The sequence below is a fragment of the Amblyraja radiata genome, chromosome 12, assembly GCF_010909765.2.
Source record: "Amblyraja radiata isolate CabotCenter1 chromosome 12, sAmbRad1.1.pri, whole genome shotgun sequence".
In the NCBI taxonomy this organism is placed as follows: Eukaryota; Metazoa; Chordata; class Chondrichthyes; order Rajiformes; family Rajidae; genus Amblyraja; species Amblyraja radiata.
Window position 1 is genome coordinate 10,603,891 of NC_045967.1, and position 66,655 is coordinate 10,670,545.

The 66,655-nt window shown below is 44.2% G+C and overlaps 1 protein-coding gene across 2 annotated transcripts; it reads left to right on the top strand.

The window, feature by feature from the left end:
- The first annotated feature begins 226 nt into the window (after positions 1-226).
- On the top strand, positions 227-52,329 carry tmem255a (transmembrane protein 255A). Of its 2 annotated transcripts, XM_033030213.1 has the most exons (9): positions 227-426; positions 631-773; positions 6,094-6,156; positions 25,206-25,295; positions 35,068-35,148; positions 42,139-42,227; positions 46,708-46,867; positions 49,868-50,014; positions 51,749-52,329. In XM_033030213.1, the coding sequence occupies exons 1-9, from the start codon at positions 372-374 to the stop codon at positions 51,899-51,901; spliced, it is 981 nt and encodes a 326-aa protein (XP_032886104.1). In that variant the 5' UTR covers positions 227-371; the 3' UTR covers positions 51,902-52,329. The 2 variants fall into 2 exon arrangements, with proteins under 2 accessions (XP_032886104.1, XP_032886105.1); XM_033030214.1 differs by lacking the exon at positions 25,206-25,295.
- Positions 52,330-66,655: the final 14,326 nt, after the last annotated feature.

The window sequence follows — 66,655 nt, forward strand, 5'->3', positions numbered from 1 at the left end:
GCCTTTGCATTGAAGAAGAGTGCGGTTGCTGTAGGGACCAAGGGATAGAGATAGTGTTGGTGTTTTTGCATTAGCATTCTGCAGCCAGCCAGGACAGGAGCGTTGCCTTTGCAGCGGGTCCCGGGCGCTGCAGCTTGAGCCGAGCCTGGAGCTCGCTCCGTGCCCTCGCGCTCCGGGTCGGGTCGGGCCGGGCCGGCGGCGCATGCGCCGGGCAGTGCGGCCGGCGGCGGGCAGTGAGCGGGGCTGCAGACGCCGCCTCTCCCCACACAACACACACACATCCCCGGGGACAGGGGCAGAGCAACATGCACTCTCCATCCTCCCTGCTTCTCCCGGCCTGAGGGCTCAGTCTGCAGCGGGGGTCGGTCAGCATGCAGCACTCTCTGACCCAACAGCCCAATGGATTAACCCTGCACGACTCAGTAGGTAAGTAAATGCACGGCCGCCGCGAGCAAGGTGAGAGCGGCCATCGTATCCTCTCCCTTCGCCTCCCCTCGCACGCCAGCCGCTGCTTGCCCCGGGTGCCCAGGCCGCTGGACAACATGCATTGACCCACTCTCCGCCCGTGACCTCTGCTTCACAGAGAGGACTGTGGATGGGGGAAGTTAACGCCGTGCCGTCTCTTTACAGGGCTCTTCAATAAAAGGAAGCGAGCCTCCGTGCTGGTGAGTGGTTCCCTTCTCATTGCCTCCGTGTTGATTCTGACAGTGGGTTTGGCAGCCACCACACGGACCCTGAATGTTTCAGTCGGAGGATACTACCCGGGGGTCATTGTGAGTATGTGCTGGAGATGCAATGCTGGCCTTTTGGTGGTGGTGGGTTGGGTGGGGTGGGGTGGGGATTAGTTACCAACAGCATCCTCATTATTGCACCGAACGAAGACACAAAGTGCGTAGGAAGGAACTGCAGATGCTGGTTTATAGACACAAAATGCTGGAGTAACTCAGCGGGACAGGCAGCATCTCTGGAGAGAAGGAATGGGTGACGTTCCGGGTCGAGACCCTTCTTCAGACACAAAATGCTGGAGTAACTCAGCGGGACAGGTAGCATAAACCATTTCGTTGCACTGAAAAGTGCAATGACAATAAAATTGAATCTGAATCTGAATATCTGGAGGACACGTATAGGCGATGTGAAGAAGGGTCCCGACCCGAAGCTTCACCTATTCATGTTCTCCGGAGGTGCTACCTGACCCGCTGAGTTACTCCAGCATTTTGTATCCTTTTGCTTTGTAAACCAGCGTCTGCAATTCCTTGTGTCTGATTATTTTGCACCGTTTGTTTTCGCTCACCGTCTCACGGATAGGACACGGACAATCTTGCTGGGTTTCAATTTAAATACGTAAAAACCTTTTTTTGTGGCGTTTGTTGTTTCATGGACGTGCAAGGAAGTTTTACCAGTTACCTTGAACTCGTGGTGCCCGATGCACGGGCACCTCGCTGGAATGGGAATTTAGCGATTGAAGTAATGTCAAAATTATGATCAATTCGAATCATTCATTAAGGAATTCGGGAGAAGGTTCCTTTAAGTAGAGAATGGTCGTGGTCAGAATATATGGTCATGGTCAGAATATGGGGTCACCAATCACCATTGGCGTTCAAGGGGGAACTGGACCATGAGGAAGAAGTAAGGTCACAAGGAATAGGGGTAGAATTAAACCATTCGGCCCATCAAGTCTGCTCCATCATTCAATCTAGGCTGATCTATCTCTCCCTCCCAACCCCATTCTCCTGCCTTCTCCCCATAACCTCTGACACCTGTAGGAATCAAGAATTGAGTAGTAACACAAGAGTGGGTGGGAAGACATCATAAGACATAGGAGCAGAATTAGGATATTCAGCCCATAATAATAATAATATAATAATAATAATATATCTTTTATTGTCATTGCACGTCAGTGCAACGAGATTTAGTGTGCAGCTCCACTGATGTACAAGAAAGGTAAATAAATACAATACATAAATAAGCAAGCTGAATTGATTGACGTAACCATCTGAGGGAGACTGTCCAAAGGGAGTGGGTGGGGGGGCACTCATTAGGGCCGGTTCAGAGCCGCAATTGCTCTTGGGATAAAACTGTTCCTGAGTCTGGAGGTTCGGGCGCAGAAGGCCTTGTAACGTCTGCCGGAGGGAAGTAGTTGAAACAGACCGTGGCAGGGGTGTGATGAGTCCTTATGGATGCTGAGGGCCTTCCTGAGGCACCGCGTGTGGTAGATGCCCTTCAAGGCTGGTAGCTCTGTCCCGATGATCCGCTGCGCTCTATAGTGTCTGCTTAACCATTTGTTCGTGGATGATCTATTTTTCCACCTCCACATAGTGTTTATTTATATTGTGATGTTGCAGCGGTAGAGTTGCTGCCTTACAGCGCCGGAGATCTTGACTACGGGTGCTGTCTGTGTGGAGTTTGCACGTTCTCCTTGTAACTGTGTGGGTTTCCTCCGGGTGCTCCGGTTTCCACCCACACTCCAAAGTCGGACAGATTTGTGGCTTAATTGGCCTCTGTAAAATTGTCCCCAAGGTGTAGGATAGAACTAGAGTACAGGTTGGCGACGTTGGCTGAAGGGCCTGTTTCCATGCTATATCTCTAAATTTAAAAATTAAATTAAATCTGCTGAAGTCAAACTCAAATACAGGCACTTCCCAACTTGCGTAAGAGTTATGTTCCGTGAACCCTTATGTCAGTCAGATTTTACGTAAGTCAGAATCACTATCCCTTGCCCGAAATAACTCACTGAGAGTATTAACTGACTCAGCATGTCCTGGGCACTTTCTACGACACGCAGCCTTCTGGGTAAGCACCTCCGCCATTGTCGACTTGTTTCTGGTGTAAACTTGCATGATTGTACAGTATTGCAGAAATTACAAACTGCCTTTCTTGGTGTAGGGACTGAGTACAGAATTGCTTACGAGTTTGCGCAAGTCAGCTATTGTTTAAGTTGCAATGTTTATACAATAGACAGATCGAAGGTAAAGATGCAGAGTGCAGAATATAGTTTTCAGCATTGTAGCGCACCAGTTCCATAGACTAAGTCCAATGCCACAATGGGGTAGAGGTGAATCAGACAATACCCTTGCTTTTAGAAAGACCATTCAGAAGTGTTAGAACTGAGAGGGGGAAAGAAGCTGTTCCAGTCTGGTAGTGTGAGCTTTCAAGCTTCTGTACCTTCTGGACAACGGGAACGGGGAGAATAAGGAATGACCGGGGTGGGATGTGAACCGAGGGTGCAGATTGAAGAATAGTGGGGATATTTCATGACGCCGTGCTGTTCCAAATTCGGCTGTACTGCTGGTGATGTCTCTCAACATCTGATGACCTGTAGTGTGGCAGAAACTGCAGCTTTTGCTGCTCGAGTGATATATGATCTGAGCACGGAGACAGAGTGGGGACTGTGTCCATTCACTTCCATGATGTAGTGTTGTATCACCCTTAATCTGTGTTTAAAATTAGACACTGAAGTGCAGTGATGCCAAATATTGGCACAGATTTTATATGAATTTTAAGCATTGCTGTCAATATCATTGAACTGATTGAAAATGGAAAAAGCATCTGATAAGGAATATTAAAGATATTTATACATTTTAGTATTAAATTTTCATGTTTATTTAAAGTTTTTTTTTAGCTATAGTACAACGTGGAAACAGGCCCTTCAGCCCATCGTATCTGTGCCGACCGTGATCACCGCACACTAGTTCTATCCTACACACTAGGGACAATTTACAGAAGCCAATTAACCTTCAAACATGCACGTCTTTGGAATGTGGGAGGAGACTGGACCACCTGGAGAAAACCCAGGCAGTTACAGGGAGCACGTGCAAACTCTGTACAGACAGCACCCATAGTCAGGATTGAGCCTGGGTCAGCAACTCTACCACTACGGCACCTCAAATGCTCTATTGGTGTAGATCATTGAAAGATACCATTTGACATTATGGTTCACATTGTTGGACTGTAAGAAAATCTTTTTTTATTAATCATTTTTCCAGAAGTGTGGCATCTATTAACTTCTAGATGACTCAGTGCAAGGTATTAATTTTGCCTTATTTTGGATCTGATTCAGATCACTGGGGATTAGGTGGGTCCAAGAATTAGTAGGTGGAAATGATGTGAGGCAGAGGGATTTTAGAAGAACCAAAGTGTTGAAAATTATAATGTCATAACATAAGAAATCAAAAAAATAAGTAAAACCAGATATGTGGGTGTCCCATTTCATTATATTATCATTGCAATTGATCAGAGTTCATTTGATCAGGGAAACACTTTTATAAAGATTGTAAAAGTATTTCGATATAGCTGTTTAATTTTTTTAATCTTTCGTTGAAGGTATTACCCATCTTCCCTACCTGAGATAACATGGAATGTTCCAACACAGGAACTATGGAGAGAAGGAATGGGTTGTCTGGAGAAGGGTCTCGACCCAAAACGTCATCCATTCTCTCCAGAGACAATAGACAGTAGGTTCAGAGACAATAAACAATAGGTGCAGGAGTAGGCCATTCGGCCCTTCGAGCCAGCATTACCATTCAATGTGATCATGGCTGATCATCCACAATCAGTACCCCGTTCCTGCCTTCTCCCCATATCCCCTAACTGTCCCACTGAGTAATTCCAACATTTTGTGTCTATCTTCATTAGGAAGTGCAAATGGTTGCAGTCATATGATGGGCCAAATAGCCGCCTCTTAGTACACAGAAGAGGCCCTTTGACCCAACACGTCCATGTTGGCAATCTAAACTAATGCCATCTGCCTGCACGTGGTCTGTATCCTCTTTTCCTACCTGTTCATCTTTCTGCCTAAATGCCTCTTCAACATTGCTATGGTATCTGCTTCTACCACCTCCCACGATAGTGTGATCCAGGCATCTACCAATTACTGTGTATAAACTAAACTTGCTTCGCCAATCTAGTTTACATTTTTTGCCTTTCACCTGGGGTGGGAGATTGCAATCTTCACGTGGTCCGCCCTGTTTCGACGAATGCAATAAACCTGGTGCGCACAATCAAACAAGATCAAATAGAACAAGTTGCCCTACAACTTTAGGTTGTGCACGCCATACGCAAGAAGAAGAAGAAGCCTTTCACCTTGTACCTAAGCTCTGTTATTTGACATTTCTACGTTGGGAGGAAAAAAGACTGACTATCTATTTTTCTCATCATTTTATCAGATCATCGCTCAATCTCTAACACTCCAGAGAATTCAAGTTTGTCCAACCTCAACTTGCAGCTATACACTCCAATCCAGGCAACATCCCAGTAAACATCTTCTGCACTCTCTCTAAAGGCTCCGCGTCCTTTCTATATTGTTGCAACCAGAATGACACACGATACTCCAAATGTGGCTTAACTAAAGAAGTTTTATACATCTGCGATTTGAGTTCCCAACTTCGAAACTCGGTGCCCCAACTGATGAAGGCAAGCTTCCTGTGTGCCTTCTTGATCACCCTATCAACCTTTAAGACCTATGGACGCACCCCACGATCATTCCATACAAGGTCCAGACACTTACTGCAAACTTTACTCGAGCATTTCAACTTTAAAATTGCGATACTTTGCATTCGTCTGGATTGTCCTTGTACAGAAGTAAAGAAATTCATGGTACTCCGTGTTTTACCAAACCAGATTTTTAACCATTCTAGTTTAGAGATTCAGCGCGGAAACAGACCCTTCAGCCCGCCAGGTCCACGGCGACAAGCGAACCCTGCATATTAACACTATTCTACACACACTAGGGACAACTTTTACATTAACCAAGCCAATTAACCTACATACCTGTATGTCTTTGGAGTGCGGGAGGAAACCGAAGATCTCCGAGAAAACCCACGCAGGTCACGGGGAGAACGCCCAAACTCCGCACAGACAGCACCGGTAGTCGGGATCGAACCCGGGTCTCCAGCACTGCAAGTGCTGTAAGGCAGCAACTCTACCGCTGCGCAACCATGCCGCCCATTTGTTGTTGGTTTTGCCATTGATGAATCAAAAATGCAAATGGCATGTACAGTGACAAAGCTAGTTTGGCTGAATTTTTGTAAATGCAGTATAATTTTGATATTTTTTCAAGAAATGTCATTTTCATGGATTTTTTGTTATCATTTACAGCTTGGTTTTGGATCCTTTCTGGGACTGATTGGATCAAATCTACTTGAAAATAAAAGGCAGATGGTAAGTTGAAGGTTTTCCATTGAAATCAATCACACACCTTTATGCTCCAGTACATGTATTTCTGATAACCATCTTAAATATGAATCGGAAATGTGAATAAAAGTTATCGGGGAACCACTCCTTGAATACAAGGGTCAGAAGTGAAGAGAGGGGCAGAGTTTTGTTTAATTGGTGATCTGCTTGTCTGGGACATTCTGAAGGAATTTAAAGTGTTGGAAACCATATTTGTTTAATGTATGTTGCTTCAGAAGAAACACTCTGTGAAGCTGTAAACTCATCATAACTTGAGAAGCGTATAGAGATTCTTCGTTCTTAGATAACCTCCCTTTTAAAATCTTTATCTCTTTGACTTGGACTGTAGTCGCTTATCCTCTGTTGCTGTGGGGTGGGTGAAAAGCTGGAAGGCTTCCTGAAGACGACTTTCCTTTTTATTTCTTCTGAGACTTCCATCTGAGACAAACTGGCATCATCAGGGAGAAAAGTTGCACCCAAGTGCCAAGGAGGTGTGAGGATACCAATACCACTTGCCCTGCAAATTTTGGTCCACTGAAGTCGATGGAACTGAATGTCGGGGACTGAGTATAAAAGTTAGACAATGCTCAGTTTTGGTGTGTGACCAAAGACAAATTCCCGCTCCCCCACCCCCAAATGTTTTACAGTGCAGTAGAGTAGAAAGCCTCAGTGGTGGATGAAAATACTTTTCCACAGGCATTGGTAATCATTTTGTAGCATTTAAAAGCTAGTTTCCCATTGTCCTCTATCATTTTAGTTTGGATATTTCAAATACCATAACATAGGAATGTAAGAAATAGGAGCTGGTGTTTGGCTTCTCAGACCTGATCCACCATTCAGCAAGGTCATAGTTGATTTATCACTGCAAGGCAGTTTACCTGAACAATCTCCTTCTACCCACTCCCAACCCCTTGATTCCGTTAGTATCCAGAGGTCTGTCTATGTCTGTTCTGAGTTGCCTCAAAGACTGAGCCTGCACAGAAACTCCAACGTTTCACCACTCTCAGTCTTAAGTGGCCAACACCTTATTTTATGACTGTGATCCCTGACTCTGGACTCATCAATCGGGGATAAATCTTTGCATCCAACCGGCTGAGTCCTGTGTGAATTTGGAAGTTTTAAATACAATCACCTCTTGTTCTAGATTTAGTAAATTTATCATCACTGGGGTGTTCTACAGCAAATAGATCCCTTTTAGGTAATATCTGTTTTTATTCTGTTAACAGATCAAGTAAGAATTTCATTGTTCCACTGTCAGTACCTATAAAGCCCCTGTCCCACTTTCCCGAATTCTCCCGAGTTTTCCCCTTGATTCAAACTCGGAGAATTACAGTAATAGCCAGCCGTAGGGACTCGCGGCTATTTTATTTACTCGTGGACATTTTTCAACGTGTTGAAAAAACGTCATTACGAGCCGCTACGAAATATCTACGGACTCCTACGGACTTGCTACAGACATTCTCCGAGTTTGAATCAAGGGGAAACTCAGGAGAATTCGTGAGTAACTCTGGAAAATGGGACAGGGGCTTAACAGTTAAACACTCTTGACTTCTCGACTGTAGACACACCAATTTTCAAATCCTGTCCATGATAAAGTCCAATTTAAATTTAGAAATCATTATCACTTTTTGTTTGCTGATACAATGCTCTCTGTACCAGGAAAAATGTATGAAATGCATTAATGTATTTGTAATGTCACAAAAAATTACAGAATATGCTGGAAATGATCACGTGGTCAGTCAGAGAGCAAAAGGGATTACACTTTACATAGATGACCTTGTATCATAATATGAATTCTCTCTGGGACTGCGTGGGTTCCTCCAGATACTGGCCCTCCTTCTCAGGCGGGTTAATTGGCTGCTGTAAATTGCCTCCTAACATTGATTTAGATTTATTATTGTTGTCTGTACCGAGGCACAGTGAAAAGCTTTGTTTTGCATGCTATCCAATCAAATCGGGTAATACTATACATAAATACGAGCAAGTCAAACTCAAGTACAATAGGTAGATCGAAGGGAAGTTGAACGATACAGAGCGCAGAATATTGTATTGCATCAGTTCCACAGATAAAGTCCAATGCACACAATGGGGGTAGAGGTGAATTAGACCTAGCTAATGGAAGGACGTTCAGAAGCTTGATAACAGATTGGGGGAAGCTGTTCCTGAGTCTGTTGGTGCGCGCTTTCAAGCTTCTGCCTGACAGGAGCAGGGAGAAGAAGGAATGACTGGGGTGGGATATGTCTTGGATTATGTTGGCTGCTTTTCTGAGGCAATGTGAACTGCAGATGGAGTCAATGGTGGGGCATCTGGTCTGTGTGATGGACTGGGCTACATCCAGAATTCTCTGCAATTTCTTGCAATCTTGGGCAGAGCTGTTCCCAAACCAAGCTGTGATGCAACCTGACAGTATGCTTTCTGTGGTGCATCTGTAAAATTGATTAAAGAGAAAAAAAAATCAAAGGGAGTTAATGGGCATGTGTGAGATACACGAGTTCAGGGTATAAGGAAAAGGGAATAGGACTGATGGAATTGTTTTCTACGGAGACATGATTTGCCAAATGACATTTTCCAGTATAAATACCAATATTTTTATTCATACTGATGTGTAACTTTCATTTCTATGATTGTTATCATAAAGTAATGCCTTTTTATTTCCCAGTCACAAGGTTTCAACAAAGGTTTCAACACTAGTGTATGGTGAATGGAGCAGGGTGGGTTTAGTTCTTACATGCAATTGTGATCTTAAGACCTTAAAAAAGTCAATTGGCTTATTAGCAAGGGTTAAATATTATAGTCATAGAGTTATACAGCACAGAAACAGGCCCTTCAGCTCAACTTGCCCAGGCTGACCAGGATGCCCCATCTATACTCGTCCCACCTGCTGATGTTTGGCCCTTATCCCTCTAAGCTTTTCTTATCCATGTACTAAATTTCGTTTAAATGCTATCGTGGTACGTACCTCTGCTACCTCCTCTGGCAACTCGTTCCATTCATGCACCACCCTCTGTGTGGAAAAAGTTGTTCCTCAGATTCCTATTAAATCTTTCCCCTCTCATTTTAAACCTCTGGTTCTTGATTTCCCCTACGCTGGCAAAAATACTCTTTGCATTCACCATATCTATTCCTCTCATTATATTTTGCACCTCTATAAGATCGCCTCATCCTCCTGCATTCCAAAGAATAAAGTCCTAGACTGCCCAACCTCTCCCTATAATTCCAGCCATTACATCCTGGCAACGGCCTCATAAATCACTCTTTCCAGCTTAACAACGTCTTTCCATAGCAGGATGGTGAAAACTGAATACAATACTCCAAATGTGGCCTCACCACGTGTCGGACAAATTATAATTTTACAGACTTCTGTTTCCACTAACGCAGATATATCTGAGTCCTTTGGGTGAGAGTGAGCTACTATGAGGTGTTATGGAGGATCGTGTAAGGGTAAATTCCCATTAAAATTGATTTTTGAGTGGATAAATGCCTATCACTTCTCCATGAAAGTATCCTCGGGATTGGATTGTGTCGATCAGTAATGATCCAGGAAGAGCTCTATTATTTCCATTTGACTTGGGTAATAGTATATTCCCAAGATAGACACAGAATGCTAGAGTAACTCAGTGGGTCAGGCAGCATCTCTGGAGAAAGAGTTGCCATCAGGCTATTAAACTTGGCTCGGACAAAACTCTGAACATTAATAGCCCATTATCTGTTATTTGCACTTTATCAGTTTATTTATTCATGTGTGTACATATTTATATAATGATATAGGGACACACTGATCTGTTTTGTAGTCAATGCCTACTATGTTCTGTTGTGCTGAAGCAAAGCAAGAATTTCATTGTCCTATCAGGGACACATGACAATAAACTCACTTGAACTTGAACTTGAACGTGAATGTGATGTTTTGGGTCGGTTCTGACCCTTCTTCAGAGTGAAAGTAGAGGTAGTGGAAATAAACTGGTGGTGAGAAAAGGCCAGAACAAATCAGGGCCCAGCAACAGATGACCTCGGGGAGTGTGGAGCCCATAATGGCCCATTGTTGGCCGAGCAAGGTGTGATGACAAGAAGGAGACAAGGATGACAACAGTGGAACTGGTAGGATGATTACAGTGGGGCGCGGAGAGAGAGAGGAGGAGACGGGAGGGAATGCAGGAGTTACTTGAAATTAGAGAAATAGCGTTCATACTTCTGGGTTGTAAGCTGCCCAAGCAAAATATGAGATGTTGTTTCTCCAATTTGTATGTGGCCTCCCTGACAGTGGCGGAGGCCCAGGCAGAAAGATCTGTAAGGGACGGGGTGTTAAAATGTGTGGTGAACGGGAGATTGGGTTGGCCAAGGTGGGCTGAGCGTAACGATCGACAAGTCTATTCTTGGTCTCACCTATACATAGGGGTCCACACTGGATACAGAAGATGAGGTTGGAAGAGATGCAAGTAAACCTTTGCTTCACCTGAAAGGACTGTCGGGATTGGCTTGAGCTGAGAATGCTATGGATGAGCCTTGAGTTTGGTTTAAATTTAAGCCTACGGTCCAGATTTGTTATGGTCGTGGGGGTAACGCTTTTGGATGAGACGATGAAGACTCATCATTGTCATCCTTGCCTCCAATCTCAGGATCCTCTGCTACAGTTTCTGAATTATTTGCCTTTTGGCCAACATTGCTATCAAATATTGCCTTTTGGCTCAATATGTCAATTTTTCTGTTCCATCGTTGAGGCACTGCACTCATAAAATAAAAATAATGCTTGGTCTGGACATCTACATGATAAATTTGAATCTATTGCAGGAATATTGCAGGATCAGGTGAAGGTTATCAACATCTAGTGCGGGGGAAAAAAAACAATTGGAAAAGTTAAAAGACCTGTGAATGCTAGAGATCAGGGCCGGCCTTAGGGGGTGCGGGGCCCAATTGGGAACAATTTTGGTGAGCCCCAGGTTCCCAGCCAAGGTCTGTCAGCCCAGTTATTTAGTATATATTATGTAATTGTACACTAGGGGTGCGATGTATTATACACTGTCTATATCTCTCCTGCTCCCGTTTGACTGTCAGTACCTCCGCTGGCTTCCAACCTTTACCGTAGCAGCTAATTAACATTAAACTGCATTATGTGATTAGACACAATGCCTTTGGAGACAGCGGCTGATTGGACGGGAGGAGACCTATTTGCTGATTGGACGGGAATTTTAAGGCAAGCTGGTTGGTGATTGGGCGCAACCCCCTTAGAGACAGCGATTGATTGGCCGCCAAATAATCAGGCACGAAAAAATTGACAAATAGGAAAAGAAAAATTGCTGGTTGGTGTGAACTCAGTGGACTATCTGCACTGTATCTCCAAACTAAACAATATAACATGCAGGTACATTCATTTAAAATAAAATTCAGTGATTATTTCACATGATTTCTCACTGTGTAAAGCTCAGTATCTGACCAAGTTCTGTGTAACACGTTTCGTCTGCCGTGAGCATTTTTCTCTCCCAAAACAGTTCTAGCCATACGACAGCAGTTGGACACAGTCATGCGATTAGCAAGCGATTGATAGGATTTGATGGGGCACCCTGAGCACTACTATTAGGGTTAAGTTATTGAATTTAGTCGTTTCTCATACGTTCTCATACAATCAATGAGTATTGTGTTTACACGCCTGTTATGCTGCTGCAAATAAGAATTTCATTGTTCTGTTGTGGGTACACATGACAATTATACATTCTTGACTCGACTCTTCACTCATGCATTTGTGCAAGAGAAAACAGGTGACTATTGCACTCTGCGCCAAGTTAAGAAGTCAACAGTTAGTCAGGAAGTGGCTATTTACCTCCAAAGAGCAAACCTTTGTTATGTGGCTTCACTAAATGGTGTGACTCAATATTCCTCCAACAGTTTTTTTTTTTTTGCTCAAGATCTGCAGCATCTGCAGTCGCTTGCGATTTAATACTATGTTCCGCTGCGATCTAACTAATGGATGGCCCATGCTGAAGCACACGCAGCATTGAAATGCTAATACGACAATTAGCAAGAATATTGAACAATACAGTATCATGGAGCTCAGAGGACACTGGGGTTTAATTTTACAAATGCCCATTTTCACGAAGCAAGTAATTTTTGGCAACAATACCAGTTTGTAAGAAGGCAGACTTTGCACTGACCACTTGAAAATAAATCAGTGGTTAACTGGCAATGTAAATGTGATGGTGGGCCTACCACCAAAGCAGCAGGCACCATGGGAGGAAGGTGGGGAAGAGGGAGATGAATGTGGACGGACAGGGGGTGAAACAAAAAGATAAAGAGCTGGTTTCAGTCTAACAGCAGTACAAAACTTGAAACAGCTGGTCACAGGGCCTAGAGGCTGAAGTGCTTCAGGCTGCTGTTGGACTGAAACCAGCTCTTTATCTATTTGTTTCACAGAATCACTTCAAGCCCGGTCTCTGCATTATAAGTGAAACATGAACAGTGATGGAAATGGGTTTTAGGAACTAAGGGTATGCTAAGGTCCGTGAGGCTGAGGTTGGGAAGGAAGGGGGGGGGTTTGTAGACGCTAATAGCCCCCCCGTGAGAAATTTTTGATTTCTCTGAAATTGAAGATAGACATAAAGCTGGAGTAACTCAGCAGGACAGGCAGCGCAGCGACTCTGGAGAGAAAACCTTTCTTCAGACTGAACTGAACTCTCGTCGGTGAGAGTACTTGTAATTGTCTGAAGTAGGGTCTCGACCAGAAATGCAACCCTCTCCCCAGAGCCCATGCCCGTCCCACTGAGCCACCTTTAAATTCAGAGCCAAACAAAAAACACAGAGTGCTGCTGGACAAACTCAGTGGGCAAGGTGGCACCCACGGAGGGAACGGACCAGGAGCCGCCATGGGCCAGGACTCTCTCTCTCCCTCCCCCCCTCCCCACCCACCAACAGAAAGGAACCGCAGATGAAGCTGTCATCGCAAAACATCTAAGAAGGAACTGCAGATGCTGGAAAGTCGAAGGTAGACAAAAATGCTGGAGAAACTCAGCGGGTGAGGCAGCATCTATGGAGCGATGGAAACAGCCAACGTTTTGGACCGGGTCTGAAGAAGGGTTTTGGCTCGAAACGTTGCCTAGTTCCTTCGCTCCATTGATGCTGCCTCACCCGCTGAGTTTCTCCAGCATTTTTGTCTACCGCAAAACATCAATGATTCCGGGAATGCCGAGGTGACAGGGTGGGGAGGGAGAGGGGGAGAGGGGGAAGAGAGAGAGAGAGATTAGTTTTAAGAAATTCTCAATTTGTCATCAATGCATCGATCTACATTACTCAGTAAATGTAATTGTGTTTTGAACAAGTATTAATGACGCCGAGTGAATTTTATTCAAAAGAACGCGGCGACATTAATACTTGTTCAAAACACAATTACATTTACTGAGGAATGTGGATCGATGCATTGATGACACATTGTATAACTACTTGTTAACTACTGGCTGTTAACAAGTGCTAACAGCAGTAGTCAACAAATCGTTTGTGTCTTATGGCCGTGCAGCGGTTGTTATCCAATGTCGCTTTTTAAAAAAATCCGGGTGCCGAATGTTTTTTTAAAAATCATTATTTAACAAAGCAAATTCGTATTTCCGTACGAAATACGGAACATAAGCGCGGGGCCCTCCTTAGGCGCGGCGCCCATTTGGGAGCAATCGGTCCAATCGGCTTAAGGCCGGCCCTGCTAGAGTTCTGTAATATAAACGGGCAATGCTGGATACTCTCAACGGGCCAAGGAGCAACTGTGAAAAGAGAAACAGTGACAATGTTGCTTCAATATAACTAAATTCAGCCTTGTACCCGTGTCTGTTGTATCATGCAAAGGTGGCTGAGGTTAAAATATCCCCCGTTAGTTATGGAGGTGAGGTTAAGATTAACAAAGCTTCAACTTTGCAAATCAAATTAAATCTGGAAGTAATTTTGCACAATTGTAGAACTGCCAAGACCTTCCATATTACAAAATCTTTTCAGAGTCAGTCCAGTTTAAATTGGTGTTCTTCCTCCTTCCAGGAATTCTGTACAATCCTCTCTCTCTGCACCCCTTCTATGATTTTTCTTGATCTCCAACTATGTTCTCCTCAAACGTGCTGCACCCCATCTATCAATTGTCAGCTCTTGCCCCACACACTTCTCCTTACCCTCCTCACCTCTTTAGCTTGAAACATTTCACTCCGCTTAGCTCACTCCACAGATGCTGCCTGACCAGCTGAATTCTTCCAGAGCTTTAATTTTTGCACTATATGGAAGGAGAAATTAATATTATAGCACCCAGTTTTTAGAAAACTTTATTGTATTGTTTATTATTGTAGTGTGTGCTGAGATTCAGTGAAAGCCTTTGTTTGCATACAGTGGCAGAGAGGTAGTGTTGCTGCCTTACTGCGCCAGAGACCCGGGTTCGATCCTGACTATGGGTGCTGGCTATAGGTAGTTTGTATGTTCTCCATGTGACCCATGGGTTTCTCCGGGTGCTCCAGTCTCCTCCCACATTCCAAATCCAAATCCATTCAGGTTAATTGGCTTCTAGAAATTGCCCCTAGTGTGTAGGGTGTGAAACTGGGAACTAGTGGGTGGGTGATTGTTGGTCGGCGTGGGCTGAAGGGCCTGTTTCCACGCTATATCTCTAAAACTAAAAAAAAACTTAAATTATCCTGTCAAATCAAATCATACTATACATGAGTACAATTAAGGTGTATGCAAGTGCAACAGGTAGAGCTAGAGGAAACTACCAGAGTGCAGATGTAATGCTACACTGATATAGCATTACAATTGCAGAGAGTGCAGAAAAAAAAAAAAAAACGCTTGCATTTAGATAGGTTGGAAGATTGAGATTACACCCTTGTAAATCTTCTCAGAACCTTTTGATGTAATGACATCATTGATATAATGTCCTCCAGAATTGCATGCCATATTCAAAGTGAGGTTGCACCAACATCTTGAAACTACTGTAACACGACTTCCCAACACTTGGCCTCAATGCCCTGACTGATGTAGGTGAATGTACCAAGCATGTTCTCCACCACTCTGTCTGACTGCATAGAGAGAGATCGTGAATACGTGATTTGAAGGAGTTCTTTGTTTGACATTGCTAACATTGAAGTTGGGGAAACTGCATTTAATGCATGTTTGATTGTTGGAAAGCTTTTGAATGTTTTCTGAGGGGGGAAAGGGACAAATAACAAAGTACAGAAAGGTAGACACATAATACTGGAGTAACTCAATGGGACAGGCAGCATCTCTGGAGATTAGGAATGGTTGACGTTTTGGGTCGAGACTTCAGCTTTTTGTGTCTATCTTTGGTGGAAATCAGCATCTGCAGTTCCTTCCTAAACAAACTACAGGATATGACTTTGGAAAAACAATGAGTTGGAGATAAATGAGGTTTAAAAAGAGTGGAAGCAAGGCAATTGGCAAAGTATTGTCAAGTATTGTCAAAGTATTGCCAATTTATTATCGTCGTTTTTAAAGTATGTATATGATTTAGATAAGGTATGGTAAACTGTCTCAGGATATACGCTGAATATCAAAATGATGTGGATTAAGTAATTAGAAATATTGCAAGCACATTTAGAGGACTTAGATCTATTAGATATCTAGACAAAAGGAGATTGATGCAACGTGTTGTAAGATAATTGGTATTGAAATAAAGGGGCAAAGAGATGATGTTTAAATGGAGCAGTGACTTGAGCTGATTTAGCAGATGTTGGGTGAAATTGATTGTACCGGAAATAGAATTGTGCTGAAGATTAAATTGATTTTTTATTATACCAAAAATTATTAATAGAGGCAATTCCCCTCCCACAGGGCTTTTGATAAATGAACATGTGAAGCTGTCGGTATTGTATGTGACTTTTTAAAAATGGTACATCAAGCATGGGTTACATTAACAGACGAACAGAGTGCACATCCAGAGAGGCTGTTGTACTATTTATAATATTGTATACATTTCTGGAAACCTAATCTCAGGAAGGATATTGAGCTGATTAATTAGCGAACTCCTGGGAATACCAAGACTGCAGTTAAGTGATCATCTTGCCTAAGTCAAGTCACAATGACGGACCTAAAATCAAAATTCTGCGGATGGTGTGAGTAACGAAACATGCTGATGTGAGAAGTCAGTCGTGCAGCATCTGTGGAGGAAAATAGACAGGTAATGTTTCGGGTCTGAGCCCTTCATCTGGAAAATGCTACGTCAAGCAGCATACAGTATGTGGGGAAAGAAACAGTTAATATTACATCAATGACCTTTATGAGAATAATAACAGACTGTTCTCTCTGTAATTGTCATAGAATCATACAGCATGGAAACAGGCCTTCTGGCACAGCTTGCCTACTCAGACCAAGGTGCCCCATCTACACTAGTCCCGTCTGCCTATGTTTGGCCCATATTTAGCCCAATTGTCTGCTGCTCAACCATTTCATTCAACTGGACCTCAGCTGTAATTGTGTATCACTAGCATTTTGAAAGTAAAACACGTTTCAGGCCACTGTTAGTCATTGCTTTGAGATCAAGAGTTCAAGAGAGTTTATTGTCATGTGTCCCTGATAGGACAATGAAATTCTTGCTTTGCTTTAGCACACGAGAACATAGTAGGCATGAATACTGAGCAGATCAGTGTGTCCATATACCATTGCATAAATGTATACACACATGAATAATTAAAGTGATAAAGTGCAAATAAACAGATTATTGGCTATTAATGTTCAGAGTTTTGTCCGAGCCGAGTTTAATAACCTGATGGCTGTGGGGAAGAAGTTGTTCCCAAACCTGGGCGTTACAGTCTTCAGGCTCCTGTACCTTCTACCTGAAGGTAGTGGGGAGATGAGTGTGTGGCCAGGATGGTGTGGGTCCTTGATGATGCTGCCAGCCTTTTTGAGGCAGCGACTGTGATAGATCTCCTCGATGGAAGGGAGGTCAGAGCCGATGATGGACTGGGCAGTGTTTACCACTTTTTGTAGTCTTTTCCGCTCCAGGGCGCTCAAGTTGCCGAACCAAGCCACGATGCAACCAGTCAGCATGCTCTCCACTGTGCACCTATAGAAGTTAGAGAGAGTCCTCCTTGACATACTAACTCTCCGTAATCTTCTCAGGAAGTAGAGGTGCTGATGAGCTTTCTTTATAATTGTATCAGTGTTCTCGGACCAGGAAAGATCTTCAGAGATATACATGCCCAGGAATTTGAAGCGCTTGACCCTTTCCACCATCCGCCTGTTGATATAAACGGGATTGTGGGTCCCCATCCTACCCCTTCCAAAGTCCACAATCCGTTCCTTGGTTTTGCTGGTGTTGAGGGCCAGGTTATTGTGCTGGCACCATTTGGTCAGTCGGTCGATCTCACTTCTGTACTTTGACTTGTCCCCATCAGTGATGCGTCCCACAACAGTGGTATTGTCAGCGAACTTGATGATGGAGTTCGCACTATGCTAATGTACTCCCAACCATGCATCCTGATTCACCAGAAGGACAAGTGGTACAGGTTTATCGCAGTCTGATGTATATGACAAACTAATCTAATCTAACCTGCAAGCTCTATTCCAAGTCGCACACCATCCTGACTTGCAAATATGTCACCAGTCCTTCATGGTCAATGAACATAAATCCAAAACTCCCTCCCCCCCGCATCTCAATGACAGTTTCTTCATTCGAAAGACTGCATCTATTCCGGAAGGCAGCACACCAACATCCTCCCAAAGGCCTTTTAGACACCAAATTATAGGGAGGAAATAATTTCAATGAAGAGATGAGGAGGAGATTCACCGGCACTTTGCCTGGGATGGAGTGAGGAGGGGACACTGGAAATGCTAAGTTTATTTTCCCAAGACAAGTGGGGACCTGACTGTGGTCAACAAGATTATTGGGGGGGCAGAGAGATATATGTCATGGCAGAGGTGTACAAAAATGAAAGGCAGAGGCTTAAGGCAAAGGGCAGGGTTGTTTAGAGGGGCTTTGAGGAATAATTTAGACGTTCATGAATTGGCATGGCCAGATGGTTATGAGCATTAAGGAAAATGGGATTGGTGTAGATGCTCTTTCTGGATGTTTGGCTGTCAATAAATTGCCATGGTATGTGTCGTATATTAAAAACAACATCTGCTGTCAAATGCAAGTCCCAACAGCTGTCCTCGCACGGCACTGGGAAGCCAAGTCCACAGCATTGCATGGTTGAGGAAAGTTGCTGACGAGTTACTGGAGTCACAGTGGGTGGGCAGATGCCTCAGTAATCACAACCTTGGCTGAAATTCACAACTGCAGCAAATAATTTGATATAGAGATGAATCCAGGTTTTAATTATTCCCCTTCTCAGTTGAGATGTCCGCTAGATCGGGTACCCAGTGGCACTGCCAGATGGATCACTATAGCTGACATCCCTTAAGAACGACTAGATTGCCAATGAAAAAGCACTTTAGTCTTCCGTGCACCATCACTAATCTCAATGTCAGATTTTCAGCAATGATCCTGACAAGGCAGCAATTTTCTGGAAGTGAATGAGGTCAAATATGTTCATTACAGATGTTTTCTTGGTGTATTATTTCACCATTGTAGTCCCCATCCCAACCCAGGGTACAATCTCGTCAAGGCCTTTCTCAACCAATATAAAACTGATGGCAGGAAGAGACTCTGTTCCCAACAAGGGATCATCTCCTTACATTTTTTGGTACCATACACACATAACCAGCAGCGACATGCATGTTCTCAGACACCAGTGCCCTACCGTTATATACATCTTGTATTTTGGTTCCAGTCCAACATTGAAGCCACGGCCATCTCATCCTCAAAAAGGCAAACAGCTGCAGATGCTGGAAATTTGAAATAAAAGCAGAAAGTGTTGGAGACAGTCAGAAAGCCAGGCAGCTTTGCTGGAGCATAAACAGAGTTAACAGTTCAGGTTGATGACCTGAAAGCCCAAGTTTTGATGAAAGGTCATTGCCCTGAGACATTAACTCTGTTTCTCTCTCCACAGATGCTGCCTGATCTGTTGAGAGTTTCCAGCATTTACTGTTTTCGCTTCCTTCTCAAGTTCAATCAATGCAACCTTCCAAGACTCTAGACCCCAAGAGGAGCCGAGAATGCCAATATCCATGGCATCCTTGAAGATTGCTTTGAGGTGAGCAGCTCCATTTTGTGTAGCAGATTTTGACAACCAGTGCTTTACAACCACACCTGGCATTATCTTTCTGCTTCCTCCCCTCAACCACCATTTTAACTTCCTGCTCTGACATTGCCTTGCTCTTTGTCCTACCCAATATTGTTGGAAATGTTTCCCTGAGCCCATCCCATGAAGCTCCCCTTTCTAATCAGCTGCTCGTGTTCCTTTATGCAAAAGACAGTTATTGTCACACGACCCAAGGTAGAATGAAAAGCTTTGTTTTGCATGCTATCAGATAATACATATCATATATACAATCAAGTCAAACTCAAGTACAATAGGATGAGCAAAGGGGAAGATACAGAGTTCCAGATATAGTCCTCAGCATTGTAGCGCAACAGTTCCACAGGGAAAGTCCAATGTCCACAATTGGGTAGATGTGAATTGAAAAGATATACTCCTCCTTCCCATATTCTTATACTTTTATCACTATTCCAACATTTCTTGAAGATCGTCATTTTATCCCTATGAACCTCCTAGCCTCATCTAATGATTTTTATTTGTTCACGTTTTACAGAGAGCTTGCATTGAATCGCTCAAAAACCACTTGCACCAGCTAAATCTCCCAGTGTTTCTGAAATACGCCTTCAACTCGTTAAAAAGCTGCTCTGTGAATTCCTACTCCTTTCTGTCCTCGCACCATATCATTGTAGCCATGAGCTCACTTTCCCACAATTAGCTCATTTAAACGGCAGCCTGGCTCCCCTGAACATGGGTCTTGAGGTTTTCCAGTCCCATCTGATTGGCAACCTGCACTCACCAGAGAGTGCGCGGGAAGGAACTGTAGATGCTGCTTTAAACCAAAGATAGACACAAGGCTGGAGTAACTCAGCGGGACAGGCAGCATCTCTGGAGAGAAGGAATGGGTGACGTTTCGGATTGAGACCCTTCTTCAGACCGAGAGTGATTGGCTTCTGGGTCTCCTCCTTTCAATACCATTCAATCAATGCAAGTGACACAATTCAGTTTGCTCCCATAATCACATCTGCAACTTTATTGCTCAATGTGGACACAAAATCCTGGAGTAACTCAGTGGGTCAGGCAGCATTTCTGGAGAAAAACAGATTTCGCGTTGAGACCCTTCCTGAGAGTGAGTGTCAGAGCTCCCCTGACTCTTACTCTGAATAAGGATCTTGACTTTTCTCCAGAGATGCTGCCTGACCTGCTGAGTTGCTCCAGCATTTTGAGTCTATCTTCAGTGTAAACCAGCTTCTGCAGTTCCTTCCTACACTATATAGCTCACGATGACTATGATAGATAGCTACATCCAACCACCTCCGCAGATACCCAAATGTCTGATTCAGCCACAACTTGGTCATGAAGGGAGATCTCATTGAAACTTACCGAATATTGAAAGGCCTGGTTAGAGTTGATGCGGACAGGGTGTTTCCAGTAGTGGAAGAGTCTGGGACCAGAAGGCACAGACTCAGAATAAAAGGACGCATCTTTAAAATTATAAGGAGGAATTTCTTTAGCCAGAGGAAGGTGAATCTGTGGACTTCAGTGTCACAGACAGGTGGGGGGGCCAAGTCATTGGGTATTTACCGTATATGTGGAGATTTATAGGTTCTCGATCAGTAATGGTGTCAAAGGGAGAAGGCAAGAGAATGAGGTTGAGAGGGAAGATTAGATTAGCCTTGATCAAATGGCAGAGTGGACTTGGTGGACTAAGTTGCCTAATTCTACTCTTGTCTTATGATCCACATCTTATTCCTAAGTAGGAATGTGATTCTGAAGGGTCTGTTCTTGTGCTGCAGAGTCTATGTTCTACACCATCTTGATCTACCACAGTAGATGTTCATCCCATCACTGGGCACCTCGTCATGATGACTTCATTCATAGGTATAGGGGCTTCCTAATCTGATCTGGTGCCCTTAAATGTATCATCTTCATCATATGTTTCATGTTTGGTGGGAGTACTGTTGTGAAGTCCCATTTCCATTACTTCTGCCCTGACTCCACCATGTTTGCCTGTCCAATACTGTACACTTGGCTCCCTGCTACCTTCTATAACAGCTGTTGGGTTTCTCCAGAACTTGCACCTCAATGTAATGCACCTATCCTATATTGAATCCACTCTCTGCTTTCACCTGACTTGGTCTTGATGATAAAGACCATGCCATCGTTACTGACTTCATGGGCCTGAAGGAACTACTTCACTGAACTTGCCTGAACTTCATGTCCTGAGGAACTACTTCACATCACATCACACCCCTTGCTGCATCAATGCGAGATCCACTGGTATAACCCACCACATTTGAATTATTTCAGTAAATTCCAAAGACATTGGATAGAGCAACAATTTGGGGTACTGGTAGACCCAATAATGTTTCATGCATCTCTGATCCTGTCACCAGCAGTAATATCACCTTGCTCTCTCTCCTCTGCTTTGTTGTTCTTTATCCTTTGCTGGTCATGTTGTGTAACTTAGACAAATGGTTCTCTGCTTCCACTCCTTGAACTTCTTCACAATCTGAACACCAGGATCTGTTTCAGCAACAGATCATAGTCTTATTGAGTCATACAGCATGGAAACGTGCCCTTCGGCCCAACTTGTCCAAGACGCCCCATCTAAGGAAGCGTAATTTGCCCATGTTTGACCCATCTCCCTCTAAGCCTTTCCTATCCAAGTACCTGTCCAAGTGTCTTTTAATTGTTGTCACTGCCTAAACTACCACCTCGGGCAGCTCATTTATAGCATGGTATGCTCACCACATAAAGGTACACTTATACTCATACACACTTATACTTATACTCATTGTTGTCACTGCCTAAACTACCACCTCGGGCAGCTCATTTATAGCATGGTATGCTCACCACATAAAGGTAGACTTATACTCATACACACTAGAGTATGCAGAGTCAAAGCTACAAAGCTATCAGATTGTTAGAAAGGCCCATACGTGTTAGGTTTAGGATAGGAAGTGACCACATGCAAACTGGAGGAACAGTATTTCACCATCCACTTGGGTAGCTTACAACCCACCGGTATCAACATTGAATTCTCCAAATGTAGGTAACCTCGAAACCTCCCCCTTCCCTTTCTCCCCCACACCCCCATTTCTTCTTCACCATCACCATCCCCCCCCCCCGCCTCCTCCCTTGTCCCTCCCCTTTTATCTACATGGCTTCATAATTTGCAACTCTTCAAACTTTACTGTTTTTCAACTCGGGCCTTTGCCCAAACATCTGCCTATCAACCCCCCCCCCCCCCCCCCCCCCCCTGTCCTGTTGAGATATTCCAGCACTTTGTGTCATCTTCTGTTTGGGTTAGAGTTCTTCAAGGAACAAATGTTTTCATCCACAATTCCAGACTGCTAATTTCCCACCATCAATGTAGTTGGGAATGGAATGCAAGCAGTGGCTTGACTTCAATATCTGCCTCCCCTAAAAGATACATTATGCATGCTGGTGTTGCTGCTATACAACATAATTTGTGTTTCCTCGGTTGCCTACATAATAACAACTGGCCACACAGTCTTGTTCCCCAATTGGTAACGTATATAGATTTAATCAACTTGCATTTGGGAGTTGGAATCTGACCCATTGATAAAGCAGCATCTTTTTTTAGTTTGGAGATACGGCATGGTGACAGGATGCAGTGACATCCATTGACTCCATTTGCACTTCACGCTGCCTCGGTAAGGCCACCAGCATATTCAAGGACGAGTCGCACCCTCTTCTCTCCTCTCCCATCAGGCAAGAGGTACGGCAGTGTGAACAAGCATAGCTCTAGATTCAAGAACAGCTTCTTTCCAGCTGTTATCTGGCAACAGAACTATCCTAACAATGACTAGAGAGCAGTCCTGTACCATCTATCTCACTGGTGACTCTTAGATTATCTTTAATCCGACCACTGGACTTTATCTTGCATGAAACGTTAATCCCTTTATCATGTATCTGTACACTGTAGATGGCTCGATTGTAATCATGTATAGTCTTTCTGCTGACTGGTTAGCATGCACCAAAAGCTTTTTCCTGTACCTCGGTACATGTGACAATAAACTAAACTGAACATGTAATGGTAGCACAGCGGGTAGTGCTGCTGCCTCACAGCTCCTGACCTTGGGTTCCCGGTGGAGTTTACACACTATTCCTCGTACCACCTGGGTTCACCCTCACATATTCTGGTTTTATTCCACTTTTCAAAAGTATGCTGTAAGGTTGATTGGCTACATTGAATTACCCTAAAGCAGAAGAATGCTGCAAAATAATTAAAAGTTGAGCACAGGTGAGAGAGAATAAGTTGCTGGGAAAATAAGGAGATATTGAATGGGACAAATGGAATTTTATTTTAGAGACACATTATGGAAATAGGCCCTTCGGCCCACCGGGACCATATTGACCATTCATCACTCATTCACACCAGTTCCATGATATCCCATTTTTGCTTCCACTCCTTACACTAGAGGCAATTTTTACAGGCCAATTAACCTACACATCTTAGGGGTGTGGGAGGAAACCGGAGCACCCGTAGAAAAACCCACACACGGTCGCAGGGAGAACGACAGACAGTCCCCGAGGTAAGGATCTCAGGCGCTGTGAGGCAGCAGCTCCACCAGCTGTGTCACTGTGCTGCCCTAGAATTGTTCTGCTGGGAGTCAGCAAATAACTACCTCCTGTTTTGTAATAAGTAAGAAAGGAAAGAAGTCTAAGATAATGTTATCATATAAATAAATGCATCTTTTCGATATAAATGTTCTCATCACTTTTGTCCAATGACAAGAACGTACAAACTCCGTACAGACAGAACCTGTAGTCAGGATTGAACCTGGGTCTCGAGCATTGTATGGCAGCAACTCTACTGCTGCGCCAATCCAAATAGAGGCCAAAGCATTGCAAAAATTTGGTTCACAAAGTGGCATAAACCACACTTCCTGCTTCTTGTTTCCCAGTAATCTGTTGAAAGATTTTGTTCCCATTTACACCACAATTAGCACAGCCTTTGCAAAGATGAGCTTCCTAATCATTAATGCATTGCAAACTGCCGACACAACTCCGAGGCAGAACTTGGAACAGTTTGGTCGCATTAGTACAGCAAAGCATCCCACAACAAATTTCTGCTGAACCGTTAGACTAATTTGTGCAGAGCAAGCTATGTAATCAAGGACTGGATCATGTCCAAGAGTCCAATATGGCTTAATGGATATTAAAAAAAGAGCAAGCTATGGGTTTAAGGTCAGCATCTCGAAACTGAGGCAATAAATTAGATCATTAAGCTTCAATTCAAGGTCAATTATAACAGTATAGATTATGTCATTTTATCTCAATCTCTGTACGAAGATAATTTGACCCGTTACAATTTAGAAATTCAACGATTTGCATTGCTTACCAAAATTCTGATTGCTCAGTATCTGATGCATTAAAGAATTACCAGGACTCTTGTGACCAGGATCTGTTTAAACCAGGACCTTCGTTTCATGATGACATCATATTTTGAATGGTACCAAATACTCATTAATTATAGACGTCTGTACGATTTGTTTTCTGTCGACTTGACTATCAGGCAGACTAATTACGACAGGCTAGAGCTTTGATTCACTTCTTCTCAACTTGCAGATAGTAATTTAAATGTTCCTGGACATGGTAACAGCAAACACTAAGTGAGGTGAAACAATGTTGACGGGGTGGGGGGTGGGGGGCGCAGTGGACCGAGCACATGAGTTCGGCAAGACAGGCGCCTGGTCTTTGCTTGGTCTTTTCGCCCCTGCCACAGTCAGTCTGAGGAAGGGTCCCGACCCGCAATATCACCTATCCATGCCCTCCAGAGATGCTGCCTGACACATCATAATTTGGATTAGTTTTGCAAACCATTGCATTGTGTGCCCTTCAAAATGAAGGTAAAAATCAGAAAGTAAAGTCTGCATTTTGCATTGAATGTGCATTCTGTCTTTTTAGCTGGTGGCGTCGATTGTGTTCATCAGCTTTGGTGTAGTGGCGTCTTTCTGCTGTGCCATTGTTGATGGTGTATTTGCTGCCAGACACATTGTGAGTATAATTCTTCTATTGATGCTGTGTTCCTGGAGATTCAATGCTAATCAGAAAGAACTGCGGATGCTGGTTTACAGAAAAGGACACAAAGTGCTTGAGTAGTTCAGCGGGTCAGGCCACATCTCTGGAGAACGTGGTCATCTCTGGGTGACGTTTCGGCTCGGGACCCTTCCACGTTCACAGAGCAGGAGAGCAGCAGGAATCACAGAGGGAGCAGTGAGAGAAGATCTTGCAGAACTCCTGTCATGATCCCGACCCAAAACGTCGCCTATCCATGTTCTTCAGAGATGCTGCCTGATCCGCTCAGTTACTCCAGCACTTTGTGTCTTCTTTCCAGTGTGAATTAGTTGTGTCTGTTTTTCATACAATCCCATGTTTTAAGTGACTTTGTCCTTTTGTGACTTATAGGCACTTGGTTATTAAGAATGTTAACACGCTGTCACAAGGGGCATCCCCAGTGAAAACAGCTGCTTGTACAGTTTAGGATTTATATGTTTATGTGAGATAATCGCGAAGAAGCTGTGGCCCGTGCATCATCCTGCTAAATAATTGAATGAAAATGGTCTCAATCCTGTACATTCAGAACTCCAAGCTAATACACTCTCTCCCACTCATTACATCATATCCTTGTAAATTGCACACATTTTTATAAGCCCTTAGAGGCAAATTAAATACTGCTTTTGTACATCTATTATGCAGACACATAGTTTTTGTAATTTTATTCCGGCTAGTCTCAATCTAAGGAGCAATCTGAATTTGGATTGCTAATATACAGTGCATCATTTCATACACCAGGGCCGGCGTTAAGCCGATTTGACCGATTGCTCCCAATTGGGCCCCGCGCCTAATGGGGGCCCCGCACTAATGTTCAGTATTTCGTACGGAAATACGAATTCTCTTTGTTAAATAAAGATTTTTTTTTAATTCGCCATCCGGATTTTTTTTAAACGAACATGCATAACAACCGCTGCACGGCCATCATACACAAACGATTTGTTAACTAGTGCTGTTAGCACTTCTTAACGGTAAGTAGTTAACACCTTGTTATGCGATGTCATGAATCTGCATCTATCCATATTCCTCAGTAAATGTTATTGTGTTTTGAACAAGTATTAATGACGCCGTGTTCCTTTGAATAAAATTCACGCGGCGTCATTAATACTTGTTTAAACACAATTACATTACTGAGGAATGTAGATCGATGACACATTGAGAATTTCATTTAACTCACCATCATGAGTGAGGGCCCCGGACCGCGAGAAGGGGCTTCTTCCTGGTGGGCAGGTTGGTCATTCACCTACCGACCCACGTTGTGTCTCTCTGTCTTTTGCTCACTCTCTCCCTCCCTCTTTCTCTCGCGCTCTCTCTCCTGCTCCACATCTCGTCTCTCTCTAACTCTCCTACTCCCTCTCTATCACCCTGTCCCCTCAGCATTCCCGGAATCATTGACGTTTAGCGGTAGACAAAAATGCTGGAGAAACTCAGCTGGTGAGGCATTCGCCTGGCCTGCTGAGTTCCTCCAGCACTCTGTGTTTTTTGTTTGGCTCTGAAGTTGAAGGTGGCTCAGCGGGACGGGCAGCGGCTCTGGGGAGAGGGTTGCGTTTCTGGTCGAGACCCTTCTTCAGATAATCACAAGTACTCTCACCGACGCGAGTTCAGTTCGGTCTGAAGAAGGGTCTTCTCTCCAGAGTCGCTGCGCTGCCTGTCTGCTGAGTTACTCCAGCTTTATGTCTATCTTCAATTTCAGAGAATTACAATTTCTCACGGGGGGCTTATAACGTCTCTAAACCCCTCTGGGACTCTCTGAACACCTCTAAACCCCCTCTAGCCCCCCCTATTCCCCTCTAAACAATTGTAAACACACCTGAACCCATCTGGAGCCCTCTAAACATCTCTAAACCGTTTAAACCCCCTAAGGTCGGCCATAGACGCATACACACTAACACACACACTCAGTCACACAGACAGAGACACAATCGCAAACACTCATAAACACACACACACACACATTCAATCTTTCAAAGTGCCACTCATTTTATTAGATGTGTGACACTTTCATATAGTTTTTCAAAATTTTAGTATATCAAGCATTTAATATTTTTTTTGGTTAAAGACGAGCATACTACACGAAATATAAACATACATAAATTTTTACTTTTCTAGAGTAGGAGCCCCGCCATCAATTTTCTAATTGGGCCCCGCAATTCCTAGCACCGGCCCTGCATACACACTGCCTGAAGATCACTCACCAGCTTAATTGTTTTGATATTGGAACATGATCTTTCTGTGAGATTTAATCTAGCTCGTCAGTACAGATGCAGGAGAATCAATCAGTATACAGTGGATTGGAGGGATACGTGAGCTTATTACTCATTAGCTGTACAAGGACAGGACTCACAGGCACTTACCTGAATCACACTCTGCTGAATTCTCATTGTCGTAGTCAACACTTTCTCTTAGATCACTAAAACTGGTGACCAAGTTATTATTGCTTTGTTGCTTGTCTGAGAATTGTCTCCTTGTTTCTCATTAATACACATTAAAACAGCGTCTGTATTTCAGAAGTATGGAAAACGAGGAACTGCAGATGCTGGTTTACAAAAATAGACACAGTGCTGGAGTAACTCCGGTATTTCAGATTTTCATGATAGGCTGTTCAGTGCTTTTAGACATGGTGATATTGTAAAAGGAGTTCTGAAATGGAAGTTAGAGTCGTAGAATCATACAGCACAGAAGCAGGCCCTTCAGCCCAACTCGAACAAGATGCCCCATTTCAAGCCCCATTTTCCCGCCTTTGTTACATATCCCTTTAAACCATTCTTATCCATGTGCCTGTCCAAATGCCTTTTAATTGTTGTTATAGTACCGGCCTCACCTACCTTCTCTGGCAACTAAACTTGGTGGAGTAGACTTGATGGGCAGAATGGCCGATTCTGCTCCTATCACTTATGAACATGAACTAGTTGCATATGCCCACTATCCTCTGAGTGAAAATGTTGCACCTCGGGTTCGTATTAAATCTTGCCGCTCTCAACTGAATCCTATATCCCCTGATTCTTGATTCCCCAATCCTGAGTACAAGACTCTGTTTATTCACTCTATCATTTCCCCTCCTGATTTTATACATCTTTACTTTGGATGCTGTTTCGTTCCCCATAACCAGATGAGTTGCTGTTTCTTCCTTGTAGACGTTCGAATAAATTGCGTTTAGTTTAGAGATACGGCGAGGAAACAGGCACTTTAGCCCACCGAGTCCGCGCAGACCAACAATCCTCGCATATTAACACTATCCTACACACACAAGGGACAATTTATTATTTTTACCAAAGCCAATTAATCTACAAACCTGTACGTCTTTGGAGTGTGGGAGGAAACCAAAGAACTCGGAGAAAACCCATGCGGTCACGGGGAGATTGTGCAAACTCCGTGCAGGCAGTACCCATAGTCAGGATTGAACCTGGGTCTCTGGCACTGTCAAGCATCAACTCTACCGCTGCGCCATCATGCCACCAGAAAAAAGACTGCAGATTGCAATCAGGTTTATGATTCTCTTTTTTCCGTTACCTATGTTCTTATCCCATTTTATGAATGCATAATCTAAATCCCCTAATACAATCATTGTTCATTCCTAATTGCTTTGCTGAGTAGAATGTACATTTTGTCTACCTTTTCTCCCTCACTCCTGTGCAATAATCTCAGCTAACAACTTTGTTGAGCATAAGTGGGGCATATTGATGCAACTGGTGGAGACCTGGTGTGTAAGAAGGAACTGCAGATTCTGGTTTTAATCGAAGATAGAAACAAAGTGCTGGAGTAACTCAGCGGGACAGAGAGCATCTCTGGAGAGAAGGAATGGGTGACGTTTCGGGTCGAGACCCTTCTTCAGACTGAACCAGTGTGAATGGGTGATTGATGGTGCATGTGGATCAGTGGGTCGAAGGGCCTGTTTTCATGCTGTATCATTATACTAAACTGTACTAGAGAAGTTAAATAAAGAATAATGCTGAATTACAATGGATCAATTACACTTTATTGTCACGTGTACGTAAATACAGTGAATTTATTTTTTTCCATACTGTTCAGTGGAGAAGTGTAGTACTAGTAATTGACGACTGCACTGTTGAATCAAGTGACCCTGAAACAATGACTTGTTGGGGCCACAAGAATATGTTTGAGTGATTATTTACAGACACAAGTATATTTTAGATTTGTTCATGAGAAGATTATCACATTTCTGAGAAAAATGTTGAGGGGTTACAAAACAAGTTGATGTAGTAAGAATGTGTTAGAAACTAGACATCTCCATGGAGGGGGTAGATTGAATCTCTGGAGATGTCTTGGCTATCACAAAGATGTTTCTAATGTAGAAGTAGGGAAAATACGTATAAAAGTGGCAGTTGAATTATTTCCTCTGGAGTTGGATTGTTTGATCAACCTGTAAAATCAAACTTGGAAGTGTAAGGCATCCAATTCTCCAGGTAGCACGAAGATAATTTTTCTGTAAGCATCTTTAGTTTTTTTTAGTTTAGAGACACAGCCCCGGGAATAGGCACTTCGGCGCACTGAGTCTGCACCGACCAGCAAGCCAATTAACCTACAAACTTGTGTAAGAAAGAACTGCAGATGCTGATTTAAATCTGAAGAAGGGTCTCGACCCGAAACGTCACCCATTCCTTCTCTCCAGAGATGCTCCCTGTCCCACTGAGTTACTCCAGCATTTTGTGTCAACCTACAAACTTGTACATCTTTGGAGTGTGGGAGGAAACCGGTTCTCGGAGAAGACTCACACAGGTCACGGGGAGAACGTGCAAACTCCATACAGGCAGCACCCATTGCCAGGATCGAACCCTGGTCCCTTGACTCCACTAGCCCCTAGAGCTCTATCTAACTCTCTTAAATCCATCCAGTGACTTGGCCTCCAGATTTGGTTATTGTCTGCTGGGTAATCCTGCAAACCCTATTATTTTGGGATAAATGAACGAGGAGCAGATGGCAAAGTGGGAGAAGATGTAAATACCATTTGTGCTGATGCTGTGTTGTTGTGCTACAAGTGTTCTGTTATTCTGTAGGGTACAAGAACATCTGTCCCCTGACACGGTAATGAAACAGCTGGCAGTGTTGTGTACTAATCACACATTCATTCGTCTCTTCTCACCCATTTTGACGGCAGGGATTATTTAACCTTGCACTGGACTGAAACCAATTTAGATAATGATTATGTAATTTCCTCCTCGAGCATCGCTCCCTGCTTTCATGTTTTCAGAATCTCTGCTTCTAACATACAACAACAAACAGAATCTAACATACAATGCTAGTTAATTTAATGATACTTCTCTCATCCATGTTTGGCTTGGGGTTGTGCCCAGCAAGGTTAGCGGTTATTCCCTTTGATTAGTTGCCCTAATTCTTGCAATTATGTCTAAAAAAGACTTCTATACCTTTTGCCTTATGGGAGAGGGGAGACGAGGGAGTGGCCAGGATGCGACTCATCCTTGATTATGCTACTGGCCTTGCCAAGGCAGCGTGAGGTATAAATGGAGTCAATAGAAGGGAGTTTGGTTTGGGCGATGGTCTGGGCTGCGTCCACAATTTGCTGCAATTTCTTGTGGTCTTGGATGGAGCTGTTACCAAACCAAGCTGTGATGCATCTGGGTAAAATGCTTTCTATGATGCATGTGTAGAAGTTGGTGAGAGTTGTAGGGGATATGCCAAACTTCCTAAGCCTTCTAAGGAAGGTGTGCTTTCTTGGTCGTTGCTTCAATATGGATGGTCCAGGAGGAGTTGGTGATATTGACTCCGAGGAATTTGAAATTTTCAACCATCTCTATTTCCGCACCGTCAATGTAAACTGGGGTATGTGCACTGCTTCGCTTCCTGAAGTCGATCACTATCTCCTTTGTCTTGCTGACATTGAGTGAAAAGTTGTTGTCCCGACACCAGGACACGAGGTTCTCAATCTCCTTCCTGTACTCCGTCTCATCATTATTTGATATCCGGCCCACAACGGTGGTGTTGTCTGTGAATTTGAAAATTGAATTTGATATGTACATGGCTGCACCGTCGTGGGTGTACAAGGAGTAAAGAAGGGGGTGAGAACGCATCCTTGCAGTGTTGAGGATTATCGTAGAGGATGATTTGTTCCCTATCCTCACTGGTAGGGGTCAGTTGGTCAGGAAGTCGAGGGTCCAGTTACAGAGATGTGTGCTGACAACAAGTCCCGCGAGTTTGGTGTTTAAGAAGGAACTGCAGATGCTGGAAAATCGAAGGTAGACAAAAGTGCTGGAGAAACTCAGCGGGTGCAGCAGGAAATGGGCAACGTTTTGGGCCGAAACATTGCCTATTTTCTTCGCTTCATAGATGCTGCTGCACCCGCTGAGTTTCTCCAGCACTTTTATCTACCCGCGAGTTTGGTGATGAGCTTGGACTTGGTGGTACTCCAACACTTTGCGCTTTGCTTTAGACTGAGAGGAACAGGAGTCCACCATACAGGCCCTTGAATATAAATAGACATTCAATTGGATTGTGGCTGTTCTCCACATAATTTACCTTATTTATCTCCTCTGGTCTTATAATCCATAACACTTCTTTCTCACAAGGATTTTCAATTGATACCTTCGTCTAATTTTGGGAGATGCATCCCGACAGGACTCCTGGTTGGTCTTTCCTCAAATTTAAAGTTACGATCATGGATTGGAATGAACTGAGCAACCGAATGTAAATTATACAAATGCAATCCAGTCCCAAATCACTTTCTAGATAAATATATTGAAGCTACTGGAGACTCTGTCTCTGAATTTAGAGTTGAGAAGTTTTATAATTTAATATAAAGTTGTATATAATGGAATACAATGCAATACAATTATTTATTGTCATTTGAACCTCAAATGAAGTTCAAACGAAATTTGGTTTCTGCAGTCATACAACAAGAAAAGAACCAAGACACACAACCAACACAATTTACACAAACATCCATCACAGTGAATCTCCTCCTCACTGTGATGGAAGGCACAGTCTTGTCTCTCCCGTGTTCCATTCTTCTCCCGATGTTAAAGCCCCTGGCGGGCGATGGCAAGTCCCATGGCCGTTAAAGCCGAGCCAGGCGATGTCAGGCCCCGCTCCGGGTCATTTTCAACCCCGCAACTCGGGCGGGAGAAGTTGTCGTTGTGGGGGCTCCGAAAAACGGTCTCCCACCAGGGACCCGCGAGCTCCTGATGTCACCGGCCACTGGACCTGCGGCTCGAGCTTCCGAGCTCCGGAGTCGGGTCGCAGCCGCGCGCCACCACAGCTCTCCACGCTCCGAAGCCGGCCAGCTCCACGATGGTAAGTCTGTAGACTCCGCGACTGGAGCCCCCAGGTCGTTCTGGTTGGAGGCCGCTCCACGGTGCTAGGCCCCAACGACAACGGAGACCCGACAGGGAAAAGGTCGGGTCACCCGTACAGGGAAGAGATTAAAAGTTCCCCTCCCCACCCCCACATATATACAGCTAAAAACAATATAAAAACCACAACAAACTATACATTCAACGGGACAAAAATTAAAACGATGACAGGCGGACTGCAGAGGCCGCTGCAATGTCGGTTGTGCCGCCCACCCTATAAAGTGAGTACCAGGTAAAAAAGCCAGGAATAATAAATGCCGACCTATAGTCAGCAAGACTTGTTCAACAGATTCAAAATGCTGACCATGCCAAAACTACTGCTAGGTTTAGGTTTATGATTGTCACATTGTCGAGGTGCAGTGAGAAGGCTTTTTTAGCATGCCATCCAACCAAAATCAGACGCTAGTGTACATAAATACAATCAAACTAAACTCATAGGTAGAGCAAAGGGAAAGATATGGCGAAAACTACTGATGGACTCATGAGAAAACGACCTTTGATCTCTGAACCTGTGAAATAAATGACTTTTCATTCATGGTAAAATAAGTGATCCTGAACGCCCCTGTCCCACTTAGGAAACCTCTGGAGACTTTGTGCCCCACCCAAGGTTTCCGTATGGTTCCCGGAGGTTACAGGTGGTTACCGGAGGTGGCAGGTAGTGGAAGCAGGTAGGGAGACTGACAAAAACCTCCGGGAACCGCACGGGAACCGCACGGAAACCTTGGGTGGGGCGCAAAGTCTCCAGAGGTTTCCGTTCAGGTTTCCTAAGTGGGACAGGGGCATTATTGCTGTAAATGACTGGTGCATAAGCCCAAAGCAGATCCAAGTGAACGAGCAGTTAGTTTAATTTCTGTTGCATTGGGCGGCATGGTGACACAGCGATAGAGTTGCTGCCTTATAGCGCAGAGACTCGGGTTTGATCCTGACTATGGGTGCTGTCTGTACGGAGTTTGTACGTTCTCCCCGTGACCTGCATGGGTTTTCTCCGGGTGCTCCGGATTCCTCCCACACTCCAAAGACGTACAGATTTGTAGGCTAAATGGCTTCGGTAAAATTTGTAAATTGTCCCTAGTGTGTGTAGGATAGTGTTAGTGCGCAGGGATCGCTGGTCGCGTGGACTCGGTGGACAGAAGGTCCTGTTTCCACGCTGTGCCTATAAACTCATTTAAACTAAACTAAATCTAGTAGCATGTTTCATCAATAGACAAAAGACAATAGGTGCAGGAGTAGGCCATTCGGCCCTTCGAGTCAGCATCGCCATTCAATGTGGTCATGACTGATCATCCACAATCAGTGCCCTGTTGCTGCCTTCTCCCCATATCCCCAGACTCCACTATCTTTAAGAGCCCTATCTAGCTCTCTCTTGAAAGTATCCAGAGAACCGGCCTCCACTGCCCTCTGAGGCAGAGAATTCCACAGACTCACAACTCTCTGTGTGAAAAAGATTCATTCTGAATATTTTGTTTTTTGCACAATGTTCTGTATTACCGAATAATTTAGTTGAACATTTTAAAATAGGCATCATGTTTTCTAGAAATGGACATTTGTTCACTTCAATTAATTCCCTTTCGATAATTAAATTATACACTCCTCTCTCCCAAAGGCAGCAATCACTTATGCAAAAGTCAATTTAATAGCAAGAAAGAGCGGATGGCTTCTAGCTGGTTGATACAGCATTCGTGGCTGAATAATCTCCTTCCAATTCTATTGTGACAGTAGGTTAAAATGAGGGACGTTTAGTCTAGAGATACAGCATGGGAACAGGCTCTTCGGTCCACTGATAAGAAGCTTATCACTGGCCAAGCTTTGTCCTGCTTCCACACCTTTTCCAGCTTACCCCCCCCCCCCCCCCCCACCAACACCATTCTGATGGAGGGCCCTGATGTTCCAAAACATCGCAAATCCATTCCCTCTGTAGATGCTGCCTGACCCATTAAATTACCCCAGCAGTTTGTGTTTTATTTTTGATTTATTTCTCCTTACCACTTATCAATGCACAGAGGTGTTCTCCAATTTGTGCTGAGATTCAGTTGGCACACAAACTGTTGTCGCTCCAAACTCATGGCCATTTCTTCCAACTACAAATGTTTGGCTTAAAGGCTGAAATGTTCACTTGCCCAGCATAGACCTGTCAGGTTGGGTGGGATATTTAAATGTTGATGCAGTAGTAAAAAGAATAGTGGATTTAATTTTTTTTTGTACAATAATCTTGTCTGTTGTGCACTTGTTGGGTTGCAAGATTCGACATGGTAAGGGTTCCCCACCCAAAATATCACCTAGGCATTGCTGCGTGTCCTGCTGAGTTTCTCCTAATCAATTTGTGTTTTGTTCAAGATTCCAGCCTCTGCAGTTCTTTGTGTCTGACTTGGTGATGCTTTCCTTTCCTGCAGGATATCAGGCCCTTCCATGCAGGGAGATGCCAGTATTATTCCAGTGAAACTCCATATCCTTCAGATGATCATAATGCAGAGGTATGTCTTCCAACACTAGCTCAGCATTATTACTGAGCACTCTACACTATTACTATGTTGGGAACTCCAAATAGATTAAGGTTGCTTTTTTCTGTGGCTCTCGCATGACAAACCTGGAAATTGTTAGTTGTCAAGACAATCGTCATTAGTTCTGAATTGTTTAGTTTTTTTATCCTTGCATATACAGTATTTTGGACACAGATGTGGGGATAATAATTCTCCACAAACATAACATTATAACAATATTTAAAAAACATTTGGACAAGTACATGCATAGGAAAGGCAGCACAGTAGCGCAGCAGTAGAGTTGCTGCCTTGCAGCGTCAGAAACCCGGGTTCCATCCTGATTACGGGTGCTGTCTCTACAGAGTTTACACGTTCTCCCTAGGATTGCATGGGTTTTCTCTGGGTGCTCTGGTTTCTTCATACATTCCAAAGATGTGCAGGTTTGTAGGTTAATTGGCTTCTGTAAATTGTAAATTGTCCCTAGTGTGTAGGATGGGCAAGGTGAGCGCTGGTTGACGCGGACTCCGTGGTTCAAAGGGACTGTTTCCACGCTGCATCTGTAAAGTCCAAAAGGAAAGGTTTAAAGGGATATGGGACAAACACAACCAGGTGGGACCAATGTAGATGGGGCATCTTGGTTGGCCCTGGAAAGTTTGGGCCGGGAGCCTGTTTCCATGCTGTATGACTATGACATTGTGTTGAGTAGAATTGTGTGAAGACTGTGCAAGGGAAAGGAGAATCAATGGTTCAATGCATGCCTGACATCAGTCAATGGTTAGATACTGATCATTCCAAGGAGCACCATTCATCTTTTTTATTTAATTGCATTGCGTTCCACTCATGCTACCGCTTTGTTCCACAGACAGTGACACACCAATACAGTATCAACCCCAGTAGTTTTCTAAAAGTTGATTGGGAGTGCTGGCATGTAATAAAGTCTGCCATCTTCACCCTGTCCAACCCTGTAACTACAGACCTGTTGACTCTTAACCCCCCTCTGAAATAGCCTAGCAACCAATTCAGTGTAAGGCTAATTTGGAATGGATAATAAGTGCTGGCCGACATTGGTCTTTGACCCCACTCTCCCTGACCTCTCCCTTCATGTCAACTCTTCGAAACATATATGTGGACTTCTCATTGACACCATCATCTCCACTTTGTTCCCTTTGTCTCGTTTACAGTAAAGGCCAATTCCAGAGACTTGACCATCTCACCATCCACATCTGCATAACCCACCTTCCAACCCCAATTCTTGCTCCAAACCTCCCAAGAAAATAAATTGCCCAGATATATCGAACTGTTGAGAAGCTCTTCCGTTTCACCATAATCCTTCTGGCTCTTTGACTCGCATTGTCATGATGAACCATATGATGACCTATGATGCTGTGTTGTGTCGTGACCTTGTTAGCATGTGGTCAGAAACTGTAGTAAAAAAAGTGAAGAGGGGCAGTGATAATCCACATGTCGGTTCCATGAAGTAATGACGGGTGTCAGGTTTCTGGATAAGATGATTGCTGGTTCCGACCCAAAGCGTCACCTATCCTTTTTCTCCAAAGATGTTGTCCGACCCGCTGAGTTACTCCAGCATTTTGTGTCTGTCAGTGGAGCAGATGGGTTGCTGTTCATAAAGCAGTGAAGCAGTCACCAGTGAACAGTTCTTCAGAAGAAGCTCGGAGGGCAGGGACAGGGTAAACAGGTTTATCCAAGTGCAAACTAGTGGTCAGACAATTGTAAAGTGGAGTAAAGTATCTGAAGAATCAAGAGGTGACGTGATTGCAGATGGGAATAGATGCGATTGTATATTCCGAGCATGGAGAATACGAGAGAAAGAATGGGAGTTGCCAATAATGTCCTTGGATCCCAAGCAGCTGCCAAAATATCCACATATTTCATAGAGATGTGATATCCACAGGCGTATCACGTACAAATAAGAATCTGTGAGCTGCAGAGTTGGAAGTATTTCATATCCCAAGTTTAGCAAGGAGTTGGACTACACAGAGAATGAATCCCTGAAACATATTTTAGTTTTTTTTGAAGATGTGTTGGTTCACCATATCACAGATTTCAGCCATACACAGTACATCACAGGAGAATCCAGTACACCATTTACATGTTGTTGAGGTGTACTTTAGAAGAACAGAGTACATTTCAGGTTGTTGGCTCAGTAATCTCTCCAAAAATGGCCGCTGTGGACAAATATAATCAGATTGCACTAGCATTGTCTTAAAACAGATATCTTTGAACTGTCCTTGTGTATGGGGTAGGGATTTGAAGCAAGCCATGATCACATTGAATGGCAGTGCTGGCTCGAAGGGCCGAATGGCCTACTCCTGCACCTATTGTCTATTGACTGTAATACGGCCTTTACACGAGGCATTGATTAGGCCACATTTGAGTACTGTATGCAGTTCCATAGATCTCTTTGGAAAAGGATGGAAGTCATGGATTAATCATGCCAAGAATTAGAGATATTGGAGACAGAAAAGAGACCAAAGAATTGCCCTTTTCCAAATAAGTGAACTTTCATTTTAAAGAGTTTAGATAACAAAAGGGTAAATGGTCCATCAGCTTCACTTGACTTTTGGATTATCACCCGGGAAACTGCATTTGAAATAATATTGCCATCAAATAGGAGCAAAGAGGTCCTTCTGCAGTTCCTATTTACAGGGTCCTAGTGAGACCACATCTGGAGTATTGTATGCAGTTTTAGTCCCCTAATTTGAGGAAGGGCATTCTTGCTATTGAGGAAGTGCACCGTAGGTTTGCAAGGTTAATTCCCGGGATTGTGGGACTGTCATACGCTGAGAGAATGGAGCAGCTGGGCTTGTACACTCTGGAGTTTAGAAGAATGAGAGGGTGTCTTATTGAAACATATAAGATTATGGGTTTGGACACCCTAAAGGCAGGAAACATGTTCCTGATGTTGGAGGAGTCCAGAACCAGGGGCCACAGTTTAAGAATAAGGGGTAAACCATTTAGAACATAGATAAGAAAACACTTTTTTACACAGAGGCTGTGAGTCTGTGGAATTCTCTGCCTCAGAGGGCAGTGGAGGCCGGTTCTCTAGATACTTTGAAGAGAGAGCTAGATAGGGTTCTTGAAGATAGCGGAGTCGGGAGATATGGGTAGAAGGCAGAAACGGGATACTGATTGGGGATGATCAGCCATGATCACATTGAATGGCGGTGCTGGCTCAAAGGGCCGAATGGCCTACTCGTGCACCTATTGTCTATTAATTAGGAAGAAATGATTTACTACAAGGGTCTATTGAAACGGAGATGACGGCACAGTTGTGACAGATAAAGGAAATTCAAGATTCAAGAGAGTTTATTGTCATGTGTCCCTGATAGGACAATGAAATTCTTGCTTTGCTTCAGCACAACAGAATATAGTAGGCATAAATAAATACAGAACAGATCAGTGTGTCCATATACCATTGAATATATATATATATACTAGACCAAGTGCAGACCCGTTGGGTCTGTTCCCCCAACGTGCGGTTGTGGGGGGGAAGGCTGCATGCAGCATCACACACACTAACTACCCCCTCCCGCACTCACACTAGAGGAGGGGGGAGAGAGAGAGAGAGAGAGAGGGAGGGGGGGGAAGGGAAGAGGGGGGGTGCTGAGAGGGGGGTGAGATGAGGGGCGGAAGAGGTGGGGAGCAGGGAGGGGGTAGGGGTGTGTGGAGGGGAGGGGGGTTTAGGGGAGGGACGGTGGGGGAGGTGATGAGGGGGTAGGAGAGGGGGGAGCAGGAGAGGGGGGGAGGAGAAGGGGGGGAGAGAAGAGGGGGGGAGAGGAGACAGGGGAGGAGTGGGGTGAGGAGAGGAGAGGGAGAGGAGGGGGGAGGAGAGGAGAGAGGAGAGGGGGGAGGGGGGAGAGGAGAGGGGAGGGAGGAGAAGGGGGAAGAGGAGAGGGAGAGGGAGGGGGGAGGAGGAGAGGAGAGGGGGGGGGAGAGGAGAGGGGGGAGAGAAGAGGGGGGGGAGAGAAGAGGGGGGGAGAGGAGAGGGGGGAGAGGAGAGGGGAGGAGGGGGGAGAGGGGAGGGGGGGAGGAGAGGGAGGAGGAGAGGAGAGGGAGGAGGAGAGGAGAGGGAGGGGGAGAGGAGAGGAGAGGGAGGAGGGGGGGGAGAGGAGAGGGAGGAGGGGGGGGGGGGAGAGGAGAGGGAGGGGGGGGGGAGAGGAGAGGGAGGGGGGGAGAAAGAGTGCCTTTTTTACTTCAACCCAAACCCAAACAACCATTTGCAGGCGGTGCTTTTTTACCTCTAACCATATTTTCATTTTCAAACCAAATTAAGGGTACTCACAGTGCTGTAGACATTTGTCAGTGTCATTCAAAGCTCTGATTGAGGCACACCACTTGCAGAGACTGATTGAGGCACACCACTTGCAGAGACTGATTGAGGAACACCACTTGCAGAGACTGATTGAGGCACACCACTTCCTGGTTTTATAGTCCCTCCCCCTCCCTCCAGCAGAGGCAGCAGAGAGAATGGGGAATGTTGTAAAAACATTAATATCTCTGTCAATTTTCATTGACGGGAAAAATCCTTGGCACACACGTGGCGGAGGGGGGCTCTGAGCGAGGTGGCCAAAAATGACGGCCGTAGGTGGCGGCGTACTCTCGGAAACCGCAGCACAGAAAGCCAAAACCGGTCAAGAACAGAGTTTTAGTAATATAGATACACACACACACGCACGCACGCACACACACACACACACACACACACACACACACACACACACACACACACACACACACACACACACACACACACACACACACACTGCAATGGGCTACAAATGTTCAGAGTTTTGTTTGAGTTTAATAGCCTGATGGCTGTGGGGAAGAAGCTATTCTTGAACCTGGATGTTGCAGATTTCAGGCTCCTGTACCAGCGGCCAGGATGGGGTGGATTCTTGATGATGCTGGCAGCCTTTTTTGGGCAGCGACTGCGATAGATCCCCTCGATGGTAGGGAGGTCAGAGTCGATGATGGATGGGCAGTGTTTACAATTTTTTGCGGTCTTTTCCACTCCTGGGCGCGCAAGTTGCCGAACCAAGCCACGATGCAACCGGTCAGCATGCTCTCTACTGTGCACCTGTAGAAGTTCGAGAGAGTCCTCCTTGACATACAGACTCTCCGTAATCTTCTCAGGAAGTAGAGGCGCTGATGTGCTTTCTTTATAATTACATCGGTGTTCTTGGACCAGGAGAGATCTTCAGAGATATGCACGCCCAGGAATTTGAAACTCTTGACCCTCTCCACCATCGACCCGTTGATATATATGGGACTATGGGTCCCCATCATACCCCTTCCAAAGTCCACAATCAGTTCCTTGGTTTTGCTGGTGCTGAGAGCCAGGTTATTGTGCTGGCACCATTTGGTCAAACGGTCGATCTCACTTCTATACTCTGACTCATCTCCATCAGTGATACGTCCCACAACAGTGGTGTCGTCAGCGAACTTGATGATGGAGTTCGCACTATGACTGGCTACGCAGTCATGAGTATAGAGTGAGTACAGCAGGGGGCTGAGCACGCAGCCTTGAGGTGCTCCCGTGCTGATTGTTATCGAGGCTGACACATTTCCACCAATACGGACAGACTGTGGTCTGTGAATGAGAAGTCGAGGATCCAATTGCAGAGGGATGTGCAGAGACCCAGTTCTGAGAGTTTGGTAACCAGCTTGGAGGGGATGATTGTATTAAATGCCGAGCTGTAGTCAATGAATAACAGCCTGACAAATTAGTTTTTTTTGTCCAATTGGTCCAGAGCGTAGTGGAGAGCCAGCGAGATCGCATCCACCGTTGATCTGTTGTGGCGGTAAGCGAGCTGCAGTGGGTCCAGGTTTTTGTCGAGGTAGGAGTTGATTTCCGCCATGATCAACCTCTCAAAGCACTTCATCACCACAGACGTTAGTGCCACTGGTCGATAGTCATTGAGGCGCGTCACCTTACTCTTCTTGGGCACCGGTATAATTGATGCCCTTTTAAAGCAGGTGGGAACCTCAGACCTCAGAAGTGAGAGGTTGAAATATGTTACACCTCAGATTTTAAAGAGTCTATGATGAGATGGTAAGATCACTCCAATGTGCACAGGCTGTGCAAAGAGATCATCTCTTCGCAGCACTGCATTTGTCTCTCTTGACTTGTTTGCCAATGTTGAGGAGGGTGGACACATTCTGGACACACTACAAAGGCTAACTATTCATTGTCGCTTTAAGAGGCTGCTTCATAAAATTGGCAGAAACACTTACTGTTCACTTGGCTGAGAGGTGAAGAGGAAGAGAAAATGCTTCCACGTATTGGGAAGTCCCAAGGTTAGGGGCTTTCCATTTTAGATTGCCATCAAAAAATCTAGTGGGGAGTTTAGGAGAAATGTTATTACTCAAACAGAGTATTAAGGTCAAATAAATCTAAATAATTTGTTCACAGAAGATGCATGTCTGTTACCAAGCCATCATTTATTGTCCATCCCTAATTATTCGCCCAACTGATAGCAAGCCAATTGAGATTGGCTTCCTTAGCCTGTTTTTTGTACTGCTGCATTTAATGTAATAAAGAGGACAGTGCATTTGACTTTCAGAGCAGAACCAGCTGACAGTACGGTAATGTTAACCTTGCCCATATGATAGAGAGCTACTGACAGTCACCATTAGCCATCTGTAGACTTTAGAGAAACAGGCGAGGAAACTGGCCGCACTGAGCAAGTCCGCACTGACAAGCGATCACCTCGTACACTTGCACTATCCTACGCACTGGCGACAATTTACAATTTACAGAAGCCAGCAGGCACCGACAGCTCAAGTCTGCATGGTTGTGAACGACTGAAGCTTAGATGAAGAAATAACATTCATTTGTTACTTAATCCCTGATATTTATTAAAATAAAGGAACCAGAATAAGTAACTGAATCTTTCAGATTTATGTATGGAAATGAAGAGTTATCGCCAAGTGTTGGGTGACTGGATTTATTCCTTCCATTAGGTGACCTGCCCAAGCCAGTCGCGATCTCCATGCATACTGAAGGTAAAGAGCAATACCTGCTACTGTTGCGATCTTTATAAATGTGGCAGGTGGGTTTTCCTTCATTCTCTTCATGTGTACCTCTTGAAGTAAAGTCTGCTTTAATGTGTGTTAACTGTTCGATGTTGAGCACATTTTCTTTTTGTCTAAAGTATCATCCATACGTACTATTGACAGTTATCCAGATTCCCGTTCATCCATAAGCCCTATGCTCACTGGTTTACATTGACACACGGCCTCAGTTTTACAGTCACCCTTGTCTTCAAATCCTTCCACTACCTCGCCTGCTTTATTTCCTGCAGTTACTCACATCCCCTCACCGCACTCTGAGGCCCATACGGAAAGGCCAGTGTGGGAATGGGTAAAGGAGTTAAAATGGTTAGCAGGCCTTGGTGGACCTGTGGTAAGTGTTTAGCACAACGGTCGCGTCTACATTGGGTCTTGCCGATGTACAGGAGGCCATGTCTGGAGCACCCGGTGCTGTTGATGAGGTTAGATGAGGTGCATGCGAACCATTGGCTCACCTGTAAGGACTTCTAGGGTGCCTGGATGAAGATGAGGGAGGAGGTATTGGGACAGGGGAATATACCGGGGGAGGGGGTGGTTTGGGTGGGAAGGGATGAGTGAATCGGGGAGTTGCGGAGAGAGCGGTCTCTTCGGAAGGCAGAAAGGGGTGTGGATTGGAAGATGTGACTGATGGTGGGATCGCGTCAGAGATGACGGAAATGTCGGAGATTAACGTGCCGGATGCGGAGGTTGAGGGGATGAAAGGTGAGGACCAGGGAAACTCTATCCTTGTCACGTTGGAGGTGACACTTTTCAGGAGAGTAACCAAGGACATACTGCAGTGGCTTAAATTGAGATGCATGATAACACACAGTGGCAATATGGAAGGAGGAACTTGTCTTGTAATATGCTGAGACTTCACTCCCAAAACGACAAATTAATTATTAATGCCTTTTGGGTGACCGTGCTCGCTACATCTGCCTGTATCATAGCAATGGCTGCTGATCAAAATTAATTGACTATGGGTAGTGGGAGCCAGCACATAAATGCACATTCTCTAATGTTTCTTCTCCAAACACTCAAATATCATCCTTCCAAAATAATATCAAGTTGTACATCCTGCAGTAGAGTGCATTGCACTTCAGATTTATTGCTCTGCGTCACTGGAAGAGAAATGCCAACGGGCCCATTAATTTACATAGACTTCTTTCTTGCTTCTATGTCCTTCCTTCTCCATCACCCCTTCTCTATCCCCATATTCCTGAATTCTTTATAGGAATAGGACTACTTGATTGTCACATGTGACTAGGCACAATGAGATTCTTTGCTTGCATACACAATGTATACAAATAGCAGCCACCTACAGCGCTGACAAAGTCACAATGCCCACCGGCTCCTCCTTTTGTCATGTGTGATTGCACACACATGTACACATAAAAAAACAAATAAACAATAATAGTAGTTGAGGCAGGGACAATAACAACATTTAAAAGACATTTGGATTGGTACTGGGATAGGCGTTTATAGGGTATGGGTCAAACATGGATGAATGGAACTAGTGTAAATGGGGCATCTTGGTTGCCATGGATGTGTTGTCCCGAAGGGCCTGTTTCTGTGCTGCATGACTGTACGACTAAACATCTATCTATTTATTACTAAAACTCTCATCTTGTTTGTCAGTGAGTCTGTTTGTCTGTAATTCATGACCTGAAATTTCGCCAAAACGGTACACGATAGCACTACAATTTTTGGACCACCTTACTCACAATTGTCTTGTGTGCTTTTATCAAGTTTCATTCAGATTGATGTTATATTTTACAAGTTATTCACATTTTTAACTTTACAAAACCCAGTTTGAGAAATAATCACTTGAACACTTCAGTGGCAGTTACAGCTATGACGTCACAATGTGATCTCATTTACATTTTTTAAAAACTCGCTGTCGACGATAAAAGCACGATGGACACAGACACGGACTGGGCCCGGAACTGCGCTCCTCCCTTCCCCTCCCGCAGCTCAAGACAGCAGCCTCAAAAAGTGACTGACTGACACTTTCAGTTATTTAAAAATGCCACGAGTGCGGAGCTGCGGGAGGGGGAGGGGGAGGGAGAAGCCTCCCCGCGGGCCCGGAGCAGCAGCCCTCGCACCGGCTTGAACCACAGCCCAGGGCCCCGAGCGCAGCTGGACTCAGACACGGACTGGGCCCGGAGCCGCGCTCCTCCTTCCCCCTCCCCCGGCTCCAGGCCGGAATATTGCGTTGGGGGAACGAGGCCCAACGGGTCCCACTTGAGGTAGGGAGGAGAGAGAGGTTATGGACAATGTTAACAATGACAGGACTCCCACTCCAATGAGAGATTTGTAACATTGTTGTAAGGAGAGGGAGTGAGTGGGGGAGGGGACGAGGAGAAGATTGTTATTTAAACATGATAGAGGGAGAGTGCAGGGGGGTAGTGAGGGGAGAGGGGTTATGGAAGGAGAGAGTGACTGAGGGTAGGGGAGGGAGAGGTGAGGGAGGGACTGGGGAGGGAGGAGGAGAGGGGAAAGAAGAGGGAGGGTGATAAGGGAGTACTGGGGGATGAGGGGAAATGAACTGCGCCTGCGCAGTTGGGGGCTATAGGTGAGTAGTGGAATATTGTGTTGGGGGAACGGGTTGCGTTGGGGGAACCGGTGAGTGGTGGAATGTTACGTTGGGGGAACGGGGCCCAATGTGTCCCACTTGGTCTAGTAAAAGATAAAAGAAAGAGGACTGTGGAGTACATGTAGACAGGAGAAGATGATAATTTAAAAATGTATTGAATTCTTTATTAGGCAGAGTAGAATGCAAGACCAGGAAGGTTATGTTAGAACTTTCTAAAATGCTAATTAGATCTGCATTGTAGCACTACAGTCATTGAAGGACATTGCATCAGAAGGAGATCATGATTATGCTAAAGAATTAAATTGGCCAAAGGACATTAACAAGATTTTTTCTAATGTTTGAGTGAAAGAAAATTAGTATAAAAATTGCCTTGGAGAAAGGGGCAAATAGGAGACAACTTGGAATTGCTGAAATGGAAGGCCAGCATAGATTTGATGGGCCGAATAGCCTTCTTTGTATAATAATGATTCTATGATTTATAAATCTCTATGGAAATAGGAATTAAATTAAAGTGAAATTGCTCAAATCCCCAGAAACACTATAAATAAAAGCAATGAAATGTATGTCAAGTGATTTAGCTATGTAAACTATAAATGGTATCGGAAGTGTATATGTTAGATCACTATTTTAGATTGTTAAATATTATAACCATTTAATCAATGAAATTCATGCATATTATTTTTTATCAAAAATATAGTACTGAACTATAACATTACCTGGCTATAACATTTCAGTTAATTGCATATTTTCCAAAATGCATTTTTATTCATTCATTTCAAGTTCTAATGAATGTGTCATTCATTGCATTGGCTCATTCAGTCCAAATTATCAAAACCAGTCTGCCAGAAATCTTCCCACAAATCAGGCACCATTCAAAATTCCAAATTAGGACAATTAAAGGTTGTTACAGACACAATGAACTGCTGATGCTGGAATCTTGAGCAAAACACAAAGTGCTGGAGGAACTCAGCGGGTCAGGCAGCATCTGTGGAGTGAATAGACAGGTGACATTCGGGTCCGGACTCTTCTTCAGATGGCATTTTGACCCAAAATGTCACCTGTCCATTCCTTCCTTCCGCAGATTGAAAGATACACCATGGAAACACATCGAGTCCATGCTGACCATCGATCGCCTGTTCAATTTGCATCCACTCCCTATATATTGGGGGAAGGCTATAGATGCCAATTAACCTACGCCCGTACATTTTTGGGATGTGGGAGGAAATCGGAGCACCCGGCGGAAACTCGCGGGGGTGCAGGGCGAATGTGTAAACTCCACACATACAAGACCCATGGTCAAGATTGAACCCAGGTCTCTGGCGCTGTGAGGCAGCAACTCTACCAGCTGCAACACTGTGCTGCCTGACCCGCTGTGTTCCTCCAGCATTTTGCGTTTTGCTCAATTAAAGGTCCAGTTTGAATTATAAAAGCAATGTCTTAAAATGGCAGGAATATGTTCACTTCTTGAATTAAATGTACCAGCATATATCAAGACATGTATGTGGTGGTAATTGGATTCTAGTGCGTCAGATTTGTCCTTGCACTATATAAATGTCATGGATTTGCTTCTGTCTATCCATAAAGAATGAAGAGACAAGGGGGAATTACAAATTATTCTATTGTTCAGTGGTTTTGGAAGTATTATGCGTCCATGCACAAAAATAATTATTGGAATATTTTATACCCATAGTCAGATGCTGAATATTAGATATCAGCTTAGTAATGTCCACCAATGCATGAAATGTGTTGTGTTTCGTACTTGTTTTAGGATAGGATTTGGAGGTGTGCACATTCCCATCTTTGGAATGGGGGCGCTATTTGTGGCTTGATAACAGAAAGCAATACTCTGGAGACTTTCTCATTCTTGCTTTATTCCTTCAATGCAGCCGTGACGCTCTGGGTGGTTATTATGAGTACAACGATGTGGGAAGTTGTCAGGAAGTTATCCACCTCTACCACCTGCTTTGGTCATCGACAATCCTCAACATTGTGGGTTTGTTCCTTGGAATCATCACAGCAGCTGTCCTCGGCTCCTTCAAAGACATGGTATTCAACTTCCCCTGTTTTACCCGAGGCGAATAACATTTGCACAATGTCACATGTGCTGTGCTTTTTCTGTGTGCAAGGTAGGGATAAGGTAAACCGTATCTTTCTCCATTCTGGAATTGAGGTAGGGGAAATTCACTTTTTCATAAGTTCATAAGTGAAAGGAGCAGAATTAGGCTATTCAGCCCATCAAGTCTACTCTGCCATTCAATCATGGCTGATCTATCTTTCAATCCTAACCCCATTCTCCTGCCTTCTCCCCATAACCCCTGACACCTATAATAATCAAGAATCTATATATCTCTGCCTTCAACCCATACAAGGCACTTAGGGAAGTAATGAATCCTAAAGTACCTATACCCTGCTGGGCGAATAGAGCGAGCATGATACTATACTAATGGAGGAGCAATATCAAAACAAGACTCTATATCAGGTGGTAGGAAAAGATCTAAGAGCACTTGTTTGAAAAAGACCATATTTCTCCCAAACATTCTGACTAACGTTCATTCCTCAACCAACATCAATGATACAGCATAGCTGACTGCCATCGTGTCTTTATGTTAGCTGGATGGAAATGACTATTGTTCCCACAGGTATAATTAAGAATTATTTCCGCTGAACAATTTATAATTTATCTCTGAATAAATGAGTAGTTGGAACCTGTTCCTTTGATACTTTCATTTCACTTCCCTCAGGATGCTCAATTTTTTTTACAAAATGTTCCCTTATTTGGTTGAACTGCACATGCAGGAAGCAAAAATAAATTCCGATGAAGGTATAAAATTGGCATGTTCTATTTTCAATTTAAAATATATAATTGACCTAATTAAAGAATCTATATAAGAAAAAGTCTTCATTATAATCTAAGTGCTCATTATTCCTTAAAACACATGGAGAAAGATATTACCAAACCTGTGGTGCATTGGATTTATATTAATTAATATAATATTTATTAATTTATAAGTATTATATAATATTTATTAATTTATAAGTATTGAATGTGAAGAAGTTGTCAAAAGAATTACTCCTGCTTTTATGGCTTCTAAATTCTTAAGAAAGACCTTCCAGAGGCTCAGTTGCAAACGTATCCGTTTGAAAAAGTGACGGATTTGCAGTCTGTATATTTGCATTATTTCTAGTCACTTTAATTTTGTTAAAAATAAGCAATTCAAAATACATGTCGAAACAAGGAACTGCAGATGCTAGTGTACCAAGGAAAGACAAAAAAGTGCAGGAGTAACTCAGTAGCAGCCTCCTTGGAGATCATGGATAAGGTGACTTTTCGGTTCGGGACCCTTCCTCAGACCTCTAGAAAAGGAGCCTTTTCTAGAGGTCTGAGGAACGGTCCCGAACCATCACCCATACACCTATATCAAGTCAAGTCAAGTGAGTTTATTGTCATATGTCCCTGTACATAATTTCGTTCAGACCGAAAGGTCTGAATGACAATAAAGGAATCTAATTCTAATTCTAATTCTATAGGACAATGAAATTCTTGCTTTGCTTCAGCACACAGAACATAGTAGGCATTTACTACAAAACAGATCAGTGTGTCCCTATACCATTATATAAATATGTACACACATGAATAAATAAACTGATAAAGTGCAAATAACAGAAAATGGGTTATTAATAATCAGAGTTTTGTCCGAGCCAGGTTTAATAGCCTGATGGCTGTGGGGAATATCATACATGTTCTCCAAGGATGCTGCCTGACCTGCTGAGTTACTCCAGCATTTTGTGTCTTTCACTTCAAAATACATATTTAATTTGGCTGCCATCTTCTAAGTTGTGTTTGTTGAAATTGTCAAAACATCTGATCTCAGTGATTTTTGCATTCAGTTCTATTTTTTCCATTTTTGTTATGCTTCTTGGCAAAAGCACTTTCCTTAGGAAGTTGGGGTCAAATTCTTGCTGTGCAGCTGGTGACGTCAACATGCCTTGGGTTATAAAATGTAGAAAGTAGCCACAGTCCTAATTTTCAGCCACTCTGCAACCAGAGCTTCAACAATGCATTATTTAGACTTTAGAGATATAGCGCGGAAACCTTCGTCCCACCAAGTCCGCGCCGACCAGCGATCACCCCATACACAAGCACTATCCGACACACGAGGGACCAATTACAAGCTTTACTTAAGCCAATTAACCTACAAACCTGCAAGACTTTGGAGTGTGGGAGGAAATGGGAGCACCCGGGGAAAACCCACGCAGTCACAGGGAGAATGCACAAACTCCATACAGACAGCTAGTCAGAATCCAACCCAGGTCTCTGGCGCTGTAAGGCTGCAATTCTACTGCTGCACCATGATGCCGCCCCAATTTATATAAAGTAGCTTTGTGGTAAATGACGTGAAGATTAATCTAAGTAGTGTCAAATAGACTAGTTTCTCATTATTCATTTATGGTACATGTACAAAAGTGGCCAGGCCACCATTTGTACCCTGCACAAATTGCCTTTGAAATGACAATTTGAAAGCAGTTGTGAGCTGCTTTCTTGAATTGCTGCAGTTTGTGTAAAGATAGTGACTTAAATAGAGGCTTTTAGATAGGCATATGGACATACAGGGACATCACGTACAGTCAGAAGAGATTAATTTAATTTGGCCTCATGTTCAGCACTGGCATCATAGGCCGAAAGGCCTGTTTCTTCACTGTAACAGACAACCAAAGGTCAAAGAGATTTTAGGGAATGTGATAATGGGGGAAACAGGAAGAAGGCAGGAGAGGTTTGGAGAGAAGTTTAGGTCTGGCGGCTGAAAGCACAATCACTCAAGGTGGACTACGCAAGGTCAGAGATGCAAAATTAGAGGAGTTCTGATCATTCGGCAAGGTGTGGAGCAGGAGAAGGTTGCAAAGATAGGGGAGGCTTTTATCAACACAGCCTGGGAATGTCCTCCCTGAGAGAATTCAATATAAACATATGGAGCAGTTCAGAGGGAAGCAGAGGATTCAATAGTTTGCCTTCTTGTACTCAAGTGTTGTTATCTGTTGTCACTCCAGCAGACTCCGGCTGCGTCTGGAATCACCTGTGCTCCAGAGCCCCCACCTCCACCCATAATGTATGACCCTGGACAGCAGGTTCTGGCCTACACTAACTATTACCCTGGGCCACCTCACCTACCACCTTACAGTCCATATGACATGCAGGTATGTATCTATCAAGGCATGTAGATAATAACCCTGCTTTATCAATGTCACCCATAAAAAGTATTTAATTCTGTGAAGAAAGCTCAGTGTATATTCTTTGCTCCTTATTGACAACTTTGTCATTTATTGCTACCCATTTCCATTAAGATCAGAGCAATACCGGCTGCTATCAAAGGTAAAGAAATGCACAAAGAAACTAAATAATTAGTGTTGGTATCTGTAGAAATAAGGAATTGCAGTTGTTGGTTTACTCAGTACTGGAGGAACTCAGCGGGTCAGATAGCATCTCTGGAGAACATGGATAGGTGTTCCTTCCCCTCCACTTTCCCCAGCCCCCTCTCCCCTCCCCTGTGCCTTACCTGGACCCACACCTATTTCGCCCCTCCCCCTGCTCCTACAATCCTTCCTCTGGCTTCACAATTTGCAATTCTTCAATCCTTCTGTCTCCTACCAATCTCTGGCCTCTGTCCAACCATTCCCCTATCAAAACCCCCTATCGCATGTGTCCACCTTCACCTGCCATGCTTTGACCTGCTTCCCTTCCCTCCCCCTCCCCACAATCAATCTAAAGAACGACCCCTACCTGAAACGTCACCCACCCATGTTCTCCAGAGATGCTGCCTGACCCACTGAGTACTTAAGTGTTGATACGGGCGTTGTGCATATGGAAGTGAAGTCCTGTTCACACTCTTGGGTCAATCATAAACGATCTCTGTGCTATTTTCAATGGTTCAATGGTTTCTTTATTGTCACGTGTACCAGATACAGTGGGGGGAAAAAATACATTTTTAGCATGCAGCTCAGCAAGACTCTCCCAGTTTGTAACCACCATCACCCCGGTCACTACAGTATGCACAGAACAGCCCACTGAGTCTATATACAAGAGGCACCATTTTGGCACTATTTTACAGTTGCAGCTGGTCACAATAAATGTTGACAAATGCAGGGTGTTATTTCCAGTGTCCTCCTGGCCATCTTTGTCCACAATTCAATGTTGCTAAAAGAGAGAGTTTATACTGGACAGGACAAATAGATGAGGAGAAGAATTTAGACACAAGAGTTCAAAGAGAAACGGCCATTGCGCCCCTAACTAAATTGCAACTGAGGTGCAGGCTAGACAGATAAAATTCCAATAGACCAATATTTTCCTGCCATTAATGGTGGCAATTTGCAGGAGGCAGTGGACAGAAATGCCTGGGGCTTCCAGGAAGCGCCAAGAGCAAAGGTGGAGATTCCAGGTCTGGGAGTCAAATTGGACCCAGCCGATCGCCGCAGAAGTTCCGGTGAGGTAGTGATCGGCCGTCTCACCTGGCCTAGACGCCACATTTTCAGGGGGGACTTCCCGGGAGGGATTTCAAGGGCACTCTCTTAATATTGTCTGGATTTAAGGAGGTGCCGCATCACCAGTTGCCGAAAGATCAGTGGTGGACCTGTACAATAAATGCCCATCTATAGAACAATCCTATAGTTTGCATGATATGGGAATATTTAATGATGAATCTCATGCAATCAAAATATAATGCTGGTTTGCAAAAAAAAAAGTCACAAAGTGCTGGAGTAACTCAACGGGTCAGGCCCCGTTGCAAAGGCTCCCAATCCGAAGCATCACCTACCCTCGTTTCCATGGATGCTGCCTGACCCGCTGAGTTACTCCAGTGCTTTGTGCCCTTTTTTATGATCATACCTAGATGGGTAGACATATTTAAAATCTATTATTTTCTTCCTCTAAAACAGCATCCCAGTATATTCTCAGCTTCAACGCCATCGGATGACTCGCAGTCGATCTCACAGTCTGCCTCAAGCTATATGTGGCCACCAAATACCCCTCCTCGCTACTCCCCGGCGTACTATCCACCTGATGAGAAGCCACCACCGTACATGCCATAGACCTGTCCTTCCTTCCACATTCAGCACAGACTGGGCCCAGCTGAAGACTTCTCTAATGAGACCAGCGGCCACGTGGATCATGCTGTGATCACCGTGTGCTCCCTCTCATCACCAGATCTCGCCGCAACGAGTTTCAAGAGAGGAACTTACCTGTACAGACCATCAGCATATCATCCTGCAACTTATTGTATTACTGTAGGGTATGTTAATCTTTATTTGTTGAAAAATAATTCACTTATTACCCAAGATTACAGTGAATAGAGAAAAAGATACAACCACTTTGGCAAATGCAAGTCCATTGGAGGTAACAATTTACCACTACTTAAATGAATGAAGACAGACAGTCAAGGAGGTGAATGATCCAACTATTTTCTTATGTTGCTAATTTATCAATTAGGACATACAAATACATACAAATATATACTTTATTGTTGATATTCTATTTTTAGTTTTATGGTATTCACATATTTTGATGGAGGGTTTTATCCATCGGAGTCCCTACTTTTTACTTATCTGCATTGCACTTTACAAAGATAATGTGAACATTCTTGGTGTCGAGAACAGTGCTGCTGTTATCAGGTAGATATGCACGAACGCAAGCGTATTTTCATTTCAAGCATTCTTGGTACACCAGATCGATGGTGTTCTGAAATATTCTTCCATTATCTTTCTCTGTTGCCACAAGTGGAGTTTGACAGATTATGCTTGCTTATAGTTCTTTGCTGAATCGGGTATGATCTCTCTCTGGGCATTGCAGTTAATCTGAGCATTTTTGTGTTAAGCAGAGAAAAATCATCCCGGTTTCCATTTCACTTGAATGTTGCTGAACTCCTGGTGGAAGGATAGTAAACGACAAGAGGATGAAGCTAGGCTTTTTCATGGTTTAAAGGAGAAATGGTCCTAATGTTTTCAGAAGGGAACAAAAATAGTTCTGGTTAGGAACTCAGAAAGTTTCATTTCCATTTCGCTACAGAAACATGCGAAACAAGGAGATAAGTTCATAGAAAAATAGATATTTATATAATTAATAGCTAATTTCTCTAACAATAGTTCTTGTGTGGCGCACTAACATGCCAAAAAAAAACTACAGGTACTTCCGAAGGATATTATCAAACAAAATTAGGGCAATGAGAGCCCTAATTAGGGCAGATAGCTGCAAACCTGGTCAGATATGGGGGTTGAGTAGCCTATTAAATGAGGGAAAGAGAGATAGAGGGGTGGAGATACATAACTTAGTTCCTTGGTAGCTGAAGACAATAGTGGAATTGAGCAGGTGGCTAAGATTGAAGGAATTCAGAGAAGGAGGGGGTTCTAAGTCTGGAGAAGGATACAGAGTTAGGGAGGCTGGAGCCATAGTGTGATCTTAAATGAAAGAAGACCGTTTTAACATTGAGATGTTGCTGAACCAAGAGAATGCAGAGCATTGTGTATAGAAGTTGGGAGGTCATGCTGCAGTTATATAAGATGTTTGATGAGGCTACGTATTGTGTTCAGTTGTGGTCACCATGTTATAGGAAAAATGTCGTCAAGCTGAAAAGTGTGCAGGGCAGATTTACGAGGATGTTGCCAGGACTCGAGGGCCTGAGCTATAGGGAGTGGTTGAGCAGGCTAGGACTTTATTCCTTGGAAAGCAGGAGAATGAATAGTGATCTTATGGAGGTGTACAAAATCATGAGAGGAACAGATCGAGTAGACAAACAGTCTTTTGCCTTCAGTAGGGGAATTGAGAAGCAGGGGACATAGGTTTAAGGTGCGGGAGGAAAGATTTAATAGGAACCTGAGGGGTAACGTTTTGACACAAAGTGTGTTGGATGCATGGAACAAGCTGCCGGAGGCAGTAGTTGAGGCAGGCACTATCACAACGTTTAAGAAGCATTTAGATAGGTACATAGATAGGACAGATTTAGAGGGATATGAAAGCTTTTTCACACAGAGGGTTGTGAATCTGTGGAATTCTCTGCCTCAGAAGACAGTGGAGGCCAATTCTCTGGATGCTTTCAAGATTTCAAGAGTTCGATAGAGCTCTTAAAGATAGCGGAGTCAGGGGATATGGCGGGAAGGCAGGAACGTGGTACTGATTGTGGATGAGCAGCCATGATCATATTAAATGGCGGTGCTGGCTCGAGGGAGCGAATGGCCTAATCCTGCATCGATTGTTTATTGAGCCTAATGCAGGCAGGTGGGACTAGTGTAGAAGGGGCATGCTGGTCGGTATGGGCGAATTTGGCCGAAGAGCCAGTTTCTTCTCCCTGTATGACTCTATGACTACATCACCAAGTACAGATGTGAGGAGCGGCTAAGACATGACTGGAGTTCGGACCCCATTTCCAGAAAGAGATGAGATGTTTTCCTGGTGCTTTTTTTTTTTACAACAGCTGTACATAATACATAAGACCCTGCCTACCTTATGGGTTGATGACCCAAAATAGTCTGTTTGCTTGAGAGACAGAACATTCCATAAAAATACTTCTAATAATGATGGTAATTTGGAAGACTCGTCTTTCTGTGGAGGTGTTGATGAAGGTGGGGAAACTACATAAACATACTTTTCTTCACACGGTTAAACCATGCCATTAAATTGTGTTTGTGCAGTGTTTTACTTCACCACTTTTGTTTCACTACCCATCCTCTGGTGCACTGCACGTCATAGCTCCAGTCCAAGGATGTGATGGGCTTGGTTCTCAGGGTCTGCTGCAGAAGTCAGCATCTTTGGGATTGGGTGGGCATGCTGCAGGTCCTGGCAGTGGCTGAGCGGGAAGACAGAGAACCACAGACCAGAGGAGAGTGGGACAATCGAACCAATTCCAGAATGGGCAGTTTCTGCAATGCCACAATTTTGGCAGGACATCCATTGCACATAAAAGTAACAAATGCCTTGGAGTGAAGATAGACACAAAATGCTGGAATAACTCAGCGGGTCAGGCAGCATCTCTGGAGAAAAGAAACCGGTGACGTTTCGGGTCGAGACCCTTCTTCAGAATGGGAATCAGGGGGGAAGGAAGCTAGAGGTATGAAAACGTTGAGAACAAATCAGAGCCAGCACCGATGACCAGCTCACTCCAAACAGACAACACCCGAGATCAGGATCGAACCTGGGACTCTGGCGCTATAAGGCAGCAGCTGTACTGGCTGCAACGCTGTGCTGCCCATTGTGGTTATTAATTTATTTAATTTGTTTATAATATATTATCTATGTGTATTGTGTTTACAGGGCTGTTTGCTGCTGTAAGTAAATTGTAGTTGTTCCATTGTCAGTACATATGATGAAACACTCCTGTGCCTTGATGTGGATGTAGGAGGCATGATCAGGTTACACAAAGATAGGCGGAGTTGTGGATGGGGTGAACTGTAGACTTCACTTCACCACAGTCTTACAGACTGATGATATCAGTGTTAGTGAAGGGAGATGGCCCTTAATCCAGATAAAGGTGAAGTGATACAAGTTGGGAGCACTAATCCTTGGACATGAATTGTGAATGGTAGGGAAGCACTGCTGAACAGAGGGACCTTGGAGTATAAATCCAGAGATACTTGATGTGGCAGTGCAGGTAGATAACATGGTTAGGGAGCCATATGGATACTGGCTTTCATTAGTTGGGGCATTAAATACTAAAGCAGGGAGGTTATGCTTCAACTTGATAAAATGTTGATTAGACCTCACCTAGAGTAGTGCATGCGGTTTGTAAAGGATGTAATAAGATAGACTAGTGAGCGTGCTGGCAAGATTCCCCATGGTGTTGCCTGGATAGAGTGTTTCAGTTATGAGGGAAAACTAGAGAGATTGCAAGCAAGATTCCTAGGGTGTTACCTGGATAGAGTGTTTCATTTATGAGGGAAAACTAGAGAACTAGATGCTCTCCTTCGAGGTTAGGGCAGTTCAGTGGCGCCAAGGTAGTGTTGCTGCCTCACACCACCAGAGACCCGGGTTCGATCCACACAGCATGTGTTGTCTGTACAAAGTTTTACGTTCTCCCCATGACCGCGTGGGTTTTCTCCGGGTGCTCCGGTTTCTCCCCACACTCCAAAGACGTACAGGTTTGTAGGTTAATTGGCTTGAATAATATTGTAAATTGTTCCCAATGTGTAGGATAGTGCTGGTGATCGCTGGTCAGCACGGACTTGGTGGGCCGAAGGGCCTGTTTCCGCACTATATCTCGAAAGTCTAAAGTTAAGAGGGGATATGATTGAGGTACATAACATTGAGGCGGAAAGGAATCTTTCTCCCATATCACAAGTAGATAAAACAAGAATATGTAGATTTAGGATAATGGGGAAGGAGTTCAGAGGGGAGACCCTTTTGACCCAGAGAGTAGTGAGTACCTGGAATGCACTGACAGGGAAAGTTGAAGCGGGGTCCCTGGTTGCATTTAAGAAATCTCTAGTTGAACAAGTACATGAATCACATAGCAGAGAAGGATATGGGCCATTGTGCATGGAGATGGTTTTGTGTGGATAGGTGCCGACTGGTCAATGTGATGTGGTGGGCCGAATGGCCTGTTTCCATGCTGTAAGTCAATATGATGTTAAAATGTCAGCAACCTCAGGATTCTCACAAATGCCCAATGTAACATGGAAACCCTGAATCCTATCTGCCCCCCAATTATCTTCCTCAAGATGCCCTGCTTTCAAGCTTTCTCCTCTACAATCATGGAAAATCAATGAATTGGTGACGTTTTCAGGTATTTACGAATGAGTCTTGCCATAACATATCCTGAAAATGTTTGGCCTCTTATTCCTGATTGGTATTCCGAAAGATGCTATTCAGTCTCAGTGGGATGGCTGCTACCACAGGATGCAGTCTGTTCTCAACTGCAGATGATGATCTGGGCAAAGGGAGAAACTAGGAACTGCAGATTCTGGAATCTTGAGCAAAACACAAAGTGCTGAAGTAACTCAGCAGGTCAGGCAACTTCTCAGGAGGACATGGATTGGTGATGTTTTGGGCTGGGATCCTTCCTCATTCTGGTCAGCGGGAACTCAGTGGGTCAAAGGGCTTGTTTCCTTGCTGTACCTCTAAACTACTGAGGAAGGATCCTGACCCAAAATGTAGTTTATTCATGTCCTCCAGATATGCTGCCTGAACTAATGATTACCTGGACAGTTACACTTTGTTGCTCATAATCTGTGAATGAGCAAGTGAATACTAATCATAACTATCACGTAATAAACTCTCTGCGTCGGTGTCGATTGTAATTGGTATCACTGATATTTCAATGCATAAAGTAAAGAAAGCAGGCTCTTCAGCCCACCGAGTCCACGCTGACTGACCATGGATCACCCGTTCACATTAGTTCTATCTTATCCCACTTTCCCATTGACTCCCGACACACGAGTCCATTAGAAACCCGGACGTCTTAGGGATGTGGGAGGAAACCGGAGCACCCAAAGGAAATCCACACAGTCACAGGGAAAATGTGCAAACTCCGGAACGGGGTACTGATTTTGGATGATCAGCCATGATCATATTAAATGGTGGTGCTGGCTCGAAGGGCCGATTGGCCTCCTCCTGCACCTATTTTCTATGTTTCTCTCACATTCCACTGTGACCACGACTGCTACATTGGTGATGTATCTCCATTGCTCCTCAGCTGTAAGTCAGAAGTGCTGCACGCAGAAAGAACCAGGCTCAATTATATTGGGATGGAACGCCATGTGAACAGTATATTACTCCAAAGAATGACGATGGCCTTCCAATGTAAACCTGTTAAACTTGAGCAATTCTGTTGAACTAAAACGTGGCACCATTATAAGGTGCCAACAAACCAGATGCGAAATGGGTAGATTCCCCTTTTACTGATATTTCTAGTGAGAATCTAATTATGGGAAAGTAACTCACTACACTGTTCCCAAGCCTTGGAAACCTACTGTGCTGTGCAAATGAATAGCCTTCAAGCCTGGTGAGCTGATCTGGCACCCACATCTACAGACTACCAGACAATGGAAGCTATGTTCTAAGTCCAACACAGTTTCCAAGGAGAGTGGAGGAAGTAAACTTTTACAAATCTATTTAAATAGGAGGCGGTTCCCTTGACAGAACAGCAAGTATATTCTCTGAACTATTTATTTAGATTTCATCCCAAAAAAACTCATTCATTTCCCTAATTTTCAGAGATGAATTAGATCCACGAAAGTATATGTTTCCAGGCCAGAAATGTAAACCTCACACATACTGAGAGAATGTGCCTTCTTTTGTGTTTGGGATATAAATGTGGATCATGTGGCCGCTCGATTTATCTCCATATGTGAAAAGAATCCAGAGTGGGATCACTGAATCGGCATCATTTAAACTTCTCCTTTAACTGCATGAATTTCCTCTGGGTGGTCCAGTTTCCTCCCACATCTCAAAGACGTGCGGGTTTGTAGGTTTATTGGCTGCTGCAAATTGGCCCTAAATGTGTAGGGAGTGGATGTGAAATTTGGATAACTTCAAACTGGTGGGAACGGGTGATCGATGGTCAGCATGGGCCCGATGGGCCGAAGGGCCTGTTTCCGTGCTGTATCCTTAAATCAATCAATGTCAAGAATATTCAGGATATAACAGAAAACGCTGCTAAATTCCTCGGTTTTGTTTTATGCTTTGATATTTGAAGTGGCAAAAACAGTTCAGTTGCCAGATATAATTAAAGACATATGAGCTTCAAATCTCTCCTGCCATCAAGGGTTTATCAGACACGGCACGTTGCAAATGGCAAAGATACAGCCTTGAAATATGTCTCTTCTATCGCCCCAGCCACTCCCCTTCCACTGCCTGACACCTACTCATGGTCTCTAATGAATCATTAGACCTACTAATGGTTTGAAAGTATTCAGATGCAGAATATGAAGGCTAGCTTCCCAACCATGTGTAGGAAGGGACTGCAGAAGCTGGTTTACACTGAAGACGGACATAAAATGCTGGATTAATTCAGTGGGTCAGGCAGTATCTCTGGAGCATCTCTCAAGGTGCTTCAGAGATACACCCAAAGGTGTTCAGCTAAATGATCGCCCAATCCGCGCTTGGTCTCACCAATATCTAGGAGTCCACACGACTCTGCCATAACTAACAATCAAGGCACCAAAGGCAAAGTACAGCTGACGCTGACAATCTGAAATAAAATATTGATTGCTCGAAATCCTTAGCAGGTAAGACAACCATTGTAGAGAGAAAGTTAACTTTCTTGGTTGATTACAATTCAGCATACTGTAGCTGTCAAAGAGATGCCCTGTTCTGTCCTCACGGATGCTGCTGGCCTGCTGAGTATTTCTAGCATTATCAGATCATATTACTAATAACTAAAGATTAACAGTCAATTTATTGAGGTATCGGAGAGTAATTAAAACCTGTTGGAGATTGAGTGATAAGTCAAATCCTTTGGGACAAGCACAAAATCAGCCATTTTTATACAAAAATTTAGAAGGGGGAACAGTGGACACAAATATTAAAATGTGCACCAAGAGTTACAGAAGTATACAGCATGGTAACAGGCCCTTTGGCCCAACTTGTCCATCCTGACCAAGTTAGCATTCTGGGCTACTCCTATTTGCATACAATTGGCCCATATCCCTCTGAACATTTCCTATCCATACAGCTGGCCAAATGTCCTTTGAAAGTCATAATTGTATCCATTTCTATGGCTTCCTCAGGTGTGCATTCCAGATACAGACCTTGGAATCCTCTCTGGAAAAAAACTGCCCCTGTGGTCCCTCTTATATCTGTTCTTTATTGAAATTTATGATTGTCATTAGGATGCTCCCTATTTTTGGCTTCCCCTACAAATTGACACATGTCTAAGGCTGAACTATCAAAAACACATTGAAAGTGCACTGATGAAAAGCGTTCGACCTGAAAATTAACAGACTTCTCGTTGCACATAGGGCTGTCTGACTGGCTGAGTTCTTCCAGAATTTCTGTTTCAGATTCAAGATTTGCAGTTGTATTTGTTTTCCAAGGAAAAGTGTGACAGGTGCTTAGAACATGGAGAGTAGACACTTGGAGAGGCTGCACTTCATTGCATATGCAACCACATTTGATTTCCAAGGCAGATGGAACCAGGTTGCAGCTTATGGCATTGGATCCCAATAGCAAGCTGGTGGCTCTTAGACTTCATGTCTTGGCATTAAATCTCTAGCATTTTAAATTATTAATGCATAATAATTTAAAAGATGCATGACATGTTCTCTCCTCTCTCCCTACTGGCTCATGGTCAACAATGTGCAACAACCTACAGTGGTCTCCTCAGGTCAACTTCATTCCTTTCAAAAAACACAAAATGCTGGAGTAACTCAGTGGCTGAGGCAGGAGGTCATGAACACACTGATCTGTTTTGTAGTAAATGCCGACTATGTTCTGTGTGCTTAAGCAAAGCAAGAATTTCATTGTCCTATACAGGGACACATGACAATAAACTCACTTGAGGTAACTTTTCAGATCGGGGCCCTTCTTCAGGTATGTCCGCTTGGGTAGTTTGCCAAAAAAACATATTTTAAGGCAAAGAAAGGAAACAAACGTTTGGCAGTCTATTGAAATTAAGACTTTACTTTAGATTTTAGATATACAGTGCGAGAACAGGCCATTCGGCCCATCGAGTCTGCGCCGACCAGTGAATGCCCGTTCACATACACTATCCTACACACTGGGGGCTAGTTTACAATTTTACCAAAGCCAATGATCTTGCGTCTTTGGAGTGTGGGAGGAAACTGGAGCTCCCAAAGAAAACCCACGTGGTCTCATGGAGAACGTACAAACTCCGTACAGACAGCACCTGTAGTAGGATCAAACCCAGACCTCTGCCGCTGTAAGGCAGCAACTGTATAACTGCACCATCGTGCCGCCCTACAAATTGTTGACCCAAATATGATGACATACAGCTTCAAGGAGTTAGATAGTGGTCACTGGACTGTTTACTTCGGGCATGTAGAATAATGTACAGTTCACAGGACTAAAGCACAGTTCATCCACGATGCTCTGTAACTAAACAGTTGATAAGCTTTTGCCGGTAATATTTCTTGCTATAATTTTTTTGTGTAACCTTTTGGAAGGATCTTATCAAATCGCAATACGGAACAATTTTGGAATGCATCAATGGGATAGTGAACTTAATTTCTACTGAGGGAAAGTGTTATTTGCACAGGCTAAACAAACTGAGTGGTGAGCCTTGCCATAAATGGCAGTGTGGGAAATCAATTTATTTGCTGTCTATCTTTTTCACCTCTCCATCTGCTTGCTGCCATCCTCGAAGATCTCTCTGCCAATTCCAGCCCTGCTAGCTATTGCACAATCACAGCCCCGGTCTCTATTCTCCCACCTGCTCAGATGTCGACTTCATTCACTGCCTGGTTGCAAAGGGCAAGAAAAAAAAAAGTGGGACAAAAAACAAAATTGAGACAGGAAGCAAAATATAACAAAAATGAGGCAGAGAAATTATTTAAAATCAAAAATTGGGGAGAAAAGCTAATTAAAAGAATCCTGAAAGCAAACACTTGAAGTTTAAGTAGTTTTGTTTAAAGTAGTAAATTGTTGTTTGTTCCATGTGTCATAGGAGCAGAATTAGGCCATTCGGCCCATCTAGTCTACTCCATTCAATCATGGCTGATCTATTTTTCCCGCTCAACTCCACTCTCCTGCCTTCTCCCCATAACCCCTGACACCCTTACTTTTCAAGAATCTGTCAATCTTAAAAATACTCAATGACTTGGCCTCTACAGCCGTCTGTGGCAATGAATCCACAGATTCACCACCCTCTTACTAAATGAATGTGTCATTTTAGTGGATATCACGTTAAATTAAAACTATATTTAAGCAGGGCTGCCAACTCTCACGCTTTGAGCGTGACACTCACGCATTTCAGCCAATTCTCACGCCCTCACGCTGAAGAGAGAATTCTCACGCTGACAGGCTGTCTTCAGTCCCTGCACAGCAAAGATCGTATAGCGAAGATCGTGCGGAGCTGGAGCTGTGTTGCGGAGCTGTATAGCGGAGCTATAGGATCTTTGCTGCACAGTTTGTCTCAAGTTTGCGCCGCATGACAGCGATTTGCACGGATTGGGGAAGCGCGTCGGTCCCGGGCAGCGGGTGCCAGCGCTTTTGTGAGCCGCCTGCGAGCGCTGCGCTTCCGGCTACCGCGGCAACCTCGCTCCCTCCCTCCCTCCTGCCCTTCAACTCACACGGCAGCGCCAGCGCCGCCAATCCACGCTACACCGTGCCCGCCGGACACATTGGGCGGCCGGGGAAAGAGAGGGAGAGGAGAAAGAGAGAGAGAGCGAGAGAGAGAGAAAAGGGAGGGATGGAGGCAAAGAGAGACAGGGGGAGGGAATGTAGAAAGGGGATGAAGGAAGGGAAGGAGAAGGGGGAGAAATAGGAAGCGTGATAAAAAGAGGGGGGAGGAAAGAGGGAGGAGGGAGGATGGAGGGGGGGGGGGAAGGAAAGGTGTGTGTGTGTCTGTGTCCCCTGTGTGTCTCCCTGTGTGCGGGTTTGTGTGTGTGTGTCTTCCTTTGTGTATGTGTCTCCCTGTGTGTGTGTGTGTGTGTGTGTGTGTCTCTCCCTGTGTGTGTGTATCTCCGTGTGTGTGTGTGTGTGTCTCCCTGTGTGTGTGTGTGTCTCCCTGTGTGTGTGTGTGTGCATGTCTGTGTGTCTCCCTGTGTGTGTGTCTCCCTGTGTATGTGTCTCCCTGTGTGTGTGTCTCTCCCTGTGTGTGTGTCTCCCTGTGTGTGTGTGTCTCCCTGTGTGTGTGTGTGTGTGTCTCCCTGTGTGTGTGTCTCCCTGTGTGTGTGTCTCCCTGTGTCTGTCTCCCTGTGTGTGTGTGTCCCTGTGTGTGTGTCTCCCTGTGTGTGTCTCCCTGTGTGTGTGTGTCTCCGTGTGTGTGTGTCTCCCTGTGTGTGTGTGTCTGTGTCTCCCTGTGTGTGTGTATCCCTGTGTGTGTGTGTGTGTGTGTGTGTGTCCCTGTGTGTGTGTGTGTGTGCGCGTATCCCTGTGTGTGTGTGTGTGTCCCTTTGTGTATGTGTGTCCGTGTGTGTGTGGCTCACCGTGTGTGTGTGTGTCCCCCCCTGTGTGTGTGTGTGTGTGTGTGTGTGTGTCTCCCTGTGTGTGTGTGTGTGTCTGTCTGTCTCCCTGTGTGGGTGTGTCTGTCTCCCTGTGTGTGTGTGTGTGTGTGTGTGTGTGTGTGTGTGTGTGTGTGTGTGTGTGTCTGTCTCCTTGTGTGTGTGTGTGTCTGTCTCTCCCCTGTGTGTGTGTGTGTCTTCCTTTGTGTATGTGTCTCCCTGTGCGTCTGTTGTCACATCCTGGCCTTAGACAGGGCTGCCAACTCTCACGCTTTGAGCGTGAGAGTCACGCATTTCAGCCAATTCTCACGCTGATGACAGAATTCTCACGCTGTCTTCAGTCCCTGCACAGTTTGTCTTTTTGCGCCATATCACAACGATCTGTGCGGTCTGTGGAAGCGCGTCAGTTGGCGGCTGTGAGTGGCGTCGCATCTCTTCTCTTCTCTTCTTTCTTGGTTGGATGTGCAGCCGCCGACAACATGAAGCAGCCGGAGATAAAACTAACCAGGTGAATCAGTTGTAAAATATCTACTTAACCCCCCCCCCCCCCCCCCCCCCCCCACCCCGGTCGCGACGCCCCCTCGCAATTTCTCACTCTCGACTCTCACCCAATGTTGGCAGCCCTGATTTAAGGGACACATCTTTATACAATGTTTACATATGCATTACATGTTTACATATCTGTTGCGCTGCTGTAAGTAAGAGTTTCATTGTCCCGTTTTGGGACATATGACAATAAAAAACACTCTTGGCCGCTGATGTAATGCACCCATGAACAGAGTAACTAGATCACATACTGGTGATGTCACTCACAGGGCAGTGTGCACTTGAGGGTTCCCCTGTGAAATCATGTCATATATATATATATATATAATTATTGACAGTTTGGGGCACAGACAAGAGAGCAGATCGTGGATTGGACGTGGCCTGCAGCAGCAAAGAGCAGCAGTGGAGGACATCAACAGCATCGCCAGGCCAGGCCAATACTGACCCAGTGCCGCTACCAGGTCAACGGGCCAAGATAGGACTCTATTTACAAAGTTGAAACTTGAAGGGCACAAGATGGTGCAGAAAACATGGTGACTCTTTGTGTACTGCCTTACTACTATTCCTACAGTGGGACAGCACAGTGGTGCAGCGGTAGAGTTGCTGCCTTACCGCGCAAGACCCGGGTTCCATCCGTACGGAGTGCTGCCTGTACGGAGTTTGTACGTTCTCCTGTAACCGCGTACACAAATCACTGAAGGCTAATTCGCAAAGTGATTAACAGTATGGAAGCATCGATTATAAGAGGATTTTAAAAGCATAAGTAAGGATGTCTGAATAGAATTGTACAGTGCCGTGAATGGGCAGCATCTGAAATATATAGTTTTCATTCCCTTAGCTGAGAAAGGATGTACTGATTATATTTTTTAAGAACAGGTTCCCCATGGCTATCAGATAGTTCCCCATGGCTATCAGACTCCTGAACCAATCACTGGGTGGCACAGTGGCGCAGCAGTAGAGTTGCCAGAGACCCGGGTTCAATCCCCATTACGGGTGTTGTCCGTATGGACTTTGTACACTCTCCCTGTGACCATGTGGGTTTTCTCCGGGTGCTCCGGTTACCTCCAACGTTCCAAAGACGTGTAGGTTTGTAGGTTAATTGGCTTCTATAAATTGTCCCTCATGTGTAGGATGGAACTAGTTTGTGGGTTGATTGCTGGTCAGCATGGACTCAATGGGTTGAAGGGCCTGTTTCCAAGCTGAATCTCTAAACTAAGCTAAACTAAAGATGGAGATGGAGATGCCTGATGGGGAAGGCAGGTGGGTTGTATATGCTGAGTATAGGATATCTATTTAAGATGTCTGCTGTCAGACACACCAATGATCTGAAGATAAACACAAAATGCTGGGACAATTCAGCGGGTCAGGCAACATCTCTGGTGAACATCAATATGTAACGTTTCAGGTCAGAACTCTTCTTTAAACAAATAAGCTGCCCATTCTTCTTCATTCCAGCTCAACAGACTTAACCAAATGCTGTCAGGACCTCAATGTTGATCTGGAGGAAATGTTGACTTTGGCTTGCTCGTCCCTCTAATACATTTGGAGATTTTTACTGAGACTGTGATGTTGGTATTTCTAGTGCCTTGAGATGCCTGCCGCAGGTTGTTAGCGTCTCAGAAGTATATTAGATACCAGGGATCACCGCTGCCTGGTGGACTGTATGGTTGACCCTGGATTTGAAGCTCAACCTTCAATCACCCTTTTCCTCAATCAGTGGTGCCTAGACGTTGATTAACTTCTGCTTCATCAACGTCTGACTTCACTGCAAGGTGGCTCCCAGGATATGGGAAGTGCTCCACATTTTCCAGGATCTTGCCCGAGTCATATTAATGGAGGGTTCTGTTATATAGCAGCAGCCAGTCGGTACAAGACCTTTGTTTTGCAAATGTTAAGAATGAGGCCCGTCCTCTTGAATGTTTCAATGAACAAGTCTGTGCAGACCTGGAGCACAACCGCCAAATGTGAACACACTTGGAATTATATACCAGTTATGGATTTGAAGTGAATGAATGGCTGTCAAAGATTCCCAATTCAATATTTTTGGAAAGGTTGGCCCGTCTAATTGATTAAAATTATTTTATATGGCCAATTAAGCTAATTTAAAACTGCTTACATAACATACAGCAGCACCTGGCCTTAAAACCCTTTATTAAAAAAATAATTTCACTCAACTATCTATTGATTCAGAGTAACAGTTGCAGATAAGTCTACTAGTGAACCCGCAGAACTGAGAGGTCTGCTTGATTTTTGCTGCAAACTGCGCTGTATATTCTCTTAACTGGCAGCTATTCAATACAAGTGTCCACAGTACTTAACTGAAAAGGTAAAGATTTCCAACATAGGATTAGACCATGGAAAAAGGCATTTCGATCCACCGAGTCCACGCTCTCCATCGATCACACATTCACACTAGTTCACTGTTATGCCACTTTCTCATCCACTCCCTGCACACAAGTAGCAATTTACAAAGGTCAATTAATCTACAAATCTGTGCGTCTTTAGGATGTCGAAGGAAACCAGAGCACTTCGAGGAAACCCACTTGGTCACAGGGAGACCATGCTAACTCCACAGACAGCTCCCGTGGTCAGGATCAAACTCAGGTTTCTAATGTTGTGCAGCAGCAGCTCTACCAGCTGCACCACTGTGCTGCTGGATTTGGACTGTTCTGCAGGAGTTTAGTTTATTGACACGTGTATCAGGTACAGTGGAAAGCTTTTGTTGTGTGCTAACCAGTCAACAAAAAGACTATGCATGATTACAATCGAGCTATCCACAGTGTAGATAAATGATATAGGGAATAACGTTTAGTGCAAGATAAAGTCCAGTACAGTCCAATTAAAGATAGTCCGAAGGTCTCCAGCGAGGTAGATAGTGTCTTAGGACTGCTCTCCGGTTGTGGATAGGATGATTCAGTTGCCTGATGAAAGTTGGGAAGAAACTGTCGATGTGCGTTTTCACACAACTGAATTCTAGCCTGATGGGAGAGGGGAAAAGAGGGAGTGACCAGGGTGAGACTCATCCTTGATTATGCTGGTGGTCTTGCTAAGGCAGCGTGAAGTGTATATGAAGTCAATGGAAGGGAGGCACAAAAAGCTGGAGTATCTCAGTGGGATAGGCAGCATGTTATTCCAGCTTTTTGAGTCTATCTTCGGTTTAAACCAGCATCTGCAGTTCCTTCTTACACAATG

Excerpts from the sequence above, each read along its gene's own strand:
- tmem255a (XM_033030213.1), top strand. The coding sequence starts at position 372 with ATGCAGCACTCTCTGACCCAACAGCCCAATGGATTAACCCTGCACGAC. Across the intron at positions 25,296-35,067 it reads TATTTGCTGCCAGACACATT|GATATCAGGCCCTTCCATGC; the intron begins GTGAGTATAATT and ends CCTTTCCTGCAG. Across the intron at positions 42,228-46,707 it reads GATCTTTATAAATGTGGCAG|CCGTGACGCTCTGGGTGGTT; the intron begins GTGGGTTTTCCT and ends CCTTCAATGCAG.